This window comes from Gastrolobium bilobum, unplaced genomic scaffold (genome assembly GCF_033153095.1).
Source record: "Gastrolobium bilobum isolate Gb01-03AN ecotype WA unplaced genomic scaffold, APGP_CSIRO_Gbil_v1 utg9368, whole genome shotgun sequence".
Classification (NCBI taxonomy): Eukaryota; Viridiplantae; Streptophyta; class Magnoliopsida; order Fabales; family Fabaceae; genus Gastrolobium; species Gastrolobium bilobum.
The window spans coordinates 88237-160325 of NW_026898673.1; the positions used below are offsets into that span (position 1 = coordinate 88237).

General features: G+C 33.4%; 6 protein-coding genes and 1 long non-coding RNA gene across 11 annotated transcripts in view; 4 read left to right on the plus strand and 3 right to left on the minus strand.

The window, feature by feature from the left end:
- The window catches only part of LOC133318228 (acireductone dioxygenase 1), a 2735-nt gene extending 2148 nt beyond the window's left edge, over positions 1 to 587 (minus strand). The window contains exons 1-3 of the mRNA XM_061520221.1: positions 409 to 587; positions 237 to 324; positions 65 to 159 (exon numbers count right to left, since the gene is read on the minus strand). Coding sequence (XP_061376205.1) covers positions 65 to 159; positions 237 to 324; positions 409 to 420 — 195 coding nt within the window. The 5' untranslated portion in view covers positions 421 to 587. The remainder of the gene's footprint in view (positions 1 to 64; positions 160 to 236; positions 325 to 408) is intronic.
- A 765-nt stretch (positions 588 to 1352) lies between these two features.
- On the minus strand, positions 1353 to 7037 carry LOC133318227 (protein TIFY 4B-like). Of its 2 annotated transcripts, none has more exons than XM_061520220.1 (9): positions 6680 to 7037; positions 6294 to 6427; positions 6063 to 6202; positions 4629 to 4716; positions 4383 to 4539; positions 3770 to 3829; positions 2440 to 2497; positions 2112 to 2320; positions 1353 to 1727 (listed from the first exon to the last, which is right to left on the minus strand). In XM_061520220.1, exons 1-9 carry the CDS (start codon positions 6798 to 6800, stop codon positions 1711 to 1713), a joined length of 984 nt encoding a protein of 327 aa, XP_061376204.1. In that variant the 5' UTR covers positions 6801 to 7037; the 3' UTR covers positions 1353 to 1710. The 2 variants fall into 2 exon arrangements, with proteins under 2 accessions (XP_061376204.1, XP_061376203.1); XM_061520219.1 differs by having other exon boundaries at positions 2440 to 2503.
- A 117-nt stretch (positions 7038 to 7154) lies between these two features.
- On the plus strand, positions 7155 to 9820 carry LOC133318210 (uncharacterized). Its single transcript, XM_061520203.1, is given in 4 exon segments — positions 7155 to 7203; positions 9228 to 9584; positions 9587 to 9771; positions 9773 to 9820. Coding segments are annotated over 4 exon segments (639 nt in total).
- Positions 9821 to 20962: 11142 nt separating this feature from the next.
- On the plus strand, positions 20963 to 21976 carry LOC133318186 (uncharacterized). The gene is made up of 3 exons (XR_009752441.1): positions 20963 to 21054; positions 21300 to 21365; positions 21806 to 21976. It is a non-coding gene; the product is annotated as an uncharacterized LOC133318186 (long non-coding RNA).
- Positions 21977 to 24786: 2810 nt separating this feature from the next.
- LOC133318211 (EPIDERMAL PATTERNING FACTOR-like protein 5) lies at positions 24787 to 25291 on the plus strand. The gene is made up of 2 exons (XM_061520204.1): positions 24787 to 24925; positions 25035 to 25291. Exons 1-2 carry the CDS (start codon positions 24787 to 24789, stop codon positions 25289 to 25291), a joined length of 396 nt encoding a protein of 131 aa, XP_061376188.1.
- A 7478-nt stretch (positions 25292 to 32769) lies between these two features.
- Positions 32770 to 35365, plus strand: LOC133318213 (uncharacterized). The gene is made up of 2 exons (XM_061520205.1): positions 32770 to 35244; positions 35360 to 35365. Exons 1-2 carry the CDS (start codon positions 32770 to 32772, stop codon positions 35363 to 35365), a joined length of 2481 nt encoding a protein of 826 aa, XP_061376189.1.
- Positions 35366 to 40436: 5071 nt separating this feature from the next.
- On the minus strand, positions 40437 to 44045 carry LOC133318197 (VAN3-binding protein-like). Of its 4 annotated transcripts, none has more exons than XM_061520185.1 (7): positions 43742 to 44045; positions 43299 to 43424; positions 42139 to 42577; positions 41768 to 42001; positions 41536 to 41585; positions 41241 to 41298; positions 40437 to 41079 (listed from the first exon to the last, which is right to left on the minus strand). In XM_061520185.1, the coding sequence occupies exons 1-7, from the start codon at positions 44027 to 44029 to the stop codon at positions 40865 to 40867; spliced, it is 1410 nt and encodes a 469-aa protein (XP_061376169.1). In that variant the 5' UTR covers positions 44030 to 44045; the 3' UTR covers positions 40437 to 40864. The 4 variants fall into 4 exon arrangements, with proteins under 4 accessions (XP_061376169.1, XP_061376170.1, XP_061376171.1 ...); XM_061520186.1 differs by having other exon boundaries at positions 43293 to 43424; XM_061520187.1 differs by having other exon boundaries at positions 43299 to 43425; positions 43737 to 44045.
- Positions 44046 to 72089: the final 28044 nt, after the last annotated feature.

Genomic DNA, 72089 nt, shown 5'->3' on the forward strand with positions numbered 1-72089 from the left:
AATTCAAGCACCTTCTGATTACAGAAAACGAAATGAAATTAGTAAAAAATTAATACAACATTACCATGTAATTGTATCCCCTAGCTTCTCTAATCTTCCTCAACTCTTCATCGTTCTCATAATCATTTGGATTCAGCTTCCAGTATAAGAGCCCCAATTCTGCAAAACTCACCATTTTTCTGCAACGTCACAACGAAGTAAAACTATATATATATATATAGAGAGAGAGCAATGACCTGCTAATTGGTCGATGGAAACAAATTCATTAGGGTTGCCATGGTGAGGAAGCCTTGGATCTTCGTTGCTATCGTCCATGAACCATGCCTGTCACAGTTTTTTTCATTAATAAAAAAAAGTACTAGATTGAGATTAGTTGGTTTGTACATAGAGAGAGAGATAAGAACTCACCTCAATCGCCATGAATGACAACTTTCAAGTTTCCACCACTCCTGTAGAAGCCTAGCTTACTGTGATTTGTTCTCTATACGAAACCGGTGAATATATATATAAAAGACATAAAATAAAATTTAAGTAACTAAAAAACTACATAGTATTATTGTGGTGTATGCTCCGTATTTTCATCATCTCTTCCGTGATGTCACGCGTACATGTGGTGGGCGTTTCCAACGTGAAAAATTATCCACATTGTCGTTTTATTGGATTGATTATTTCCGGGTGCTTGCAGATATGGCTTGAGTTTCTTGTTAACTTGATCCAAATTTTTAATGGCAGAGAAAATTTTCAAATGGCAACATATCACATGACAAAAAAAAAAAAAAAAAAAAAAAAAAAAAATGGAGAAGATTATAATCTCTTACTACTAAATCTTAACCGTTAATTTTCGTCAATCTAACCATTATAATTTATTGAGTCATACTTATTAATTAATTATTAATTTTCAATAAATTATAACCGTTAGATTGACAAAAATCAACGATTTAAAATTTGTAGTAAAAAATAATTAAAAAAATAATAATAACTATAATCTCTCCCCATAAAAATAGACAATTATAACTTGCTACATTTTTACAGGTCTCAATTCAACTGATATAATAATATAATAACGTGAAAATTAAGTGATAAGATTGGATGAGTGGTTATCTTCTTCCCATATATTAATAGTCAGGGCAGAGGGTCATCCATCTGATGAACTTCATTCCTAAAATAAAAACCATTTTAAATTAGGAATTAAGACCTATATATTTATCTAGTATTTTTTCCCAGTCACAAGAAACATCAAAGGCTTGTTGCTGAACTCATTCATACTAAAATAGAATCAACATCGACAACCATAGAGTAAATAAAAACAAGAAAAGATTAAGAGACTAGTTAGGCTTGCATAAAAGCTATTAACATTTAACAAGAGGCAGCACAATGAATTTACATATCATATAATTCCAGGGAAAATGGCTGCTCCTGGCTCTACATTTTAACTCAGAAAACCTTAACTTCAGTAACAAGAAATTCCCGAAGGATGTAATTACATAGATGATATTACAAAATTGATCAGGTAAGAGGGACACTCGACTATCCTAAACAGAAGAAATTTGCCCGGCAGTGAAAGTTTACTAAAATTGACCAGTCTAAAAAGCAGCCCAATTCTTGCAATAGGCTCCTCGAGGCTATGGTCTCTTCTCTTCAGTTATACCGTGATCATATCTCTTCAATCATCCGAGTCCCAAATCTGCATAATCTACTACTCTCCAAGTTTTAGCATTCTTGAACATCTGCAAAGACACTGAGATAGCATAAATTCGTGATAGAGTATATTGTACAATAGTTTGGTAACCTAGGATTAAGGCTGAGTGGTTCATCAAATCTCGGTTTACCATCACCGCCATAAATATCATCCCTTGTAACTAGTCAAAAGAGGCTTATAAGCACTGCAGACAAAGATCCCCTCACTGCTTGTCAGATGGTTCGCAATTTAAGATGCTTCTCGCACCCCTAAATATCAATACAGCAAGCAGGACAATCTGATTTGTTTTATTTACCACAATTCTCTGGTTGATATACTTGAAAGGTTTATTATGACATTCATGATAGGAAAAAAGAAAAAAATACAGGTTATTGTTTGTTACTCAACAGTTGAAGAAAAGATTGTAACTGACCTTTGTCATTGAGATCAATGGGAAGGGAAACTTTTAACTGGTTGTCAGCTGAGCCACTTGAAACTAGAGGAAGTCTAGGCTGTGGTGGAGAGCTAGTGCTACTACGGCTTGAATTCCCATTCAAGGCATTGACCTTCACTGGAAGATTCAAATACATCTCTAAGTTAGATGAATTTATCCCAGTCAATTTCCTGCCCTTCAATCGTCCCCTAACACAAAAAGCTAGAATAAGAAATGATTCCGCAGGCTATCACTAAAACTAAAAGCTAGTAACACAAGGGTAAGAATTGATGACAATAAACAAATGACAGTTTAGCACTGCAGATACCTGTCTTTTTTCTTTTCACGATATCGCTGCAATGACACTTTTCTGCTTGCCTGACCCTCTACATCTTATGAAACACAAATAAACATTACCAATACTTAGGTCTCTGAATTTGAGGTACGGAAGCTTCTTACATTAAATTTAACAACAATTATTCTCTAGACCTCTTAGAGATACTTGCAATCTAAGTTGAATATACTGATACCAGTATAGTACTTCAAACCAACAATAACTTATCATATTTCACTGCCTCTAGAATTACAAACAGTAAGTTTGTTTAGCTAGGTTTTAAGTGAAGCTGGTACTCATTGCACAGACCATAGTTATCAAATGCGGATTGCGACATGTCGCGGCCAACCCCGAAAAACGCTATAGCATTATAGCGAGTTGCGGTTGCAGAAATAGCAGAATAGATATATGACAAAAATAAACATTTTTTAAAGGAAGAGATAGCAAAAGTGACAGAGACAGACGCGAATAGACTAAAAAACCCTTAAATCTTATCTGTTGCACATTTAAATTTAGGATAAAATTGACATTTTGCCTTATGACAGCAATATGGCCGCAAATGCGATCACAATGGCCGTTATTGCGTTCTGCTGTGGCGCGGCGCGATTTCTTGCGGCGAGGCACCGCAATGCCCATACGGCGCGGCTCGCGGCACTATTGCGGCGCAATTAACTACTATGGCACAGACACTTAAATGGTTGGCAATCTCTGATGAACTGACATGGGTATGAGTACCAGTACCCACATATATCTTGCACAGGTACGAGATCTTTTTTATTGAAAAAGTACCAGTACCCACACGTACATGATCAATTTATAAGTACACATATGACCCATCTAACAATCAATCTAGAAATATGCCACTGTTCTAATAGAAGCCATCCTTTTTTTTTTGGGTGGTGGGGTAGCAATTTTACCAGCCGGCACGGGGGTTAAAGAAACAAAATGCTCTTACACTGCAATGTGAACCTGACATCCAAAAACTAAGGTAACAAAATAGCAGTAAACTTAAAAACTCTTTGACAACAACAAAAGCTTTTTCTCACTAAGTAGGGTGGGCTAAACGGATCAACCGACACCATTGTGTTCTATCAAAAATGAAATTTAGATCAGTAGGGAAATTCATTTACCTGGGATGCCAAGGAAAAATCAAAAGAAAGGAAAAGAGGATGACATACTAAAAGAAATTCAAAAAAAGGAAGTAGCTAGGGTCCAAATTCAGCCCAGTGGATTACTAGCAATTTTACTTAATTATCAGCCAAATATGAGAACAAGGTAAAGCTCTAGCAAGCTGCAAAATTTACAAACACTTAATTATCTTTACCTGCATCGCGAGCTTTGCTCCCTTTCTCCCTGTACTGCAGAGGATATTCCACCATCTTATCTGTAAAATCAAATTTGGAACCACAATTATGAAGTTACCAATACCACAAAGGTGTAATACGTGCATATTAGCATCTTTAGTTCCAAAATAATTCAAGTTATCATAATTTTAAACAAGTCAGAGATGTTGAGCTTGTCCATCTTCTAGGCACAAGGACTCCATGGCTATAATTCTAAACTCAGATTTCAGAGTGAATTTGGACATCTAAACAATGTCCCCATGTCCAATAATTTTTGCACTTGCACAGAAAAGGAACAATCGATAGTATGAAAAACCCAATGAAATGGCCTACGAATTAGTATAATACAAAACAACTGTTAGCTTGAACCCCTTTTCATGATTTTTCCCCATTAAAACAAAGCAAGGAAACTTGGTGTTATATCCAGCTTCAAGTAATAAATTGAGTATGGATCTGCTTATCCACTGAAATAATGCATTCCTTGAAGAAATTCCAGAAAATGATGCAGTAGACTTGAAGAAAAGTTGTTCCCTTGCGCATCAGAGCACTAATACATCAAAGCAAAATTAAGCAATGTTTCAAATCATCTGTTACCTGCTTGAGCAACCTGAAGGATTGTTGTATCACTAGGGATGAGGACATTATCCGTTGGTAAGTGGCAAAAAGAAGTCCAAACAGCTCCATTTTTACTTAAAGGATCATCCTGAGGAAATTGGACTGGACTCGCTGCAAGCTGCATGATTGTTCGTGCCTGCAAATCCAAATATGGCCGCATTGGAAAGATAAATTTTATAGGATTTGTGGCCATGCATTTATGCAAGCGGAAGCATCATTACCTACCTTTTCAGGTGAGACTCCGTCATAGACATTCACCTTACCACAGTAGAAAATTGTCATTTGCCCACCTGACCCGCTAGTTGCACACCCTCTGTGACCACATTTATAAATAATTATGTCAAGAACTTGAATTGGGGGATACATAAAAGGAACATTGGCCTGCCGTCAGTCGTGTATACTTTATGCAAAATTTATTGAATCTAAGTTATTTGACATTTTCAGTTACTGAATCACTCTCTTCATATGGAAAGTAGCTATACAACGAAAGTTTTGTAAACTTTACCACTATCCGGGACTCCTATTTATAAAGAATGGCACAAGTACACTTTTTAATTAAAACATCAATAAATTAAGACGTTTTAGTAAATCTAGAACACCTAACTACTGCAATCACGCCAGCTTTCTCTTCAGCTAGGTATAATTACTACCTACTGCAACTGAGACCAAAATTTCCCTGAGATCCAGTATCAACAAGACATACGATTTCCTACCATATTTATGGTTGAAGTCACGTGATATTGGTCATCCACCATTCAACTAAATAGGTTCCCTTGTTTAGATGGTAGGAATAAGAAAACAAGCCTTGACATGGATGATGGAGACCAACACAAATTCATGGACAGAAATGTCGTTACTCTTTGAATCTAGAAATTGATGGTGTTTAACTCAAAAGAAGCAATTTCATTTTTATACCTAAAAAGTTTTCCATCATCCGTTTGATATTTGCCATATAATCAATCTCCATGAATCCTCCTTCCACATCAAACATGATATCTAAAGCAATGTCTATGTCAGTACTTTGATGGCACTAAAATCTAGTCCTAATGTTGTATAAGTTCCATCATGAATGGAAAATCGAAAACAACAATTAGTCATATGATAGTTAATAAAAGCGCAAACACAACACTACAAACATAGAATAACGATAATATTAAAGTCATAGAGATGTCTAGATTTGACAATAGCATATATCTGCTTCCTATTTGTCAATTGGGTGGTTCTGTAGAAATCCATTATGCTCGTGGAAGGTAACACACTCTAATCATTCATCCCTCTCCTTAAAGAAATAACCCACACAATACACCCCAGAAACATCCAAAAGTTCAAATGACTCCCACATCAGCTGACAAGGAAGATCCGTCCCTTCTAATATAGCTCAGAAACATACCTAACATGTACAATCTTTTTATAGAAGGCCACAGAAAGCACTCAGTTTCATGACTATAACTTCAATATATGCATGACCATACTATTTTTTCCCACAAATTATCAAAAGAAACACCAAAGATCCTACAAACTTGGACGAGATTCCACACCCCAAAAGCTTAAAAAAAAAGGTGCCCATCACATAAAAGGGTATGGAAAAGCACGATAAGAATTGTTTTTCACTTTTTAAGTTAGGAGGGAAAAATAAAGAGACAAAAAATGAGAACAAACCTGGGGCTAACAACGTTGGTATCATTCGTTTCCGTAGGTTTTTCCCCAGACGACCCAGATTTCTGAAGCTCCTCCGCGACATGAATACCGGGCTCTTCAGCAGCCAGGACTTTCGCCGCCGGAGCTTCATTCAAATTCCCCTACAATCATCCAGTAACCACTATTATTGGCATTTCCTCTCGTTTTCTCATCAACCGATATTTAAAAAAAGAAAGAAAAAAAGACACTGACCTGAGAGGCATGGTCGTGGTGGTGCGTGGCGGTGGCGGTTGCAGGGGAATCGTCGTCGGCAGGTTCGAGCAGAGCTTTGAGGGAAATGACCTGCTGGATCGCCTGCGATTTGTTCCAGGAAGGCCTGCGCATCCCTGTACGAACACGTGTCTTCTCCATTCAAATATTTTTTTATTATTACTATTATTTAAATAATCCGCATACCAATTAATATTATTTTAAATATAACAATAATATTTAATATGCATTTACAACATTGGGGGAGAAAATGGAGGTTTTCAGGTGCCGGAAATCATGGAGCAGAACGAGGACAAAAACGGAAATATAATTTATTTATTAAATTTAAGAAAAGAAAAGAGAGAGAGAGAGAGAGAGAGAGAGGTGACCTTTTTCTTTGAGGAATCTACGACAGTCTTCGCGGGTGAGTTGGGAAATGTCATCCTCGGTGAGCTGGTTGAGGGGTTTGTCGAGGATGGATCGGAAGGTGGCGGTGCCGCCGCCGTTCATGGCCTCCGATTCGGTGGGACCATGTAATTGGTGTGTGTTGTGTGAGGGAAGAAGAGTTGTGAAGATTAGAACACTTAGAAGGGTGCGTTGTGTTGTGTTGTGTTGTGTTTGGTGTGCTGTTGGCAGTGTGATAGGGGAAGGGGGGAGGGGAGGGGTTTTTTTAGGAGTTGGGGTGAACCCTAAGCTGCCACGTATGTATCTGAATCTGTCTTAATTATTAGCAACTATTAATCTCATTCATATTATCTCTTCTCTCTAACTAATGAGTTTATTTTTTCCCCTTCTTCTTCTTTTATACGTGGGAGTTCGCATCTGTTTCGTAATTATGTCTTTCATTTTCTTGGGTGAATAAAAATGGATCTGGAAATGGGTGATGTTGTCCACTTCAATTTGCAATGGCATGGCATGGCATGGGGGTGCGAGTGGTAGTGGCCCACTCAATTACCCTCTCACTCTCCTCCATTTATCTTCATAACATAACATCTTATTCTTTCCTCTCTCTCTCTCTTTTTTGTCTTCACACATGCCACAATTAAGTCAAACATCTTTTCATATATTTTACTTTATCATCTCTGATTATATTATCTTTTTGCGTTTCTAATCTTACATTTTTCATTATAACACTCGATATTTTGATTATCAAAAGTTTCTACTACCACCTTATTATTTATCTAATCAACAGTTTCTCTCTCTTCAAAAAATTTTTAACATTCTCTCTTTGATCCAATGATGATTTGATAGATAGTAAGGTGGTAGTGGACACTTTTGGTAATCAAAATATCTCCCCTCTATAACATTCATGTGACTTTATTATAAATCATAATCTCTGAAATATAACATTTTCTTCTCTGAATTGACTCTAATAAGACTGTCCTCATTTATATTTGATTTTTGGTAATTTTTTATTAATATGTACCTTTATAAATCATTATTAAAATCTTAAAACTTGTAATGTTCTTTATTTTTTAATTGAATTAGCATTTTTCCTTTTAGTCTTTTTCCAACTAAAAAGTAACACATTCTTTTCAGTAATACTAGTTATAGATATTTATATTAACATCAATGTTTTTACATCCAATACGCCAGTTCCGGTTAAAATCTTAAGAAAATGAATGCTAATAATAAAATTTAAATTACAATTCATTTGTTTGAACACTTATGTCTTGTTATAAATAATTGAAATTTCGTTTATAATATTTTAAGTTTCTTCTTTCTCATAAAATTGATTTATTTGGCATTTTGTTATAATGACATTTTTAAATATTTTTATTAATCTCTGTTTTTTATCCTATGAACTGCTATATGCATTATTTATATATTTCTTTCTTTCCATTTTATTTTTTAATCATTTTCTTATTGATTAATAAGCATTTTTTTATTTTACACTTTGTATTTACAAGAGCTATTTAACCAATATATTTCTAAAAACTTTTTAAATTAAAAATAATTTTTCTTAAAAACCAAACATCCGTAATCATAGCTCTAATGCTTTCTTATTCTACTCAAGCAAAACATAACTTTTAGACATGGATAAATGAATGGGACTGTCGGGTCAATCCATTTATCTCGTTTAATTTGATAATTTGATTATAATTTTGGATAAACCAACCTGTCCTATATAAGGGGGTCAAAGTGTGTCGGGTCTCATTTTTCTCTTAAAATTTTGAGTCATTATCTATCTCTGCATAACCGGTTAAGTGGTTAACTAATACTGTTGAATAAACTGTCTGCTGTTGTCAGATAATATCACAAAAAATTAATACCAAGCATTCAGTCTATCTAGGGCTTTTTGATCATTATAGTCTTTTTTTAATAATTAATTACTAAATTGACCCTGTTTAGAAATTATTTCATAAATTTAACCTCTCCAGAAAACATAACATCAATCTGCCTCTGTTTGACCGTTGACCATAAAGTCTACCCGGGTACCTCCCTCCCTATCCAGGTATTTTTTGAAAATTTTATCCTACTCGGGTAGAAAAGAGGATATCCGGGTATATTTAAAAATTCTGAAAAAATGGTTGAATTATTTACCCGAGTAGGGAGGAAGCTACCCGGGTAAATTTTTTACTGCCAAATTCAACGACATACACTTAGTCGTGCAATGGCATAGCACCTGACCCTCTTCCTCTCAATATTTCCCAGTCTATCTCTATTATTCACCACCACCAAGCTCAACAAAGCTGCAACAACAGATCCAAGCTGCAACACTTTATTCTGTCACCCTTTTCAATATACAGAAAATCATATCATCTGAAATAAAACCAGAAAATTTTGGCAGAGAAGAAACAACCCGTCAAAAGAAGAGAAAACTCGAAAAAAAGAAAAAAAAGCATGCAGAAGCAAGGCATAGTGTACCCCAATAATTACAAGGGAATAACCATTAAAAGTGAAACTTTACAAGGGAATAGCTTATTCTTTTACAAGGGAATAACCAGACTTGGGGCTTTGCCACTGCAGAAGAATTTGAGCCAATCCCTCGCCTTTACCTCTATATTTTAGCTTTGTATGAAGATGATCTTCGCTACCCCATTCGGGCACCTCCTGGGGGCTATGGGATTAACCCTGATTGGTTAATACACAAAATGACATATGAAGATACCAAAGGGAAGGCTCCACCATATATACTGTATCTTGATCATGATCATGCTGATATAGTTCTTGCCATTAGGGGTCTAAATTTGGGAAAGGAGAGTGACTATGCAGTTCTGTTGGACAATAGATTGGGGAAGAAAAAGTTTGATGGGGGCTATGTTCACAATGGGTTGTTGAAGGCTGCTGAATGGGTTTGGAAGTTGAATGTAAAGTTTTGAGGGAGTTGGTAGAGAAGCATCTAGATTATACTTTGACTTTTGTTGGACATTCACTTGGATCTGGTGTTGCAGCTTTGTTGAGCTTGGTGGTGGTAAGGAATAGAGATAGACTGGGAAATATTGAGAGGAAGAGGGTCAGGTGCTATGCCATTGCCCCGGGCTAGGTGCATGTCGTTGAATTTGGCAATCAGAAATTTACCCGGGTAGCTCCCTCCATACCCGGGTAAATAATTCAACCATTTCTCATAATTTTGAAATATACTCGGGTATCTCTTTTTCTACCCGGGTAGGATAAAATTTTCAAAAATTACCCGGGTAGGCTTTATGGTCAATGGTCAAACAGGGGCAGATTGGTGTTATGTTTTCTGGAGAGAGGTTAAATTTTTGAAATAGATTATAAAGAGGGTCAATTTGATAATTAATTATTAAAAAAAAGTTATACTGGTCAAAAAGCTGTCTATCTAGTGAAAAAAATTCTCCTTAATTTTTTATGAAGATTATGAACAAATTTGGTAATTAATTAACTTCACAGGACTTTCACTTAGTACAAATATCGTTTCCTCAAAAATAGTTGCATCTTTTACCCTATAATTTTTTTTAATATATTTATTTGATGGATTTAATGTTTTTTTTTTCAAGGTCTCTCTAGCCGACAGAGAAAGACTAATCTTTTCGAGGCTGGAGATCATGTTAAGTGGGTAAATCTCTCTCAATAAAGCTTTTTCCATACACACGGCCAGGTATCGAATCCCTGTCAGTATGCTTAAAGAACTCAACTATCTACCAACTGTGCTGGGCTTTGTTGGTGATTTAATGTTTTTTCAGTCACAGGATATAAGTTATTTTCTGTTATTCTAAAACTACGTTGTTTTAAGATTAGAAAAAATATATTTTTATAATTTTAATTTATTGTAAAACTATATTAGTCTTTATGATATACTTTTTTTTCTTTCAATCCCAAGACGTTATATTAGGGTAACACATTAATCCATTTATCACTATGCCATTGCTATTTATTATTCATTTTGTAATAATTATTTTATTTATTGTATATAAATATGAGGATATTGTTTCTCATATTATATAAGAAAAATTATCTTATACAATACACAAAAAGTGAATGAGATCCATTTAGAAAAAGAAAGAGATATAAAACATATTTGCATAATTTGAATTTATTTTGGAGTTATATTAAGTTTTAGGATTATTATTTTTTCTCTCAACTCCAAGAGGAGGAACAGTGACCATTTTGCCACGCCTAGCCAAAATATTTACCAGACTGCCACGCCAACAGTAAATTTTCTCAGAATGCCACGTGGCATAATTCGCTACACTGTGCAGCGAAATATGCTTGCAAATAATTCGCTACACAGTGTAGCGAATTATGCCATGTCAGGCTGCACAGTCAACAACAGTAACACGTGTCAAGCAGGTAGTCATCCAAGCATAATTCGCTACACAGTGTAGCGAATTACTGTCTGCTTGACACTTGTCATTTTTGCTGACTGTGCACCCTGACATGGCATAATTCGCTACACTGTGCAGCGAATTATTTGCAAGCATATTTAGCTGCACATTGTAGCGAATTATGCCACGTGGCATTCTAGAAAAATTTACTGTTGGTGTGGCAGTCTGGTAACTATTTTGGCCAGGTGTGTGTTGGGACTCACGGCAAGTGCACCGATCGTACAAGTAATATAATGATTGAATAAGAGATCGTTCCCACGAGGATTATACTCAAGCACTAATTCATTATTGCAACTTAAGTTGGACAATCGAAATTGTATTGGTAACAGGATTTGAATTTGAAATTTAAAATATTAAAATTAATTAATCGCAAGAATTTAAAGATTTGAGTAAAAGAACGTAGCTAGGGCTTCGATTCCCTTAAATCTCTCTATTACGTTTGAATTCCTTCCTTACGTTAATCGTCATTAATATCAATCTAATCAAATCCTTCTTATGTAATTAGGGCTCAATCCCTTGTTACCCTAAACTTTTACAATCTCGCAAGAACCCTAGTTTCCCGATTATTCCCCAAAAAAGTAAGCATTAAATTCAAGAATCATAAAGATCACGCAAACCCTATGTCTATCCCTAAAATCATAACGTTTACGATGAAATTATCAGATATGGATCACGCACCAACATTCATATTGTCATACATTTACCTAAGATCAATATATAAGATTCAAGCTTATATAAAGCATTAAAAACAGATAATTCCATTCATGAAAAAATGAAAAATTAACATAACGAATTGTTCAAAGCATAATAAATTGACTGAATTCCATCTAACACTAACTACTTAAAGAATTAGTCGGACATAGTAAGATCAAGAACGAAAGAAAATATAAAAGCTTCCCAAAACTCCATAGTTGATTGGTGAATCTTCAATATCTCTAGTGCAAGCTTCATTTTGATCCGCCTCCGCCGCTCACGAACATGAACCGATGAATCCTCCGCGTTCCCTATGCTTCCAAGTACCAAGAGCTCTCTAAGAATGTGAAAAACTTATTAATTCTGACCCTAATTGCATTTTTAATGGCCAAGAATCTGTGCCCTAAGTGGTTATTTCATATGAGCCTAAGTTGGGTTTCTGGGGCGCTTAAGCCTGGTCATTCACGCTTAAGCACCCTAAAACAGTGCATGAGATTTTTACGTTGCGCGCTTAAGCGCGCTCTTCGAGTCAGAATTTTCTTCTTGCAACGCGCTTAAGCCCAAATTTGGGGGCTTAAGCGCCCTCAGGTAGTGGGTAATTGCTTTTTTGGGATAATTAGGAGGCTTAAGCTTCGAAATGGAGGCTTAAGCCTCCTCTTCAACAACTTGATAATCTTGATTTTCTTTAGATAGATCTTCAAATCTTCTAGTTTGGATCTCTATCTATCATATCTTCAAATGTGACTACTTTCATCTTCAAATCCCTTCAAAATAGCAAATAAATATTATTTAATTCATAAATCAATTAGTTCATGTATTTTATATCAAAACCCTAGTTTTTACTCATTTAACTTGATAATTCTTATTATTTTAGTCTATGAAAACAAGATAAACTAAAGGTTTATCAGCGTGGCAAAATGGTCACTGTCCCCCAAGAGGATGTCATTATGGGTCAAACATTAATCCATTTACCACGGTTCCATTGCTATTTATTATTCATTTTGTAACAATTATTTTATTTATTGCATATCAAAATATAATATTAATTTAACGGATTGAACAAATACACTGGTTGAATTGATAATTTATTGACTCAGTGTCTAATTAGGTTCAGGTTAATATTGAAGAATAATATAAATCATTAAAAAGACCTTCACGCAACACCTTAAGTTTTGAACTGAAGTGGTTCTTTACATGATATCAGAGCTTCACTGATCATAAGGTCACGAGTTCGATCCTCACCACCTCATTTGTGGAATTAAATAAGCATAAGATAAAATCAAAAAAAAAAAAATTAAGCCTACGCAATATCCACGTTTCAAGCCCAAATGACTATTACGTGAGAGAATGTGTTAGAGAATAATATAAATCATTAAAAAAATTATCACCCAACACCTGAACCTGAAGCCCAAATGACTCTTTACAGTCAATCACATGTTCAAATTTACTAAGATTAAAATTATTTTTTTAACGAATTTATAAAAGGTAAGTCAACTTATTCTGCCTTATTTTTTTTAGACGAGTCGTGTAGATTAGTGTCATTAGACCCGACTTCAATCGGTCAGTTGACTCGGAACTTGACGAGTCGGCCATCGGACCGATTTGAGTCAGGTATTGAACTGGCCACGTATGGTCAAATCCCGGTGAAAATTGATGATGCGGTTGGATCATGAAAATCGACAGGTCATGCATTTAAAAAAAAAAATCAAAGTTGTCTCGTCTTGTCTAAAAAAAATGTGAAACTCCTTTAAAAAACTTTTCTAGTTTTGTTTGCTAGTAGTATACTCTCCTATAGTGACTTCAAAATTTAGCTTTAAGGACTGAAGCAATTTGCGGAACTGTAGATTAAGAGAATGTGATATATTAATTCTTTACAAATCCATTTTTATGGGAAGAGTTGTTGGTAAATGTCTTATAATTCTTAAATATGATTAGTTGAGGATACTTGATATAGGAATTGTATATGGTTACCTGATACTTGAATATATTTTTTCTTTGTTTATTTCTTTTACGATATATTATATGTGGTTATCGTACAACTTTTGTTTATCCCTCCAAAAATTATGTTAGAGAATAATATAAACCATTAACGCCTTAAGATTTTGGGTTGAAATAACGTTTATCATGATATTAGAGCTTCAGTAACCACAATGTCTCGATCCTCACCGCCCACCACTTTCAGGTGAAATTAAGAAAAACACAAGGCAAACAAAAAATTAGGCTTGTGCAATATTCACGCTTCAAATCCAAAGGGCTCTTGCGCGAGGGGGTGTGTTAGATAATAATATAAACCATTAAAAAAAATTATTATCTAAGGTCTTAAGATTTTAGGTTGAAATGAGGCTTATCAAATTATATATGCTTGTAGCCAGTATAACAATTTCTTACATGTATTTGATATTTTATGAATTTTTATATATAAAATATAGATTTTTATATTCTAACTCAGGTCATGCGATTCAACCCACCAATTAAATTAATAATTCAATACCTCGACCTGTCAATTGTCAATTACAGGGTCACAACATTGGTGGAGATTGACCCGTTGCTAGCTAACTTTCATATGCTTTCTTTGTGTCAAATTTTTTTATTTTTTTTTCAATCTTCAACATGGTTTGGTGTACGACGAATTTAAAAGCATTGGATGACGAATTTAAAAGCATTGGATCTCAGGAGGAAGAGCTTTCAGAGGGACTGGGTTCACTGAGTTGTGTTTAATGTGATGTCGTAATCTTCATTCATAACCTTTATATATAGTCATGATGAGACTTTATTTTTCAGGTAAACAAATTCACATAGATTCTGCTGTGCAAGATGATAATGCCTGTAGTAAATTTATGAAAGTGTTTGAATAACTAATAACTATTATCTACATCAAGCCAAACAAATCATCAACTCCGTATCAATTAATCAAGCAAAGTTCCAATGGAGGAATAGGATGCCACCTGTGACCTGTCACCTGCCAGTGACAAACAGCTCAGCTGTGTGGGTTTTCATGCCTTCTGGTTTCGGTACAAACCTTCAAAGCTTCATCCATCTAATCACTCCATGTCTCGCTGCACAAGGAAACTTGTTCTATTTTTGGCCTCATATCGCATTATTTTTTCACTCCATGGGAAAGTGTTTTGCTTTTATCAGTTTACATTGTTCACCTGGTCCATTCTAAATAATAATAGTAATAATAATAATAATTTTTTAGGGGCTAACTTAAGGTTACATTATTTTATTTGTTAGAAGGCCAAAAAGGATGAGGGTAACACAGTATACCACTTTAAGTTATTTTTCATAATAAGAAGTAATGGTATGATTCACTTTCTAGGTTGGTGTACTTCACCGAGGTTGAAATCAGTGACCCAGAAGCTCAAAGGGCCCATTAGGACCATTCACACAGGGCCTGTGTTTACAGGCCTAGCCCTGTCAGGAACCCAATGATTTTTCTTCCCAAGCTCTCTAAAAGATGAGAACACTGAAGCTTTTGGGTCATTCGATAGAGCAACATATCAGTACAATTGTTAATGTTATTATAGTATTTTGAAGTACTAAATTGAATCCAACTTTAGCAGAAACAATCTAAAAACTAAAACTTCTACTTACACTTGTGTTGTAATAGGTACACTTACACCACATATTTTATCTAACTAAAACTACCCCACAGAGTCTAAACATTAGACTATATTTGATTACAGTTTTCTCAGTGATCATGAATTAGAAATGGCACAACCTACCTCGTTGGTTTTCCCTGTACAAGCAAAGCAAAAACTAGAAGAGGAGGCAGCCATAACCACTGCTGGTCCCTGAATCACACAACATGACTTGCCCATATGCTTTAAATTCAATTCTGGGTTCTGACACTATGGTAGGTTTAGGATAGGCCTGCAGCACCTGCAGAAAGATCATATACCTTTTGGTACATTAAATACAACTTGCTTAACTCTTTTACCTTTATTACTTTTTTTTTCAATATGATTTTTCATCCAGAGTAATTAATGTTGTTATAAATGACTGAGGTGTTTGTTCTCTGTGGTTGTGGGTACCCAATTGAATTTATGAGGGCGTTTTGTGACCAGTACTTCTCAGTGTTAACCCACGTTATTCAGACTGAGATTGGGATAGGGATAGAGTGAAAACAAATAAGAGAAGCAATAATGGTAGCTTTTGGCTTTGAGTGCATTCAAATAAAAAGGCTCAGATGTTGGTCCTGTACGAGACAGCACCCTGTCTATACTCCCACGGGTGATGTTGCCATCAACTCCAACACCCCTTATTAACCTCGCGTTTTGGATCTCTATGCTGAATTACTAAAATTTCATCAATGAGATGTTGATTCATTTCCTATAACTTTTTTCTTGTGACGTATTATCAGTTTGATTTTATACATCCCGTGCAAAAGCGTATACTTATTATCTATTTTTCTTATTATTTTTTACTATCAAATTTTAACCGTTGATTTCAGTCAATTTAACGGTTGTAATTTATGGAGTCATACTTATTAATTAATTAATTATTAATTTATAATAAATTATAATCGTTAAATTGACAGAAATCAATGATTAAGATCTAATAGCAAGAGATAATAAAGAAATAGGTAGTAAGTATAACAAAATTACAAATCATTTGTTTCGTTTCTCATGTGCTCAAACTGTCAACCAAGATTTATTTTTTGGCTTTAATATTTTTAATAAGTTATTTTAAAATAATATTATTTTGGATTGAAAGATTAAAAATTATAATAATAAAAAATATTATAACCTTGTAATAAATTATAACTATAAAATCATATTATTTTCACTCAAAATAATATCGTTTTGAACTTAATACAGATAACTTATCTGTATTCACCACAGAAAAAATGAACCATTATTTTATAATGCTTAAGTCTTTTTATTATCCTGATCAATTTGGAAATATGATACTCTTTATGCAAAAGTATAAATACTCCAGATTTATGCATATTATACGTAATAAAAAAGCATAATTACTATTTAAAAAGGAGTTTATTTTTTTTAACTTGTCTAATTGCGAACCAAAGTACCAAGCAGACATCCAGGTCAAAAGAAACAATTTTTTTTTAAACAAAAAAACAATAGTCGCCTATTTCTGACTAGTGGCCGGTGGGGTTAGCCCAGTGAAAGATAGAATTTCCAATTGGGCTAATCAGAATATTATGTTGGGCCATGTCCGACCCGGCAATAAATATATTTGTACAATCTCGGTTTGGTTAATGTAATTTGTGACAAAAGGACTGTGGATAGTATCAATCTGTCGACAAAAATGTTTTAGCTTTTAACATTTAAATTTGATATTCGCTTGTAGTTTTTTAATTTTATAAATAAGCTATATGTAAATATCATTATATAATTTTCACTGACAATTGTGACATATTTTAATCTTGAAATGAGATAATTTTCATTTCTTATACTTTCATTTTAAAAAATAAACTGATGAGATAAAATTATTAATTTTAACACCTATCATTATTATTATAATATCGTTATTATTTTGACATCTAAGGGATGATTGGTAGTTCTGGTTTTCATAAAGACTAGAGAGATTCCAGAAGAATTGTTGCGAGACAAGGAGGATTGCTTCGCATCAGCACGGTTTTCTGTTACGAAATATCAAACTAAATTCAAAGCTGGAAGTATTAAGTATGGGAGGTCCAACGAATTACCGAGCTATTTCGAGGCGTTCAAGCATGAATAATAACATCTTTCCCAAATTTATGCTGTACACTTTCCATTATATCAAGTAGAATAAGAAGTTTTTATAATGTATTCCATGATGAAGTTCAAGTAAATTAAAAATGTAGTTATGCTTTTATACACTATTGTAAAACCTAGTCCGACACGGCTGGGTTGACCCGGAACTCGGCAATTCAGTCATCGGACCGATTCAGTTGAAGTATTAGACCGGTTATGCATCGACCCGGACAAAATCGGTGACCCGATCGGGTCATGCATTTTTTTTTAAATCAAAATTGTTTTATCTTGTTAAACAAAATATAGAACTCATTTTTAAAATTTTTTTTAATTTTATTTACTTGTATACTTTTTTACAATGACCTCAATTTTCAGCTTCCAATACTAAAGCAATTTAGGAAACAATAAATTAAGAAAATGTGACATATGTCATTTTAATATAGTTGAATTTGAAAAATATGAGTTCAATGTCATTGAGAGCATTGTTGTTAAAATATCGATTTAACACTACGATTTTATGTTTTTACGATTTTACGATTTTTTTTCATCAAAACGATTTTACTAATATTCCAAACGCTTTTACGTTTTTATGATTTTTTTACATTATGATTTTACGTTTTACAAATTTTTAATCCCTTTTCGATTTTACTTAATATTTCGATTTTAACAACAATGATTGAGAGATATGTTTATGGGGATCCTGAATTGTAATTTAAATTGACATAGTAATAACGTGCATTTTTATTTGTTTATGTTTCATATTTTTGAGCTTATTTAGTGAACCTTGTTTAATTCATTTTAGATATGGAGAATATAATTGGATTTATATGTTCATATTTATATATATGTTTATATATCTATATATATCCAGGTCAACCGATCCGACCAGTGACCCAGTACCCCATCCAAGTCGATGCTCTGTTCGAGTTTAATAACACTGATTTATATGTATAGTATATACATATAGGAGTAAATTAACAAATTAGTCCTTAAAACATGTCGCACTCGCAATTTAATCATTAATGTAGTATAATGACTTAGTTATTAAATTATAAATTTAATTTTGATTTATTATTATTTAAAAAAGTTAGACTTTCACAATAATTAAATCAAAAGTAACGTTTTGTTAACCTTATTGATCAGAACAAGTTTTTACAATTGGGCCGATCATATGATCTTTCTCTACACAAATGGCCTGGAATCGCCTTGGGTCAGAGCATCTTACAGTTGAGCAGCTTTAATCCATAGGTGTTTGATGTGCGTCTAGCATGTGATGCTTTCTAACGTAAAAGAAGCAAGGAATTAATCATAAATGTGTGAAAATAAGTCATAAATGCAAGAAATATAGATTATTCCTTCTCAATCGTACTCTCACTGAAGTTATGTGTTTTAATAGAGGGAAACGCCACAAAAGGGAGCAAAAGAGAGAAGTCAAAATTTCCCAGTTGGCGCACGATGCTCCAGAGGAAGCGCACGGTGCACAGTACTGGCGCACGGTGCGCGGGACCTGGCGTACGGTGCGCCATTTTATGCGATTCACTCCTGCATCCTGGCGCACAGTGCAGTGTAGGCGGCGCGCCAACTCGACGCACGTTGCGCGGGATGCGGCGCACGATGCTTAATACTGCAGTCCCTCTTCTGTTTTCCCAAGCACAGTGCGCGAGGCCTGGCGCAAAGTGCGTGGGCGATATATTTTTGACTCCAATCTGATGCGAATTACTCAGAAGGAGGCCCAATTGGAGAGCAAGTGAAATTAGGTTTTCCCAAAACCTAATAAAAGGATCAGAAACAAAGGGAGGAGACACTTTTTGACAACAAGGAAGAGAAAAACAACAAAGAGAGGGAAAATTCTTGGGAGCTTCTTGGAGTTTCAAGGATTCGATCGATCAAGACGGAAGATCTTCATATTCCTTTTCTCTTTTAGGTTCTTTATTTTATTTTATTTTATGATTATTTTGTCAGACATGAATATGTCTGGCTAGTTTTGTAATTGTGGCAAGGGTCACAACCCTTGATGTGAACCCATTGTGATTTGGTTAAATTTATATTCATTAATGTTAATTGAGTTTATTTTACCTTGTTCTTCATCTTATAATTCTTCTAGAACTTATCACTCTTTTAGGATTGCGAGGGTTAGGGTTTTCAATAGGAATATTAGAATTCTAATTCCTGACAAGAGGTAAGATAACTGTTCATGTATGCACTAGGGATAGGCTACATGAACCGCAAACGTGAAAGATTCGTTTTTTCGAAGGCTCAACTTAAAAAAGGATTTCTAAGGGATTAAGATTCTAATATGGTTGATAAGGTTAAGATCATTAAGGAATTAAGGCTTAACCAAGTAAATAAAATATAGTGAATCATTTGATCAATTGCATAATTAAATGTAAACGTTAATTCAAGTTACAAGGTGAGGATCATAAATGTGTTGGCGTCTCTTTATCGCAATATTTTCTCAAATACTTTCTCAACCTTTAATCTTTTGTTCTTTAATTCTAAAAGAACCTTGCATCATTTACATTTTCTTGAATTGTTTTCATTATTTCACAAACCACAATTTTTCTTAAATTATTTTGATCAATCCAACAAGAGAGGAATAGTTATAATAACTTTGGTGCCTCAATCCTCGTAGAGACGATACTCTACTCATCATTTTATTACTTGGTACGATCGATACACTTGCCGATTTTACACAATAGTCTTTAATGGAACGAGATGGGGGGTGTATCTGTATAATAACCCTCACATGTAGTGTTGGATTTAATTATGAAGTAATGATTTTAATCATGAAATTGAAGAATAATTATAAGGAAAGTAGAAGAAAAAGAAATAAAGTTACCTTTGGTGAAAAAGAGTTAAAATGACAGTTAAGGAGTAAAAATGCGGGTAAATAAAGTTACCCTAAAGTGAAAAGTAAAATTATAAATATTACCATAAAAATATTTTGGACTAGTGGTTGAAGTTAGAATGAGAGTTAAGTTAGCGAGATAGATAAACTTATACCCACTTGGTTAGTGAGCTCACTTAAGTTCCTAAAACTTCTTATTATTCTTCATCTTCCGCGCACCATCATCGACAGAGAGGAGAAAAGGAGAAAATGGGTTTTTGATGGAAAATTTTCATTCTTTGATAACTTGAGCTAGGATTGATGAAATCAATCCATTCCAAAGCCTAAAGTGTGTCAAATTTCATCCTCTACAAAACCCATAGCTTAGTTTTAGTTGGGAGTCATTCTATTGAGAGATATCTCGTTTTCCCTATTTCGAAAATTTGAATAAATTTGGAGTTTTGGGGAGTTTTTGAGTGCATTGAAGCTTAGGCTTGATTCCTCTTGCATTCTAAGGTAATTCATGGTAAGTTTCCATCCTTTTTCACTCATTTCCATGAATTTTTATGAATCTTAGGTCACTAATGAATAATAATCCAAAAATAGGAATTTGAAGGAGATGTTGATATGTTATCTTGTTGCTTTCTTGATGTTTGTGGTATAGGATTGAGCAAGGAGACCCAATAGTTGAGGAGGACCCATTGGTGGCACTATTACAGTGAGAAACCTAAATTTTCTCTAAATTTTCAAAGAGGGTAAGTGATCAATTTCGAAAATTAAATAGTATGAGTAGTAGGAGGGTGATTTGTAGGTGAGTCCCTTTGTTAAATATGTTTGGGATTGGTTCCCGTAAAAGGGAAAATTATGAAATCGCCATTTAGGACACTTTGATAAATTGGACTAAAAGTCAAGTGTAGGCTTCTTGTATGTGTAGTCTTGAAAATTTAACGTGGTAGACTGGTATATAGGAATACTGATTGTCTTCACATATTGGAACTAGGTAGTGACTTTGTGAAAAATCGTGAATCTGTGGACACGAGAATTATTGGAGGACTTTGCTTGCGAGGTAAGCTTTCGGTCCTTGGGGTTAATCCCCCGTTTGTTCCACCAGACTCCGAGGGAGGATGGTACTTTTATATGGTATGTGGATATGACTTGCTATATGTTGCATGTATATGTATGTATGTTTGTGTGCCACACAAGACGATGTTTCCTTGTGTGAAGCATAAGATGGTGTTTCCTTATGCATAGTATGAGACGGTATTTCCTCATACGGTATGTTGCAAGACGGTATTTCCTTGCGTAATGCATACTTGTTATATTCTCTGGCCAGTAAGATTATATTATTGCACACTGCATTGTCATACATATTCTGATGCATGCATGAATTTTTATACTGTGTTTATACCAGAAGTGAGCTTAGGGGTGGAGGAGCCCTCCAAGGGTCCCTAGCTTACTGAGGTAATTATATTATCTCACCCCGCGTTATGGGAATTACCATTTCAGGTACAGGAGCTGATGGTACTGAGGTATCGTGTGGCAAGAGGCCAGATGAGAGATACTACTTGACATGAATGTCAGGGTCTTACGGAGATTTAGATTTGTACCTGACATACTTTATTTTAGGAGATGTCTATGCCATGTCGATAGTCTGTATATGTTGTTAGTTATGCATGCTTAGGTCTATGTTACTTATTTAATTGCATCCCTTTTGTTTATTTGATGTAATTATATAAGTAACATCATGGACATTATTTTGAGACAGTATGATTATGAGATAGCCTAGGCCATGGATGGCTGGGCAATATGTTTTATCTATGCTGTGATATGCCTGAGTTATATTAAACTGTCAATCAGGTTGAAATTATCATAGTGGGAATTATCCCCAGAGGTCCAAAATACAGAGGAAATGATGTTCGTTTTATTTTGGCCATGGAAGTAAAAAGGTTTTCAATACATAAGGAAAAAGAGAAAAAAATTTATTCAATTAGCTTCCGCATTAATTAAGTTGAGCATGCTGCGCTTACTATCATATGAATGTTAATTAACCGGCTGCAAACGGGCGTTACAATCTGCAAGACACTTCGACGCTCAAGTCAGTTATGGTTCAAGCATGTTTCATTATGTAGAAGAAGATGTGTATCTTTGTGTTAATAGGTATGTATTTATAGTGAAGAGATGAGCTGCTTGGGAGATGTCTTGGTGATCAGGTTTGCTTTGTCTTGGAGCCAAAGTAATATGGCTGTCATGTTTAAAGGTTGAGGAGCTTGCTGAGATAGCCTTTAATATTGTGCAGCTTGGAGAGATGGGCTTTGCAACCTTCTTTGCTATGAGCTTTCTTAATAGTAAAAACTTTTAGTTTGGGCGTTGTATTTTGATAATATATATCCAGATCACTTATGACAATATATAATTAAATAATAATGTTAATTAGATCAAAATTAAACTCTGCAAAGATTCAAACTTACTTTGTGTTTATGTTTATAAAATATTTGATATAATTTAACATTTTTTTAAGTATTTCAGAGATTAACTGTACACATAATTTTAAATCAGGGATTAAATCATTGGTAAAGTACATTTTGAAGAACTAGCTAAAACATTATTTTACTTCATTTTTAAGCATGCAAATATTTTTTTTAAACATTTGTTTTACTTATACTTCCCCTTCGATCTTTATTATCTTTATCTCTTCTTTCACTTTTAAAAAGTTATTATTTTTTTCGTTGAAACATTTTTGTAATTTTTTTTTGTTCTTTTTACCCCTTTAAAGGATTCAATGAAACCCTCGTAGAAAAATAGTGAAAAATAGAACGATATTTAAAATTTCTCTAGTGTCACAATTATTAAAATAAAAATAAATTAAAAATATTAATAAAGTATTCATGCAATGTACTTTTGGTTTCCGTTACTTGATTTAGATCGGTCCAACATTACTTTTCCCACAGCTTGAGATATCAGTCAGTTCTCTCAAATGGTGGCTTCTCAAGCACATGATTCAACTCATAATGGATTCTTTCAATTTAATCAGTAATCACAAATTTGAGTTATATAATTGTGTTAAAAATTTAGTAAGAAAATTTTTGCCACTCATATAATGGCCTCCGTTTTGTTATTTTCCTTTACTTAAGAGACATCTAACATTTTAATCTCATAAATGAACGGCTTAATTAGATGGGAACAAAACAAAAGCCCTTCACTCGATCCAGTTTATTTTCCTATTTTCATTTTGTTATTATTTTATACTTGGTTGCTCCTAAAAGAACATGGAAAGACCCTTTTTTTCTACCTTAGGCGCCGTATCCATATATCCAACACATAAAATTAATATTTTCTAGAAAGAAAAATGCACATCCAAGTATCTAAGAAATTAACATAAACATGTTAAAATTATTGAGAGGGGATAATATGTGTTTGAAAAATTACTTTCGTAATATTCATAGTACTATAAAATACATATCAAAAATTGAATCACGCAATAACACAAAGTTAAAGCGTACCGTACTAAAATATATGAATGCATCAAGAGAATTTTTTTTTTTTTTTGGAGTTACCCAACCCTAATTACCTCTTTGAGGCGAGTTGGCTCCCTCCGGTATCCCCACAAGCTTTGACTCTTTGAGCCGGCTATGAGATTAATCCGGAGTGCGGGGGTCAGTGATGGCTAAAGGTTCAGCCCCCTCCCCAAGAATGCATTCAGCGGGAATCGAACACATGTCCAACCCCACTAACTCAGTGCCAAAGAACTAACTGAGCTGTACCCATTGGGTCATCAAGAGAAAATTTAAACTAGTATCAGACACTGTGACTTTAAGACAATATTGCCTCGTGTCCAAAATTCGTGAATAAATAAAATAAATTACCTCTATTATTATGCGGCACTTTTCCATTGAATAGCTCATCCAACTCAATTTATGTTTGACCAATTACATTAAAGTAGAAAAATACAAATGCAAATGTAATGAAAAAAAACTCATTTAATTCTAATTCTCTATTTATTTATAAAAATGTAAGGTCATGATTAAAAGTTATATATTCGACGATGAGACAATATATTCGTTCAACACAAAAACACATGTCATTTAGACGATTTAAAAAACACACATTTTTTCATGTCAAATTTCTATTCATAAACATAATTAATTCCAACAAAAACATGTAACAAATGAGAACGTTATTTGAAACTAGTACTCATACAATTCACAATCATTCTGGCCCCTGTGGTAGGGTCCATGCTCCCCCACCCTATGGGCCTTTTCCCTAATACTCGAACAAGATCTCTCTTTCTCTCTCTCGCTCTCGCTCTCTCTCCTATTTTGGGTTCTTCTCTTTTGACTTGGACTTTCTCTCACACGCAAGAATCTGCACTTACAGCAACAATAATAGTAGCATACCCTCTCCCTCTCTCTCACTCTCGCCTCTTACTCTTCAAAGTTCAAACTCTTTTGTCCTGTCCTGTTGCTAACGTGCGCATTCCCACCTCGGCGATGAGCGTACTGCGCCACAACCGCCGCCGCAAACATCACCTTCGCCATCACTACCATTGGTTACCAACCTTGATCACCACCTTCACTTTGCTCTTGTTCTCTTCCGCTTCAGCCATAACTACTCTCGCACCACAACCCAGTAAGTGCACGCACGAAAATATATAAATAACTAAACCAACCTTTGTGAACTCACCCTAACAACACATGACTCAATTCTCATTATGCTTTTTTTTATATTTTTTTTTCAGGTGGTGGAGCAGTGAAGCACCCTCACAGGGAAGAGAAAGAAAATGGGTTACCGGCGGAGCCGTTGGACAGAGGTGTGGCTGATCAGAAGAGGTTCGGCGGACCAGGGTCGTCGCCGCCATCGTGCAGATCCAAGTGCGGTTGGTGCAGTCCTTGTCAACCGGTTCACGTTCCGGTCAAACCGGGTTTGATCATACGCCTTGAATACTACCCTGAAGCGTGGCGTTGCAAGTGTGGGAACAAGCTTTTTATGCCTTGAAAATATGTAAAAATCCTAGTACAAAAAAAAAAAAAAAAAAAAAAACGCAAACGTTGCCTGAACCGAACAGGAAAACATTGCAGGCAGGCATCTTAAATTTTTCCCCTTTTGGGGTTTTTTTTGTTTTTTGTCTCTCAGTGGTTAGTGCCTATATCATGCATTGATTAATGTTGCTGAGGTTGGGTAGCTGAACCTGAAGGTGCTTCTCATGAGTACTATGTTTATAGTATTGATTTTTGGGTTAACCTTTTGAGGGAAGGGAACGTTGGGAATGTAAGATGTCAAGATGTGACTATCGAGATCAGAATTTATATCTTAAACCCTTCTCTTCTCTGCTTTTAATGCACACTACTACTACTCTCTTAGGTGCCCCTTCTCTATTCTATATGATGATTTCTCTTTCCTTTTTTTTTTTTGGTTTATGTTTGTGCCAGCTTGCATTGTCCCTCTTTATATTATTATTATAAGTTGTAATTATGATGAGGTTCTCTTCAGAAAACAGAGAATCGCCATCTTCTTCTTCTTCTATGTTTCCATGTGTAATGTTGAAATGAAAGCTTTAATAGAGGTCTCTCGCATGGAGGAAATAGTGAAGAAGCATCTTTGAATGGGGAATATGGTGAAACTGTGTTGGGCTTGGTTTAATTTTTTAATCTGTTCGTTGCACTTGTACTAGTGGGTTGAAGTTTATGCTACCTCACTGTTACACGCGCGCTATTTAGGTATCTCACTTGTATTCTTAATTTTTCTTTGTTTGGATTTTTGTACTGTTGGGTTTTACTATTATGACGCGGATATATGATCTGTCTCACCGCTCTCACTGTTTCCTTCTTCGCTAAGACCTTTCTCTATACAGTAGATTAGGTATTTGCTTCTTTTTTCTTCTGCTCAACTCTGTGAATGTTTATATAGGACATTGATTACCCCTCCCCTTTCGTTCTCCATTAAATGTGCAAATTCCAATTAGAGATGTTTTCTTTTCATCCTCTGCTGAAAGCAACGTTTAGTGATTATTATTATGTGGTAAGAAGTTAAGGTAAATAAATTATCAAAAGAAACACGGATAGAGCTTTTGTTTTTTGTTTCGTAATTGCCTAGTTTTTGTTTTTTCGCTGGTATAACTTGTCACTTTTCCTATGTTCTCCTTAACTAGTTTAAATTCTATTCATTTCCATACCACGGGTATCTTAAAATTTAACCTAAAGAAATTTCTCATTTTCTCTCTTATTTTCAAAGTGTAGTCCAATTTATATTTCCAACAAGAATGAATATTTAAAACGTAACCCTATTCTTAATTCTTCTATAATCTATATACAGAATTAGTTGGTGTTTTCTTTTCTTTATTTACTCATTGCTTATTAGAATTAATAATTGGAACCTTATACTTATTGTAATAACTCATTTGTCCCCTAAATCTCAGTCCCATGATTAATAATGAGATTTGATTTCAAGATTTTCAATTATGGTAAGAGATTTAATTTTATCAATAGAATTATTTCTTTTTTTAGCCTTGCTTTCTTTTTCTCTTTAGGGTCCATATGCATGACCTCATAGAATTAGAAAGTAGAAACATGATCAAACAGTGAACCTTGGCCCCCATATATTGAAAATTGTGTACACATGAAAACGCCATGCATCTTCTTCCATGGTATGAAACGAAGCTTTGCATAATCAGGGTGACATGTAGATTAATCATGTACATTAATCATCACTCTCTCTTTCTCCTCTTGTTTCCTTTTCAGAGTAAATTGAACTTCATGTCTCTTTTGAATGAAACAAATTAAAGCCTTGATTAAGATGTGTATGGTTTTCATTTTCCTTAAGAAGGAGGAAAAGAAAATAATGGGCCATGAACCAATAAGGATAAATATTATTGGAGTTGGTGACATGTGAGTGACGACTCATATCACTGGTGAAGTGCTCCAATTCCAAAATTGCAGTACACACACGAGGGGGTGAAAGCTCCTTTCTCTGCAATTGGGGTTGAACAGATATATACAGTTGCTTTGGCTAGCTACCCTGGTGTCAGTGTTGCTTGTATCAAATGGGGTAAAAGTAAAAAACTGGCAAAAGAAAGCCCCCATTCACAAACACCCGCAACAAGTCACCACTAAGGCACCCTAACAGGTCCCATACCCACAAAGTTAGCTGCTCTATGAAACCCCTTTCAGTATTTAGTGTTTACCACTCCCAAATTAGTAATGTCCTACTAGTATAATCATTCACAGGTACACAAGTACATAGATTTATTTTTCTTTATCTCTTTACATAAAGGCAATTATATTTATGATGTTACTGAAAAAAGAGTTGTTGTCCAACAGATACATATTTATCAGGATATAATTTTGGATCCTGATATTTTTTTTTAAAATACCTTTTTTGTGTTGACTGTTACAAAATTTTATTTTATGTAATAATTGCAAAAAAAAAATGAACCTTTACATAAATCATATTAATTAACATATATAATATAAAGTAGAGTTATATTTATAAAAAAATTTATTTATAAATTCTTACAAATTATACAATAATATACTACAGATAATATATATTACTTGAATATATGTTATCCGTAATATATAATAGTTACTACAGATAATATATATTACAAATTTTAGTTACCGAAAATAAGTTATCTTCCGTAAATTTAATATGATGTCGTTTTGAGACGGAAATCATGGTATTTTTGTAATTTTAATTTATTTCAAGGTTATTATAATTTTTATAACTATAATTTTTTAATTTTTTAATTTTTCAATCTCAATACAATATCATTTTAAAAGTAAATGCAAGTAACTTATCTGTATTAATTACATAAATATTTTTCTAAATTTATAAATATATCTTATCCCTGTAACATATATGGTATATAACACTTTATTTAAAAAGAAAAAAATAGCTGGAACAAATACACAGAAATGTACAGCACCAGAACCCTGCTTTTTCACGAGGCCTGCCAGTGTTGTTGTTTTTTTCTTCTCTCACACTTATAATATGTCATAGTCCACAGAAAAACATGTATATAATAGTTTTCTTTTCAGGGTTTTGACAAGACAGATTCCTAATGGGATGAGGAATGGGTGAACCGGTGGCACTCTAAGATGACATTTTCAAAATCCAAATGTCTAGTCAGGAAGCCCATTTCATCACACATGACAGCACCCCACCTTCAACAAAGTTTGGTTAAGTTTCTGAAAAAGAGGGAGGGTGATGTACATATATAATTATAATTAATGTTAAGAACTGTTGTATGATTTGACAGTGTTGTTGGGGTTGCCGGTGAAGTCCGAAAGTAAGCTAAGCCTTCATCACTTTGCCTCAGGACACTCAGATCTTTATTCCCATCCATCAAAAACTTTCTTTCAAATCTTGCTTCTTATTCCATCATCACCATCAGCTTCTGAGTTTTGACTAAGAAATTGTGGTGAGATTGAGCATACTTATTTGATATGAAATTTCCATCTCAATGCATTTTTGGTTTAAAAGAGATAGTACTAGTGTTTTTTTCTTTTCTTTTTTTTCATTGAGTAAATAATATTTTTGATCTTCAGCAAATTTTACGATGACCGTTTTAGTCCCTAGCAAATAAAAAGGTTATTCGTGGTCGCTAAGAAATTCAAAGTGAATCCGTTTTAGTCTTTTAAGGGACTAATATGGATTTTTCTTAAATTTGTGAGGAATCACGATTTCAATTAAATGGATCCATTTTAAATTTCTTAGGAACCACAACTAGCTTTTTTATTTACTAGTGACTAAAGCGGATATCATAAAATTTATTGAGGACCAAAAAGAGTATTTATTCTTTTCCATTTTTAGAAGTATTGGACCCCAAGAAAGATAAAATTGTTAGACATCAATGTCAGGAAACATAACATTGCAAAGGAAGCAAGTCTGAAAAAAAAAGCAAAAGGATAATAAAAAACATTATAAAGGAATCATGGCTCTAAATTATTGAATCGAAAATAGAAGCATATTTTACCCTAAAATGATGTTTTAGCGGTGCCTGGTAAGAGTATTCATCAATCGATCCAAACTAATTCAAGTGACCAAATCGAAAAATCGAATAAATCGAAAATCGAAAAATAAAAAAAAGTCACAAATTTTAATTGGATTGGATCGGTTTTTGGAGGGTTGATGAAAACCGATCCAATCCAAATCGATCTAATATATTAATTCCCCTCTCTACCTACTTGGGTCTTTCCATAATCATAGCCTAAAAATTTCTAAACCCGAGACCCATTAACCCATCAACTAAATCTAAAAAAAAAAATTAGTCATATTTCATCAACAAAATTTTATCTTTGTAGAGCTTCATATCTCATTGCCAAAAAAAAACTATATTTTAGATTACTAATGCTTTTGTATTTCAAAAATAAATAAATTACAAAGCCAATATATACAAAAGATGTTATTTGCGCAATAATCATGAAACAAATTTTAGGATTTTCAAAAAATTGAAAACCGATCCAATCCAAACAGAAAAAAATTAGATTGGATCGGATCGGATTTGAAAAAAAAATTCAAACCGAATGGATGATTATATTATCAAACCGAAGGGATTGAATCGAATGATTTTTTCTTCCAAAATCGATCTAATCCAGATCGCGAACACCCTTAGTACCTGGACCCATAAAATGAAATTATTTGTTTCATCAACTCAACTTCGTATCATGTAGATGGAGGCTTCTAGAGTTTTAACTTAACTCCCACAAAGGCGTTATGAAAGTCTCCATGTATATAATCCAGGCTACATAGATGGGTGTAAAGTGTAAACTAAAAAGGCACAATATTTCCTAATTAATTATGTCGAGGTCGCGTAGAGCATACAAGTTACAACAATAAAAAAACGTGTTATACGATCCCATACATGTAACCACAGCTTAAATGTTTAGGTATATATGATCTGCCATTATATAGGGTTTAAACTTTAAAAAACATTTATCTGTTTTCATTGTATATGATGTGTATTCAAATTCAGTCAGAAATATAAAGCTATAAAGTATGATTAATTGGTCTTTCTTTCAAATGTACTTTTTTTCAGTCACTCAACAATAATCTTTGTTCAAGTTGGTCCCTAAAATTATCTCTTGTTGGAGTCTTTCGCCCTCTCTCTTCCATAGGATTCTTAAGTAGAGATTACTCTTTAATCCATTATGTTGGGATATTTAAATGTAACGAAGTCACGCAATGGTTTGATAATGAAATAAATGATGTGTATATAAATAAAAAGATTCATAAATTAATATTTTAATGTTTGGGGTTGAGACATAGTTGAACTCAATCTATTAATAATAATCTCTCGTCATGGGCTTTCTTTCTCATTTATCTAATGCATCAAAAAATTTGGATTAAGATATGATATCCAACTTAGTTAATATGGTTAGCTAACTTAATTCACTGATAATGATCTTGTAGGCGACTCCCTTGTCCGCCTTAACAAGACTAATTATCATTATTATTATTGAACCTTTGACCAATTCCTATTAAATTCTATTAAAAATCACATTTGTGGAGCCTGACTCTCTAGTGTAATCATCATAGTCGGCCAACCCTTCAACATCTCTATTACCCTCCTGAGTCTTTATACAACACGAGTTTCCCAGTTCCCCTCGATCAAGAAAACCAACAATGAATTTAACCATAAAGCTGCAAGTGTGGTTCGGACCCCTCAAATAATTGATTATTTGGTCCCTAAGTATTACACACCAATTTGAATATATGAATAAAATCCTGCCAGATTCGATTCAAATTTTAAGTTGATTAACATATTCTAGTATATTATCATTTTGCTGTTAAATCTATTTCAAAGATTGATCTCTCAACTTAGGGGGCGCATGACAACCTTTCCGGAATCAATTTTTTTTTTTTAATTTATGTTCCCGGAAACAGAAATGAATAGAAAACTTGTTTGGTAAAACTGGTTTATTTTTTTGTTCCTGGGATGAACCAAATTAATTTTTGTGCTGGGGAACAGAAAAAGAATCAGAAAATATTTTTACTTTTTTATTCTCGAGCACAAAATGAGAAACACTTATCTCTCTTAATCACTCTCCATCTCTACCATCATCACCAGGCGCGGACCCACGTTGGGTCAAATGACCGCACGTGCAGACACAGGAAATTTGTAAATTTTTTTTTTTATTTTTTTTTTTATACTTTCTCTCACAGCTAAGCCTCTCACCGTACCTCTGTCACTCATTTTTCTTTCTGCAAAAGAGGGCAAGCCTCTCTCACCCTACACTCTCACTCATTTTTCTTTCTGCAAAAGAGGGCAAGCGGATTTGAGCGCAGATTTGGCTTCCATTCAGCATCTTTCCTTCCATTCAGCGCAGCTTGAGCGCAGATTTGAGGGCAAGCACATCAAAACTCTAATTTTTTTGAGGCAAGCAGATTTGGCTTTTGAGGCAAGCTCCACCTCATTAATTTTTTTGTTGTTTTTTTTGTTGCTGTGTAGTTCTTAGTTCTTTTGTTGTGTAGTTCTTGGTTCTTTTGTCATTGCCATTTTATAACTTTATGGCTCTGTGAGCTTTCATTTCATTTGAGTCCTAATTGTTGGAAATCAATTTTTTCCTATTGTTAGTCTAGAAAAATGAAGAAGCTATAAGAGCTATCTACCATCTACCAGAAAAACACGGAAATTGGCAACAGATTGGTAGAAAGTTGTAGAAGTTGGTTAAATAATATAAATTAGTCAAAGAAACAAAAAAAGAAGAGAAGACAATTTTGAAAAGCAAGAAGAAAAAGAAGGCTGTGGAAAATTGAAGAAAGTGGTAGAAGTTTAAATATTATAATATATATTAGGAAAAGTCGGTTAGATAAAATCTATAAATATAGCTTGGTTCAATCTAAATATACATCATTGTTCACATCTAAATAGTTTGGTTCAATCATATTATAATGAGCTAATTACTCAATTTATTCTTAGAACAAAATGTGAATAAAGTTCCCCACTAGTTGTGAATTTGAGAAAAGCATTTCCTTTAAGCATAAAAGTTTTCCACAAACATTTGCCTCAACAAAAATATAAATGAAAGCCTCATAGTCCCCAGCCTTTTGGTTATTTAATTAATAAGAAACGGCTTTTTAACACCAAGTTTGAAATCTTGGGATTCTCTCTATTATACGTATCAAAGTTTGTAAGAGCAACCTAATATTCAAATAATTAGATAATAAAGTATTGGGTAAGGAAAAGGACTTTTATCAAATATATATTTATCTGTCATCTGTCATTATCAAATGTTTATATGTTATATCTCTTTGATATTTGAAGTTTAAACTATATTTTGATTATTGCAGTTGTTCCCATTTCATATTCCAGACCTGTCATTTGGAAGTCCGTTGATCATATCAGGCAGATATAGTGAATTTTGAATCCATATTGCAATTTTGAATCCATATAATATTTATTTGGGGATAAAAAAGTACTAACTTATTCTCTCTATTATTTTTCTGTAACCTTCACAGGTCTTGGAAAAATTATGTCAGGGATACAATCTTATTTCAAACGTCAAAAGAGCACAAATACAGAACCTGAATCCTATGAACCTCATAGACAAAATGTTTCAATTGTTGAAAATTCTCCTCAATCTCAAAGACAAAGTGTACCACCACAAGCATCTCAATTTCAAAGTTTTCAATCACCACCTGAAGCAAAAATTAATATAGAAAATCTTGAAGCGGATCCAGGAAAAAGACCTTCACTTTATTCAATGACATCAAATCCTATAGAGAGAGAGGATATTCGGAGAGCTTATTTGCTCAAGGGTCCAACTCAACCAATTCTTAAACAATTCCCTCAAACGGAAATGTTTGGAAAAATGCGTAGATTCAATTCTAAGTGGTATGAAGAATTTGGTTCTTGGTTGGAGTATAGTGTATCACGAGATGCATGTTTTTGCTTATATTGTTATCTATTTGATATGGAGGTTAGAGGTAGTGGTTCAGCGAAGGAGGCATTTGTCGGTGTGGGGTTCAAAAATTGGCAGAAGAAGGATAGAATCAAAGTTCATGTTGGAGATCATAGGAGTGTTCACAATAGATCTTATCAAGCTGGTCAAGATTTGATGAAGCAAAACCAACATATTGATATTGCCTTTTCAAATATTTCTGAACAACAAAGAATTGATTACCGTATTCGCCTGAAAGCTTCTTTAGATTGTGCTAGATACTTACTACGAAATGGTCAGCCTTTTCGGGGACATGATGAATCTGAAAGTTCAAATAAACAAGGTTTATTTCTTGAAACTCTAAAGTTTTATACTAAGCCAAATAAGGAGATGAGTCACGTGGTCTTGCAAAATGCCCCCGATAATCACAAAATGACTTCACCAAAAATTCAGAAAGATCTTGCTCAAGCTTGTGCTGATTTGACTGTTAAAGCAATAATTACTGATCTCGGCAATGATTACTTTTCCTTGCTAGTTGATGAAGCTCGTGATGTTGCAATTAAAGAACAAATGGCAGTTGTACTTCGGTATGTAAACAGAAAGGGGTCCATTGTTGAATGTTTTATTGGCATAATTCATGTTTCAGATACTACTGCAAAATCACTAAAAGCAGCGATTGATTTGCTATTTTCTAAACTTGGTTTAAGTTTGTCTAAATGTCGTGGTCAAGGCTATGATGGTGCTAGTAATATGAGGGGTGAATTCAAAGGGCTAAAGAGTTTGATTTTGGCAGAGAACAAATCTGCATTATACATTCATTGTTTTGCTCATCAGTTACAATTGGCACTTGTGAAGGTTGCAAAACATCACAAAAAGATTCAAGAATTTTTTGACATGCTTCAAAAGATGGCTACCGTTGTGGGGGGTTCATGCAAGCGGAAGGAAATTCTTCAAATGAATCAATATGAGCATATAGTTGAAAGAATTGCTCGCGGTGAAATACCAACTGGAAAAAGTTTAAATCAAGAGACAACCATAAAGCGACCTGGAGACACTCGTTGGGGTTCCCATTTTGGTACAGTTACAAGTGTTATCTCATTATTTTCTCCAATAATTTCCTTGATGAAAATTATTGAAGACGAGCCTAGGAATGATGCTGCAAGAACTGATGCAGGTTGCATTTTGTATGCCATGGAGGATTATGAGTTTGCATTCTTGTTGCATCTTATGCAACTTATCTTGGGGATTTCTTATGAGTTGTCACAAGCATTACAAAGAAAAGATCAAGACCTTTTAAATGCAATTGGTTTAGTGAAGGTTGTCAAGTCTCGTTTACAAGAGGTGAGAGATAATGGTTTTGATGAATTGCTTCAAGAAACGAACATTTTTGCAAATAAATATGATATTGACATTCCAAATATGGAGGATGTTTATTATCCTAAAGGAAGATCAAGACGGAGATTGGAATCATTCACATTCTTGCACTACTTTAAGGTGGAGTTATTTAATACAGTGATAGATACTCAGGTTCAAGAGTTGGGTGATCGATTTGATAATGTCAATACGAAGTTGCTTGAGTGTTTGAGTTGTCTTGACCCTCGTGATTCATTTGCTAGTTTTAACAAAGAAAAGTTGATTGAGTTTGCTAGATTTTATCCTTTGGAGTTTAATGAGCTTGCAGATATTCCTTTTCTTTCTTCAAGTCTTGGTAATTTTATTGTTGATGTAAGAGCTGATTCTGATTTTGTCAATTTGGAAAGAATTTCTGACCTTGCTTTGAAGATGGTTGAGAAGAGAAAGGATATTGTTTATCCATTGGTTTATTTGTTGATAAAGTTGGCACTCGTTCTACCGGTAGCAACTGCTAGTGTTGAACGAGTTTTTTCTGCAATGACTTTTGTTAAGGATAAGTTGCGCAATCGGATAAGTGATGATTGGTTTAACGCATGCATGCTAACTTATGTTGAACGTGATATGTTTGATAATATTGATGATGAAGATATAATGCAATATTTTCAAAGAATGAAAAATCGAAGAATGCTTTTGTCGTCTTCTACTGCCAACGTGGTATTAGCTTCTATTATTTTTGTTGTTATCTGGTATTTTTTATTGTGTTGTTCTATTCATTTTTGCTTTAATTCATGTTTCATATACTACTTTTTTTATTGCGATTTGCTTTCAGCTTTGATGCTATATTCTGGCTTAAAAAGAGAGGATTGATTGCAGATGTGACATTCTCAAATAAGTTAATCTCTAGAGATGAGAGTTTTCCCTTCTGTACAGGTAATGTTGACTTTTTTATTCACCACTATAAATAGAATGATGATGTATGGATGTACTGGAGTTTATTCTCATATTTGTTTTGGAGGATTGGTAACATTTAAGGGGAATGATTGGTCAAACTATTGCCTGTAGCTTGTTATAGAAGCAACTAGATTATGAGCGAGTTCATAACCTTGTACATAAAGCATTGATTTAAACTTTCTTTACAAAAAAAATTTTCGGGGGCGCTGCCCCCGAACCCCCGCCACTAATTGTGCGGACATAAACATAATATCCTGGGTCCGCCACTGATCATCACCATCACCACCATCATCCCAACACAACCACCGCCACCATCGTCGTCGCCGCCATCGTACCCCTAGTGTTGTCGTAACCACCACGATGCCACCTCCACCCATCACTACCATCATGCCACCACCACCACTACTACTACTATCACCATCACCACCACCATAATCGCAACCACTGTCGCCATCACCACCACCACAACGGCACCGCTACCATCACCACCACTATCATTGTCGCAGCCACCACCGGCACCGCCGCCAGTACCAACCACCACCACCATTGTCACAGCCGCCGGTACCAACCATCACCACCATCGTCACCGCCACCGCTGCAGCCACTGCCACCACCACCTCCATAATGTCATCACAACCACCGCTACCATTGTCAACGCCACCAACCACCATCCCCACCACCATTGTCGTCACCTCCACCACCACCATCCCCATCACTATCGCCGGCGACGCCACCATTATCACTGCCATCGCCGCAGCCACTGCCTTCACAACCACCATCACCACGTCACTACCGCCCCCACCATCACCACGTCACTACCGCCCCCACCATCGTACCGCCACCACCATGCCACCACCGCCGCCACCACCACAACCACACCATATGAAAAGGAAAGTGATGATCCGAATTTTTTTATATTTAATAGAAATTATTTTTTATTATATTATTTGCCATGTTATTAAACGCAATTCTCATTCTCAAAATAAAAATAGAATATGTCATCAAACACATTTTTTTCTCTGAAACTGTTCCAAGGAACAGAAATAGAAAAGAATTGTTTCTTTTCAGAAACAGTGCTAGAGAATAAAATCGTTGTCATGCACACCCTTAAAGTATAATTTTTTTTTGGTAATCTACTTAAAGTATAATTTATAATAAGGAATAGCATACATAGATAAAATAAAGTGATTGATTATCATGTAATGTTGATATTACGTTTAAAAAAAATACTTATTTTATTTTAAATTTTAAATAGATAAAAAATTAAATTTGACCAAAATAAATAAATATTTAATCAATGCAAAAGATTTTTTTTTTGTTGCAAAAATACATGCCCTTGTCTTGATGCCAAGAAAAATGTTTAAAAATTCAAAAAAGTCAAAAGAAAAATGTTAATTAACCTCACATCTCTTCCTTTGATTTATCCCAAACATTCACACATACCCTAAAAAAGTATCAATTTTTTCCATTCTTACACTCATAAAAAATAGGGAAAATTTCCTATTCCGGATAAAAGACACCCAGCCCGTTCTAATCCAGTGTCTCTCATGAACAATAACTCCACAAAAAAATCCTGCCCCTGTGAGTTGTTTATATATCATGAAACTTCATTACATTAAATATAATATCAATTTAATATTTTTTAATTTAATTTGAAGCGTATAATGATTTTAATTTATTAAAATTTAAAATACGTATTTTTTTATTTACACACTTTGAAAATACTTTAGTTTAAAATATTTTTCTATTTTTTTACAACAACTCTGTGTTATGCACACCATAATAGCAACAGAAATGTCCAAAGAACATATCACATGCCTCATTATTGTGGGCCATCTCACATAAGAACGAGTTAACGCTACTTCTGCATCTTGAAGCCTTGGCCCATTTTGCCTTTTTTTTATTTTGGTAAGCTACCCGTTTTGCCTTAGGGGGCGTTTGGTTGAGGAAATGTTTTTGGAATAGTAGGGAAATGAGATAGATAGAGAAATGATTGGAAAGATAGATAAAGTGAGATAGCTAGAAAAATGTAAAAAAAAGTTGTTTGGTGGGGAAAAACTTTACTGGGAAAATTATGTAACTTTATGAAATCAACAGTGCATTAAAAGCCAGATAACCGGTTTTCCGAAAAATCCCACCTTCAAATTGGGTTTCTAAACAGTGCGGATATCTATGTTTCTCATAAATCCAGACAAATTGGATAGATGGGTTTTTGGTGAAAAACTTTGAAACAAACATGGTGTTTCTAAAAGCCATACTTGAGAAAGATAGATATCCCCTAAAAAGCTTTCAACCAAACACCACCTTAAACAAAACTTTATCCAACAGCCCGCTCTAAATAACAATAGAGAAATACATATGTCATGTGATAGGAAAATGTTTAGGTCATGTTATAGATACAATTAATGTGGATCTTATCACTTGCTTTTCTTTTCATTTCTTTTTTAAAAGTGATGGGGTCCACATTAATTGTGTTTATAACATAACCTAAACATTTTCCTACAAGAGGACATAACTATTTCCAATAACAATATTAAAGATGTTGTATTTATAAAAAAATTCTTAAAGATAATATCAAGGGAGAGTTATTAATTCTTAAAGATGGGGGCCCAGTATTTGTGTTGTTGTTAAATTAAGATAATATCAAGGGAGAGTTATTAATTTAATTTTAATTCAATAATAACGAAAATGATTGTAAAGAAAATTATAAATACCACCTATCTTATCATATAAATTCATTTTAACACCTTTAAATTTTAATTCAATAAAACTATTAGTTCCTTAATTTTTAAATTAGAAAAATATTTAATAATAATCGCCTAATAAAATTATTTAACTAATTAATAGTTAATTAAATATATTTCATTAATTATTTTTCTCTACCTTAATATGTTAGCATGTCGATTATTTTGACTTTTTATTATGACCTTTTTGGAAAAAAAAAAGAGAGAAGAAAGAACTATGAGGATAAATAAAACATTTGACGGTAGTGTAAGAGAGTTATAAATGAAAAAAATATTTCTGTTTTTATTGTAAAAATATTTTTATGTCACACTCAAACAAAAGTAAGTGGGTCTCATTATAAAGAAAACAAAAGATTAGTGAAACTCACTCTATTAGTGAATGTGGCATATAAAAAAAGCTAAAATATAAGTTACTCCCTTAAACTTTGACTATGTTTCAAATTATCTCCTTGTACTTTTAATTGTTTCAATTAACCTACTGTACTTTATAGTTTCAAATCAACAATTCTGTTAAAAATTTTAGAAACAATGTTTAAAATTTGAGCAAACCTGAACTAAGTATTTAAAGGCAAGAGTGGCATCACTGCCCCCACGACATCTTCTATATGTGGTCTGGGATGCACTCTTACTCAACTTTCCTGACATAATTTGGTAATGACAGGAAAAACCGACAAAGTTCGTTAGCTCAGTAACTTATTTCTTCCTCATCTCATGAATATCCTAAAAGTTTTTTGAGAGAGGTTATACTTACTACAAGCATCATGATGTGTTTGTTGGATTCATGTAGTTATTTTAATTTACATAGTATGAATTTGTTTGTTGGATATGATGAAATATATGTTATTTAATTTGAGCATTTTGCTTTTAAAAATGACTTTAATGCATATTGTATGAGTTTTGTTGTGATTCATGATTCTGTTTGGACGTTAAAATTATGATTTTTGGTTTAGCAACAGAATTAAGTATTTTGTAAAGTTGATTCATGGTTCTACTTGGAAGTTAGAAATTAACAGGCTAACGGGCTACACCAGACCATTTGATTTTTTATAAACGAGTCAAGTCAGGCTAACAGTTAGACTCGTACTAAGCTTAGGCCAGGCCAAATTGAAATTTCTGGTGTAAGCTTGAACTTTTCGTGAGAAAGTTTGGCCCAGCCTACCCCACTTTCATCCTACTAGTGGATATTTCACCGCCCAAGCATATATCACTCATCACATCTTATAAGAAATAGTTGTGTAAATCTTATTTACATAAATTTGATGTATTAAATGGATTATTTATACAAATATTTATATCATGTAGGTAACAATTTAATTATTATTAATTAATTTAATCTAATAAACTTGTTTAAACAGACGTGTGTTTTTCCTTCACACCACCCACCTTCTTCCCCTGATCAACCGTATCAGCTATTCCCCTCATTCTCTACTATTTCTTCAGCTACAGACCCACCCTTTTCACCTTTGTTCCATTTCTTCATCTACATCTACATGGAGTATCTTTGATTTGAATTGCTGATTTGGGTAAACATTGAGTGTGTTTATATCATGTTGGGCTAAAATGACAATTTTATGACATCATTCCTGCTCCACTCCGTTTTAATGTTTAAAAATTACCAACTGTGTTTTAATCTTAATAACCTTTCTTTATTCTTTCTTCTTGATATGCAAATGAGAGAAAATCTCTTTTCTCCCCTTTTATTCCACCCTACGTTGAAAAGTTATCATATTATAATGCTCTCCTAAATCGTTTATAATCTTGAAGGGACCTGCACATAGCAAAGAACGAGAATCTTAACTGAAATTTTTTTGATAACCCTCCGTGAGTTTTTCTTTCAAGTTTTATGATTATGGCTTGCATTTAAATTTGGTTGGTAATTAGCCTTAGCACTCAGTACTTTGTAAATTGCCTTCTAGTAGACCACTATTTCTTTGTAACATTACTCTAATTGCTCTCATCAATTTCATATTTAATGAGAACGAAAAATTATACTCATAGATAAATCTTCTTACTACCTTTGAAAAATTATAAAAGTTCCGTGAAGCACTTGAGAATAAAATACACAAGTGGAAGTCCACGACAATTATGGCTATCGATGTGCAAAAAAAATAGTTGAAAACAATTTCCAGAAATCCAATCCGGGGGCCGAAACAGTAAGCCCAGAATTTTGTATTGTAATATAATCACATGAAAATCTAGACTTTTAACGAGACCTTTTTCATAATGTCCAAACCCAAATCCACAGTCATCGCAGATAGAATAAGGGTATGTCTTCGTCTTCAATATTATACTCTCCCTAGCTACACCATGATTCCTTCCTTTTCTTTTTGACTGACAAGTCCAAGATACTCATTTTCTTTCCATAACAGTGAAAGAACAAAAGGACTGAGGTTCACGTTGGGTTCACTTAACTTGAGCTCAAATGCTTCACTTTCCCATTCAAAAAAAAAAAAAAAAATTAACATCCAAATCCCCATATGCACGTTCCCCAAGATTAAAGTGACCCCATTTGGCATAACTTTGCCTTTAGTTTACCCCTTTTACAGTAATCAAAACCCCACCATGTATCAAATAATAGCAACCATTGGATCCTATTCCCTATTGCCAAAATTTCTACTCCCTCACAATCAAACAGAAGTTCATATTCTGTTTCTGTTGTTCTTTTCTGCAGCAATTAAGAGAAGCCTTGAGACACCCTGAGTCCATACATCATATTCTCTTTGATTTCTACACTCGAATTCAACAACACCACGCATTACTGTTTTCAACCCAAAGTAGCGGCGATTCTCACCGCCTTCCAGCAAGTGACGGCCTGGCCAGGCAGGCATATCTTTGATCACTTCAAGAACCACATCTGTAAATTCAAAAGAATGAATGGAATTAAAGAAGAACCCTTTTGATCTTTTCCAACTTTAGTGGCTATGACTTTCACAAATCCCCATATGGAACAAGACCCACCTCCAAATCTGTTGTCAAATAATTAGTTAGAGCAAGACAAAAGTAATGAAAACTCACTCTTTTTCTTTTTCTTGATGGTCCCAGCAACATGCCTGCTCTTCATTTTCAGCATAACCTTCACAAAAAGAAGGTCCAAAGACTTAAAGTTTGCAGTTTTCTAAAAAACCAAAATTAGTTGATCCCTTCACTTCATCATACTAAAGGTCCCCACCTCATAACTTTTTTTTTTTTTTTCCATGTCAGGTTTACACTCATCATTAACAATCTAATTGATGCCCAAATAATTAAGTAATTGGTCATCCCCTAGAATCAAAAGTACATTATTCTGGAATGGAGGGAAAAAGAGACTTACCTGATTCATCCTGTTTATATACACAGATACAATTTTCCAATGAAGATCACCTGCACCACCATATACCTAAATATTAGAAGGAAAAAATATGGAATTTCTTTTTCTCCAGCAACAAAACATAAAACTATGTCAAATTATGTAAAAGCAAGCATATTAGCAGAGAACATGAATAAAAAGCATTCAGAATCACAAATATCTTATAACATAGGAAGGTAAATTTCAGGAAATATACCTTTGCGTGTGCGCTTGAGGAGCTCACAACCTCTGGCTAGTAATTCTCTACTGCAGATACCCAAGAAATTTTCTTCTGGGGCAAGTTCACCGCTGAAGCTGCTATTAGAATTTCCATTGCTACCATTACCACCAGCACCACCAGCTCCCAAATTTTTCTCCACAGGAATTACTGCTGCAATATTCCAAACTTCCTTCAGGGCCCTCGCTTTCAATGTTGCAGCCCCACGCAAAGCTGAAATTCAAATTCAGGCCACAAAAAACAAACAGGGTCAAATTATCACGAAACAAAAAAATTACCATGAAAACTCCTATATTCAGAAAAAAAGAATGTTCCTTCAATTGTCATCACATGTCATTATCATAACATACCTGTTGCAGCCGCAGCGGTTAAAGTCATTATATCACCGGCGGATCTTACATTCACGGCGGAGCTAACCACCGAGGCAAGGTGTTCACGCTCAGCCCCCATAGCCTCAGCTACCTCCACGCACTGAGCCGCCACCAACGTGGCTGCCGACGCTACCGCCATGTCAGTCTTTGCCTTCTGCTCGTCTTTACCAGACCCCGACGAGGCGGCGGTGGCTGCAGCAATAGCCGCGACGGCGGCGGCGACCCCGGCAACAGAGACTGCCGCATGAAGCTGAGCATTTTGGGCCCTGGTTTCCTCTTTCTTCTTCTCCTTCCTGTCCTTAAGCCACCTCCCTACCGTCTTTCCGCCGCCGCCCCCGGCGACGGCGCCACCAGACGGGGAAGGCCTGATATGACTGTTTAAGTTGCCGGTGTTGTTATTGTTGTTGGCGCGGCTATACTGCAGATTGGAATACATAGAAAAAGCCATTGGCTTAAAATGGAAGACAAGATACAAAAGACATAAATATTCGTTTTCGCTCAAAACAACCTAGTCCTCGTTGTAACAAAAATTTATTTAACCCTTTGTTAAGACAAAGGTTTGTAACAAGAGCACAACAACAACAACCTTAGTGCCATTGCCATCCCTAGGCTAGGCCCAGCACCGGGAAGGGAAGGACCATCAGCCATTAATGCAGCAGGCCATGAGGGACGAATTTTGAAGGGGTACCCTACTACTAAATTAGGACAAGCTAGGACAGTTTTTTAGGGTGGTACTCAATGTGGGTGTTGTAACCAATTTGACAGGGGGGTGGGAGGGGGACCGGGTAAGTTAACCCATGGAAACGATGATTGTCCTAAAATAGAGGGTCAATATCAAATACCAAAATTTGCAGGTTTCATTTCACACGCTTTCTGTTAATCATACGGACATAATTTTTAATTTTTAGTGAATTATTTTCCCATTATTTAATGGGTATGTGGAAAATTTAGTACTTTAGTTATTAGTTTGTTTTTGAAATGTAATTTGCATTGGATGGAGCAAACTGCAAAGCCAAGGGTATTATGTTGCGTGGGTGTGATTAAATTAAAGGGTGCTTTGGTTATAGAGAAAGGGTTGTTAAGTACTTTTAACAGCGAGAGCAGTAATGTCAAAAAGTTAAAAAGAAACATACATGTACCTTGATATCATCAATTTCAGAGGGTGAAACAGGAGGACTATCGGTTAAGGAGCCACAACTCTGGGTTCCATTAAGAGGGCCACTACTGTGAGAGAGCCTCCCTGAGGTCCGTGGAGATACCTCATGCTGAGAAAGTGAAAGTTCAACAATTGCGTGAGTATTGCTTTACATGAGTACGATGAAAAATTTGATTCAAAAGAAAAATAAGCACAAGAGGTAGAACAAGCCAAGGTAAACAACAAACAGAATAAAGAACAAGACAAAACAAAGCTAGAAACCAAATCAACTTGTGTGACAGACAAAAAAACAGCACATAGTCCATTTCAGGCGTTTCTAATTGCAAGAACTGGATTTAATACTGACACGGAAAACCGAGAAAAATGAAGATGAAAAGTTAAACATCAAAGAGTTTTTTAAGCATGCTCCGTTCTAAATGAGCTTACGGATTGTGACATGATTCGTTCCATGACCATCTGAGATGTCTCGGAGGAAGCAAAAGAAAATGGGTTCCCAGAAACAGTGGCGGCTTCTTCCACTTCACCGGCTACGTCCTCCGGTATAGCAACGCCGCCATTGGATATAGCAGGAGAGAGAGCCTTGGAAACTTCAAGAGCAGAGACGCTCCATGAACGGGAGAGGAACTCCATGGGCTCGCGCGGCGTCTCCGGCGGCCGGAACATAGCGGCATGAAGCGGGTCGGGTCGCCAGTGTTCGGTTTGCCCCTTGTCCATTCAGGTTGAGAGGGAGAGAAAGAGTCAAGAAGGTAAAGATTTGAGAGTGAGAAATTTCATTTTTTTTTTTTTTAGAATACAGAGAGCGAGAGAGAGAGAGAATTGAAGTATGGTGAAAGTGTGGGGTGCGCGCTTTATAGAGAGAGAGAGAGAGCTGTGAGTGGAAAAGATAAGCATACAATACAAGAGAGACAAAGCAGCCGATTCTATTGTATGTCAGTTTTCAGTCGCAATAAAAGGTCAAATTTTTCATAAAATAAGAAACCAACAAAAATAATAATAAGAAAAGGAACTGGATTAGATGACATGATTCTGATGATTATAGTAATAACAATCGAGTTAATCTAAATTTAATAATTGCCTAATACTAATATTAATTAGTCATACTTCAATATACAATATGTTCTATTTTCTTTAACTAAAGTTCTTTTATTCTTTGTTTCTTGACTTAGCGGTCACGTGTTATTACAGTTGTGAAATTTGTTTATTCTGAGTAAGGTTGTTTCATCTTGTGATTTGATGATCATGAACTTTCATAATAAATCAGAATTTTTTCTTACTTATAAAAACAAGATGAAACAAGTTTGGTATATTTTTTGGTTTTGGTATATTGCAATTTGAATGTCAGTGAGTGATGGATGTACGTGGCCATGGAATAAATGGTACGGCTGTATTGAATTCAATTTGGTAGAGGCAACGACACCCAATAAAAGCCAAACTTCACTCACACTTGTTACCCTCTCTGCTTGGTTGGTTCTGTTTATTCTTGATTGGGGGAATTAAAGACATACTCGATTGTATTTAAAATAAAAAAGGACCTCCTCGATTGCTCATGTTCCTCCACCTAGAGAAACAACCAATTGCTTCTGTGCTGAAATTTCAAATGGCTACACTCCTTTGATTAGAATCGAACCCCCTATATAACTTTTACTATAAAAGTAAAAATAACTTCAGAGTAATAGCAAAGACAGATTGTTAAAGAAATGTTTCAATGCAGTATCTCCGAATGCTCGATATTTCGATCCACTTCCATGTATTATGTATAACGTGTGACATTGCTTTGGTGATCATTCTAAGTACACATTGCTCATGAGGTTGATTAATGCTTTTCCTCTTAAATTCAGCTTTGTAATAAATCGACCTCTGTTCAGGTAGAGTGAACATAAATAGGTTAAGAAATGTAATCCTCGAGTAGAAAAGCATAACTAAAAATACGGATAGAAATTACGATTATTTTTTTCATATTTACTCTATCTATTCATCTCCAACACTATTAGATCATAATTTTAAGAGGAAAGAAAAAAATGTAAAGTTTAATTGAGATTTTGATCTAACATGATTGGATATGAGTATGTAGTGTAGATATGAAAAAAAAAAAAAAAATATCATATTCCCTTTGCAAAGATATAAGAATAAGTGAAGTGAGTTATATAAACATTTTAAATTCAAATCAATGCTAATTTTTCAATAATAATTTTGAACAATAAAGAAAATAGCAAAGAAATAACACAAATAATTACACATAAAAAACTCTAAAAGGAGGGGGAACAACAACATCAAACTTATCCAATTGAGAGACAAATCCTAATGAGTCAATCTTAATTCAAAGTACAAAAATAGAACTTATTCTACCTTTATACAATAATTCAGGCACCTCAATTTATCCAAGTAAATTTGCACCCCAATTGTCAAACTCCTTACAATTGCAAACACACTTTCAGCTTAACTCTAGGCAATAAATATAATATCTCAACTATTACCAAGTAATTGATCCCCTATTGCCTACTTTGATAATAACTAAAATAAAATCACAAAAGATCTTAAATGAAAGTTACCTTACGCGCTTCTAATCAATAGACAAATAAGTACATATCAAACTGAGAGGTAAACTTAATGAATCTGTTCATGGTTTGATTGCCAAATTATTTTAAATGTGTCTTAACACGTTCAACGCGTCTTTTTCCTTTGAAAAAAGATTCAAAGTATGTTTTTATAGATTTTTCTCAAAATCAAATGCCAAAAAAAAATTAAAATTTTTTTGCACTAAATTTGTTTTTCAAAATTTTCATTAATTTTTTTAAGAAAACTTTATAAAATTACTTTTTTCCAAAAATAGAATCAAAATTTTCAAACGAATTTTTTAAAACATAAATTTCCAAAATTAAATAAAATAGATTCAAGTCTTCTAAAAGGAATTTAAAAAATCAAAATTCAAATCTTAGAATTGTTAGATTAAAAAAAATCATTTTCTTTTCTTAGTTTCTAAAACTTTAGGATTCAGTCATCTAACCATTGCATTAAATTTAAGATTTTATCTTATAATTTCAATTTTCACGTTTCACAGTAATTTTGTTAGAATTACTTTTTCATAATTAATCACAAATCAGATCCTGCAATAAACTATTAGATAATTTAACATTTCATAATCATTAAAACAAGACAAGGTACGGGACCCAACAAGCCTAGGACATGTTTGGTGCATAGTATAGGATAGTATAAGATAAGGCCTGATTGAATTTTAATACTATTTAGCGTTTGGCACGATATGTATTGTATACAATAATATATTGTATAAGATAATATCATCTAGTATTTGGTGATGCACTGTATAATACTATTAGGATAAAAATAAATATTTTTAATAAAATATCCTTTAATAAAGAATTTATATAATTCTTTAAAAAATGTCATATGATATTGATTTTTTATAAAAATTTATTGATTAGTGTGTCCAAAACATAAATTAATTTTTTTTAAATAAAAATATTCAATATTTTAAAAATTAATATATTGAAAATTTAATTTAATTTTAATATATTAATATTAAAATAATATATTAATTTTTTAGAATTACACTGGTCAACGATGTTAATACACCAACCTCTTATCAGGCCTTATCCCTCCCCCTTAAGCCGGATTAAGTTATACATCGTTTTGATATATTAAGGGATCCTACTGTATAAGCTTATACTATACGATGGTCACACCAAACAACTGAAAATGTCATAACTGTTGAGATATATAGTCCCATATTGGTTGTATGAGCAACTAATGTGGAGTTTATAAGGTCTTGGGCACTCCCACCCTTTGAGCTAACTTTTGGAGTGGTGTATCCCAAGGTTCTTTAAATGGTATCAGAGCTTAAGTGACTACAAGGTCACAAGGGTGTTAACGGGCCGAGCCGAGCCGAGCTTAGCTTTGGTCTTAAAAGGCTAAGCCTGTGATTAAATGTGTCGGCCTTACCAAGCCTGTTATCATTTACGAATATAATTATCGGCCTGTGGCCTGCTTTATTTACAAAAAATAAAAGCCTAATTTGACCTGTTAGATTGTTAGAAAAAAATAAGACAATAAAGATTTATCCAAACAAAATATACAATCAACAACACTAATAATTCCATAAATATTCATAAATTCATTGTATATCGAAACAACATAATATAGAACAAAATCATTCAAAAAGTCTGTTTAACTAATAAAATAGAGGTGAAATGGATTGAGAAGAGAGAGATGGCTATTACAAATAGTATAAAAATATAAATTAAAATTAATATACTAAGCCAGCCTGAGAGGCTCCAAGGCCGAGCTTTTGAATTAGAGTCTGAGGCCTTTTTACTAAACGAGCTTTTATACAAGTCCAAGCCTAGTTCCAACAACCAATATTAGGCATGTAAGCCTGAGCCTTCACGAGCCGAGCCAAAGGCCCCTGGCTCGTTTATCACCCCTAATCCTCACTGCCTCCCACTTTAAAGTGGAATTAAAATAAAAAGCACAAAACCAAAAATTGGGCCTGTGCATAATCCACGCTTCAAGCCCAGTGGGTTCTCGTGTAAAGGAGTGTGTTGAGATATATAGTCTCACATTGTTTGTATGAGCAACTAATGTGGAAATTCACGTTTCAAGCCCAGTGGGCTATTGTGTGAGGGGGCGTGTTGAGATATATAGTCCCACATTGGTTGTATAAGCAACTAATGTGGAGTTTATAAGACCTTGGAAACTCTCACCTTTTGAGCTAGCTTTTGGGGTTGTGTATCTCAAGGTTCTTTAAAATAACGTATAGTATAAACTTATACTATCAAATCTTATACGTCACGAGACATTTATATGTTAGTCTAAATAGGGGGGATTGTTACTATATTTTTCTGTGGTGGAGTTCAGAAAGGACAATGGTGATCACCCCTGAAGTTCATCTAAACATTTGTCTTAAACCCGTTATTTAGACTTAAGTGAGAAAGATAGTATAATAGTAACATAAGATCGTCCCCCACGAACTCAAAATTCGAGTTTTCTGCCTTATTATTTCTCTGGGAAGGAAATTTAAAAAAAAAAATTCAAATCTAAATTAATATTAATCCACTACGGTGTTACCGTATTTAAATTAGTGTGAATTTTATTTGATTCACTCCTCTCACAAATTTTTTTCGACTCCGCGATCTCACGAACGAACAGATATTTTGTCATGACATTCAATTAGACACGATTAGACGTTATAATTGGATCACATATTTCTTCGTTTAAAGTTTTAATTATAATACTGCTACTCGTCTAATATGATGGACAAGGACACCTTTCAATAACCACGAGACTATTGGCCATAACGCACTTAATCGGATTATGACAACACCAAATCAATAAATTGTAAAAATTTTAATAGCAATGAACAATAATAACAAGGAATTGTTACTATCAAAATTATTGCTGGAAAGAATGCTATGTCCTATGTGACAACTTGGTATTCATTTCTGCGAGCTATTTGGAGTTGAGCTCATATGCGGGAGATAGATACAAGTCACACAACCCGGAGCACAGCGCATCATGGTGGACTCATAGGCAATTCTAGTGGATCTTTTATCCCAAACAATATTATTGTTTTGCATAGGAATCTAAGCTACAATCTTCCACCCCATTGTGTTTACTCGGAACATGATCTCAATTAAACAAGTAGAAATGAATTATTAATATTCTAATTTATTTAGATAACTAAAAAAATGTTTGAAGTTGATCAAATTTAATAGGTATGATAAAAAGAAGAGATATGTTTTTCTCATATTACGTGAGATAACATACTCCTTCTACTTATACATCAAAAGTTATGTCAATATTTATTTATTTATTTTTAAGAATGGATTCACATATTTTATGTCTATAGCATAAAATAACAAGTCTCTTGTAACATTGTGACTTGTATTTTTTTTTTAAAAAAAATATAGAAAAATAATGGTGGTACTCGGACCCATAACGTAGATTTGAACCTATGGGTGCGACGAGGGATCTGTATCCATCCTATTGATCTATTAGCAGGTTTTTATTTGTTTTTCTGGGATTTCTTGCTTATATAAATAACAATGCATCGTTTGGTACAGGATCTTTAAATTTTTTTCGGAAATTTGATTTTCCTAGAATTTTCTTTTGTGTGTAATTTTTTTTTAAAAAACTATCCAGGAATACCATCCAGAAGGTGTTATTTTAAGATTTCTATGGTAAGAAAAAATTTAATACAACTAAACAAAGCATCAACAAAATTAACCCAATATTTTCAGAAATATGTTAGTCTACCAAATAACTTTTTGGTAACATTATCAAAAAATTCATTTTCTCATTATTTTCCTAGAAATCGTGACTTCCGAATAAAAAAAAATTCTTCTGTATCAAATCTCCCCTGAATGAAATGAGCCATAAAGTTTTGTGAGGAAACCTTCAAAAGGGGTAAAGATATCAATGAAAATTAAATATCAATGATTGCGAGTCCCACCTTCCCTGTATATAAATATAATGGCCATGGAGCCTCCATCCATCAAATTTGTCACACGTCCTACTTTACTGACGCAGTGTTTGATAAAGGAGAAAAAAAAAATTACCAGAGAAATATAATTACTAAGAATATGGTGAGAAAGTGAGTTTGATAAAAAAATTAAAAAAAAATATTTGGTTAGCCAAAATATTACCAAAAAAATTCGAATAAATTTCTAAATGTATATTTGGTTGAGGGTAAAATATTGATGAGAAAATGAATTGAAATGACAAAAATAACCCTTATAATTTTTTGTCAAATTTGGTGCCAGCAGTCAAATTTTCCATTTTAAACTTTTGTGAAACTGGTATTTGAGACAATTATCATTTCGCATAAAGTATTGAAGTTTAGGAATTTTCCCTTTTCATTATTTGCATTTTTATACGCTTTCAAAATAAAACCTGTGCGTATAGAATTTATATAGAACCAGAAAATATCAATATCGACTATTATTAGAGAGTGAAAGAGAGGAACAATAAGAAATGGAGTTACAACTTAACTGTAAACGAGAGAGGTTCACAAGACAGACATCTGTACAAAATGGAGGGTCATTTTTGTCAAGAAATTGGAGCTCAACTTTTCACTTCCACATTTATCACAAAATACCATAGGCAACGTGGTATTTTGAAATAGTGATTTTCATCACATTTTTCACATAATAACCCTTCCTAGGCATCAATAGCGGACCTAAATTTTTTTTTAATGTCTCCACACTAAAAATAAAAGAATAAAAGAAAAAAATTTAAAGAAATTTTTTAATATATTAAAATACAAAAGAATATAAACAAAAAAAAAGTTTAATATAAAAAAAGTAATCAAGAGTCAAGTAAACTGTTACAATAGAACATTTTGGGTCCTCAACAAAAATTACAGGTCTAATTTAATCTTTTAGGAAAAAAAAAGTCTACTCGTGATCCCTCAGAATTCAAAAATAGACTCAGATAATCAAAACCATGGTCTCTGAAATTCAAAAAGACTCACATTAATTTCACAAAAGGACTAGCACGGGTCTATTTTGGAATTTAAAGGGATCATGAGTCGACTTTTTTTTAAGAGATTAAATTGGGTCCTGTAATTTTTATTGATGACCCAAAATATATATTTTTTATTTTATTTTATTTTTCCAAAATATTTGTGTGTGCACTTGCACACACTTGCGCTCACATAGGTCCACCACCACTAGGCATCTTATTTTATTAGGGAAATTTTTGACAAACTTATACCAAACATGGTAATACTTGATACCCACTCACACTTTTCCATCAATCTCAAAATAAACCTCTTACCAAACATCCCCTAAGATTAATTCTTCCATAGAATATATTTTCAGATTAAAATTTGTCATCAAATATAAAATAGTCACTTTCTGTGCAATTATTTATCTTTTTTTATCAGTTATCTCTTATAATTTTTTTCATTCAAACTTATTATTAACATCATTAGAAACATAAATACTGTGCCTACTTTTTCTTTTTAGCAAAAAAAATAGATTGATGGCAAAAAACTGAATAAAAAATAAAAACAAATATGTTTAAAACTTTGAACACTTATAAAAAAAACTAAAAGTAACAAATAAATAAATAAAAGGAAACAAAGATTAAATATGTCTAAATCAAAAAGAAGAAAATAGACAAAAGGATAAAAAAATAAGATCAAATATTTTAAAGGCTTACAACATTATTTGAAAAGATAAAAGTATAAAATAAAAGAGTCTAAATATAAAAGAAAAAAATTAGATTGAACACAAAAAAAGAAAAACGATATATATACTAATATAAGAACATACATCATCAAGATTTAGTTTCTTCACAATTTAAATGAAGGTACTAGATAATTTTGAAATACTTTATAGATAAGTATATAAATTATTTTGAAATATATGCTGAAATTATTTTGAAATAAAACAACAATTTATCTTTAAAGTAATTCAATAAATTTTATTAAAATTGTTTAGTAATTTATTTTAATTTTTTAAAAAAATAAATTTTGATGATGTTATTATATTCGTGTGTGTATATATATATATATATATTATTTTTTATTTTTTTACTTTTAATCTTTCTGTTACCAATTTTTAATATATTTGATCTTTCTTTTTTTTTTGGTCAATTTTTTTATTTTTCCTTTTTTTCTCCTATTATATTTTTTTTACTTTTAAAATTTTCTATAAATATTGTAAGTTTAAATATATTTGGCGTTATTTTTTCTTCTATTTATTTTTTGTGTTATCAATCAAAAAAAAATTTGGTAAACAGTGATCAATAAATTTACTTATTATAAGAAGGGTAAAATATACATTGTGAACATTTAATCTTGTGCTCACTTTTCAAAGCTCCACTTTCATTGGGATGTTTTTATGTATTTATTCGCGGATTTATTTTTTAGTTTGTCTTTTTCTAGGAGAAATTTAGTGCATATTTTGGAAGCCATGTTTTTAGCTTCTCTTTATATGCAGAAATTTACTCAAACATATTTTTATAAAAGCTCCAATTATAAAAAGAACGTTTTGTTGGAAAGAATACAAAAATGTAAGATGATTTTTTTTATGATATATACTTTTTAGGGTTCCTATATTTATTTTTTAGTTATACTCATATTCTAAATTTGTATGTATCAACTTTTTTCTTTATCCAACAATTTATGCTGATGACAAATTATTTTATCTTTTCTCTTTCAAAATCCTCTGAATATTTTTATACAATCACCAAAAATCTTTTGGCTGTACTTTTTAAGTTATATATATTTTTAATTTAAAAATAGCCTTAAAAAAAGGTGCCAAACAAACTCTTAGCATTATCTTTTATAAAAGCTCTTATTAAAAAAATTATATAATGAATAAAAAAATAAAAAGTTAAAGGCTACTACGAGAATATTTTTTAGTATATATGTCAACCTTTTGAAGTTTTCAATTTTATTTTTCAATTTTATCTCTATTCTAAATTTGAATTTACAAATCATTTCATTTATCCTAATAACAAATCATTTATCTCCCCCTTTAAAATCCTAATAATTACTTTATTTTTTAAGAGAGAGGTTATATTTATTACCATTTTTTTTACACTTCTTACTACAAATCTTGTTATAGTTTGATCAAAATCAAATCAATGGCTCTCACTTGTACACCAAACTCTTATTTTTTTTATTCTACGATCAGGGACCATGTCTTCATCTATAGGATTCCAAGTACCATGCCTGTGGTTGACATTATATTAAAATTTGACACATGATTTTGGAACTCAATATCGATAGAACCATCGTGTCTGTGATTGACACTATATACGAGTTTGAGACATAATGATACTATGAATGTTGGATCACATTGAAATGCTATTTTCTTACTACACTTCACACTCGTGACTAATCGACAGAGTCAAATAATATTTGTAACCAAGAAAGGTCTCATCAATCAAAAGTTCGAGTCGAAAATCAATTTTACGATATAGATGCTTATCACGTTCCCGTTTATGCCTTGTATTTCAAAACACTCCATTTCTTTTTTCTTTTTACTGTTTTTGTAAAGTGAACTTAATGAATTGACTCAAAACTCCCTTTCCTCAAGAGTATCTGTCAATACATTTTTTTTTATCCGAAATTGAACTAGTATGGGTTCAAGAAAGGGATGCCCAGCATATTGGGTAGCCGTCGGTACATCTAGTAAAATATTTTATTTGTGTATCTTGGTGTTTCTAGCCATCCATTTTTTTTTTAATTCACGCCTTATTTATGTTAATACGTGTATGCTACTTTATACAAACAATAGCGAAAACTCACCCTTATTACTAAAATGGGTTATTTACAAGAGAGAATTACCTCGACCAAACAAGGGTTCATAACATTTATTCAAGCAATTTATGTACATGTAAATGATTTGAAGGAAGCTATTCAAGAAACGATGGAAATCTTTTTGCGCCAAGAACAAGTGCAAAAAAATTGATTGATAATTCTAACCGGATTATAATATGGGTTCATTTTTTTTACAGTTACTGCATATAAGTTATCTGCAGTAAGTCCAATACGACGTCGTTTTGAGACGGAAATCATAGTGTTTTTTTGTAATTTTAATTTATTTCAGGATTATAATAGTCTTTATATTTATAATTTTTTCAGATTTCAATTCCAAAACGACGTCATTTTGAAAATAAATGCAGATAATTTATTCATATTAACTGCAGAAACATTTTTCAGGATTTGATTGGAAACCAAAAAAAAAAGAATTCAGGATTTGTTCGTGGGTTCTTCCCTCTAAGGCAGAACGCTCCTTTATCGATTTATTATTTGAACATTCTAATGTTCGGGGGCTTGTTACTTCAACTAGTTTCCATGTTCTTTGAATGGATTTCGTAGGTGTTGGGATAGTTGTCCAAAAGTAATACGGACTGTGAAAATCAAGCACCCCTTGTTTCAAATAGGAGAGGACGTGTTATTCACATTTCACAATCGTCGGATAGATTTGAATATTATATATCTTAGGGATATTTAAAGTTATAAATACTCGTAGTTGTCCTTAGATTTATTTTAGGAACCAGTATGACTAGTTATATCAATTTTTTACCGGCAATTTTAACTATAACTTACCTTTATTTATCGGTCTCAGTAGGATACAGCTTATCTGAAAAGCACAGTTGTATACATATTATAATAAGATTATAATTTATAATGCTATATAATAATAATAATTTTTTGTATAATAATTAAGATATTAAATGAATATTTATTTTAACGAACAAAATTTTTACTTGTTATACTTTTTTTTTAAGAGAATGAATCTTTTTATGAAATGATCATAAAAAAAATGTCTGGAACTTTTGCGGGAATGATTGGGAAGAATGGAACTTTACCTTTAATTGGTTGTTTTAAAATTCATACATATTAAAAATATCATATTTATCGTATCATTAATGAAATTTTTTCATTTTTGGTAATAAATATGATATATTAAAATATGGAAAAATGGTTTGTCATGTTACATGACAACAAATCATTTTTTCTACACACACAGTCTAAGCTGGGTCTCACTTTTGATTTTTTTCTCACTTTACTATTTAATGGACCCCACATATATCATGAGTGTGTAGGAAAATAATCTCTTGTCATGTAACATTACAAAAACAAAACCCTTAAAATATTGTATCAAATGAAAATTATTTGATTTTCAATATTATTTAACAAAATTAATTTATGTTAATTTGTATTATTATAATTAATTTGTCACAATAAATTTAATTTTTTAAATTTACAATAATTTTGAAAAATCTCTGAATAAATGAGAATTATTTATGGTCTTGATCATTATTTGGCTTAATAAATTTGATATTAATTTTTAATTTAATGTCCAAAAAATAATACAATTTAATTATTTTTTGTATATAAATATTTTATATATAAATTACGAAAAAAAATTAAATTTTTTAATTGTATAAATAATGAAAAAATATCACATAAATAAAAATTATTTTTATTTTATTACCATAAGATTTAATTAATTTAATATAAAATTTTGATGCATTAAAAGAATAATAATTCCAATTTATAATCTACATGAAGTGATAAAATTGGAAAATAATATTGAAAATTAGGATAGACTAAGAGTCATTTTGATTTTTATTCTTAAAAATAGATTTTGAGTTTTTGAAAATAAAAAGTAAAAAAAAGAAAAAAGAAAAACATTTCTGCTACAACATAAAATAATGTTATCTTCAACAATCTTAAAATAACGTCATTTTGGGGTTTAGAAAAAAAAATACTGGATATTTTTGTAAGGGAATAAAAAATCTTACGCCAAATTTTAATCATTGTTTTTTTTGCATTAGTCATAATGCGAGAGAAACATTAAATCCCAAAAAAAAAAATTGCTTGAAAAGGATTGTTTGTAAAATACTTCCTAAAGCAATAATTATTTTTTAGTTTCAAAATCTAAAAATGTAGAACAACCTAGGGATGTACTCAAAAGTTTTATTTTTGGTTTTTTATTTAGGGAGTGACAAATTTATAAAAATAAGGATTCATTAATGATACTTTTATAAATAAATCTTATTTTTTTAATTTTAAATTACTTTACATTGTCAATCTTGTAATTATAAAATTTCATTAGCGTCGTTTATAACTAATTACAACTTTTTTATAAATTTTAATCAAACTATATTCAGATAAGTTTTATTGGTATTTTACTCTTTTAAAACTTATATTCGAAACTTTTTTTTTTAAAATAAAAATAAAAAACATCTTCAAACATATCCCAAATTATTCGTTTATATTATGATAAAACATCTTCAAAAATCTTTAAATGATATATTTTTATGTTACATTCACATAAAGTTGAGTTTCACCAAAATTTATATTTTGTCTATTTACAATATTGGGATCCACTTGCTTTTGTATGAATGTAATAAAAAATATTTATACATCAAAAGGTAAAATATTTTTCCTTAGTTTTGGTTTTTTAAGAATTTTTTTACCCATCTATATGGGACTAATCCCTGCGAAAATTTGTGTGACTTCTCTATGTTTTTTTTTTTTTTTTTTTTTCTGGATCAAATAAAAATTGAATACATAATCTAATATAATTTATAGAAAAGTATTTTTTTCATGTTTCATGAAAATTCAATTATCATGTTATGATCCTTTAATTTGCGTGCAAATTTTTTCTTTTTAATAAATATAAGACTCATCACTAATTAAGTCACAACATAAAAATTCAATTATCATACAGCAAATCATTCAATCTTTTCATCACAGTAGCAAACCTAATGACTTTTGTCCAAGTTATTATTATTATTACTAGGGGTTTATATTTGTCATTTAACATGACACAATAAATTTTCTTACAAACACAACATTTTGTGAAGCCCATATTTTTTGAAGAAAAAAAAGAAAAAGAAAATTATGGCACGCAAAACAAATTTCTATAACATTATACAATCAATTTTTCTACCACATAACTCTTATAAATTCCTTATTATTATTTTGAATACATTGTCCAAGTTATTTCACCTACGATTCCAAGCCAAGAATATTTCGGCCTAAACAATTCGTTGCTTGGGTACAACTCAGTTACCGACGGTGGCGTTTCTTCGGATTTATTTTTCCTTATTTTATATTATGTATTCTAATGAAAATGGATAAAAACCAATGAAGAAGTGCCGCGTAAGACAACTGCGATGGCAGTAGTCAGTACATACTACATACTGGAGTGGAGGCAGTGTTCTGTTCTCAGTCGACCTGCTTTTCTTGCTCTTCTCAAGGCCAACAATTACAACAGTACGTCTGACACTTTCCACCCTTACCAAATTTTCAGCCTTTGTCTTTACTGTAGTGTGCCCTTTTTTGTTTAATTTCAATAAACGACATTTAAAATATGTATAATTATATGTCTACTAAAAAAATATATGTATAATTATATAATTAATTAATTAATAATATATTTAACAAAAAAAAATTAAATATTATAATTTAAATAATAATTTATGAGAACATAGTACTTTGAAATCAATAACAATTAATCACATAAAAAATTATGCAAAATTGGTTATTCTTTTTTTTGGGCACGTCGGAGCTTGGATCGCGCTCAATTTTGAGCGCGGTTCAATCGGTGATGACAAATACAAAATTTTCAACATAAAATTTTGGAATGCTGTAACTTTAATTTTGGTGTCTGAATCAATTTTTTTTTATTTCATATAACTTTTTGAGATATGAGCAATAATATTTCATTGAAGGAGATTTGATCAAAAAAATTTCCAAAAACTTTTTAAATTTGTAAAATTTTCCAAAAAAAGGACAACATACGGATGAGTCAATTGGATTTGGATGTAAGTTTAAATAATTTGTAAATATTTAGTTTAAATAAAGATGTTTAAAAAATGCAGAGGAATATAAACATGTATTCATAATACTTTATAAAAAAATATTGTATAAATATTAGGTTTAATCTAAATTCTTAATTTAAAACTTATTATCGATAGTTTCTTATTTTAGTAGAATATTCAAATTAAAAAAAATGATTAAAATGATAAAATATGACAATACCTGATACGAAAATTTTGTGTAAATAAGACAACTTTTTTCATAACTCTAAGATTAATAATTAAATATGTATATGAGTTAATATCTTTTATATTAAAATAAGGGAGGATTTTAGTATGCATGAGATCATAAGTTTGAACCTCAATGCCATAATTAATTTAAAAATAAATAAATAATAAGATCATAATTATGTTGTCCTTTATTGCCTGTGCGTGTGGAGGGAGAGTAAACTATTAATGATTATAAACATTCCTAGCATTGTTTTTTTGGAAAATTTTGGATGATAGAATGCTCTTGTGATATCATTGTTGCAAATTTAAAAAAAAGTTTGGAATTTTTTTTGACCAAATCCCCTCCAATGATGTATAGTTGCGTAAATATCAAAATGTTATGTGGAATAAAAAAAATACCTGATTCCGACACTCGAGTTAAAAGTCGTGGTCTTTCAAAATTCTATGGCAAAATTGTTAAAAAATTTATGCTACGTGTCATCAGTAGGTGAGTAGTGTCCAAAATTGGGCGTGATCAGGCCCCTAACGCGCCCAAAAATAGATGCGATCGGTCCTGCCCAATTTTGAACATGACTCTATAAATTGGTTCCAAAATGTTACATTTTCGTAAATTCTTATTCAAATAATAATATTTTAATTTTTTTTACCCTAATATATTTTGCTGATATTGTTACAACGATATCAGTAAAAAAAAATTTAAATAATGTTTATATCAAATTGTTTCGTTTATTATTTTACCAATATATAGTTTCTATAAACAAAATTAGCAGAAAGATATATTACAAAATTATGAGGAGGTTATTTTAAAGAAAAGTTAGGCTTATAAAAAGTCATTTTAAAAATTTATTCAAATAATCCTTAGATAGTAATAAATCTAGTTAGAAAATTCGAACCTATTTATATACAAAACAGACTCACTAACATAAATAGTGCTAATTAATACCTAGTAGATTTCATATAAATTATTATAGGTTCCCAACTTCAGAGGAAATTTTTTGCAAAAAGCAAAAATAACTATATCTTATATGTAAAACATAGTTATAATATTAAATTATTAATTTTCTCTCTGTCACGTCAGTCGATAACCTTCTAAGAAGAGAAAAAAAAAATCTTTAAAAATTAAACATATGTCTTACCGGTAAGAAATAGTTATTTTTCCAAAAACATTCTATTGTAATATAGATTTTGATTGAATTTTCTGTCACTTTTTATACGCTACCAGGCAAAAATAAGATACCATATCATTACAGTAATTAAAAAATTTCTTAAATTTTATTGGAAATATTTGTGTTAATTAATGTTTAACTTGATTCTTATTCGCGTATCTTGTCCGTTAACTGCTTATTATATCTGAACAGTGGCAGTACCTGTCTTTGGTCTGAATGAAATGAATGTCTCACTGTCTCCCTTCGGATTTTTCATTTTATTAACCATCGCATGATTCTTCCAAGTTCTAACCTCAACTACTAGCAAGCGAGTGGTTCTGAAAATTGCGCGTGGTGGCGTGCTTGGCTACGTCATCATCTTCCTCACTTGATCTCACATTCTTTCTCTCTCTCTCGTCTCTGTTACATGCCTAAAAGCTTTCAAATGCAGCACTGCGTTGCGGTCAGCTTTTTTCTCTTGTCCCTCAATTTTCTTCATATCTTATTTCTTTCAGTAAATTGAAATTGAAGCTTGCACTCTGTATAGTTTAGCCCATCTTAAATTTGAAATTCAATGTGAAAATGAAACAACTTGCAAGGAATATTTTTACGCTCGAGTATGTGGGGCTGTATATAGCTAGTGGGAATGGTGAAATATCTGGAGAATGTTTGTACTTTGCTTCTTTTAATACCAACATTTTCGGGACTTACACCATATAAAAATAACTCGTGCCAGCTTTGGCCATAGTCAACTTTTTCAGGGTTGAGAAATTCACCATGTCATATGTTATTCTACTTATCATTTTTTTTTTGCTTATTTTTGTCTATCATTCTCAAAATATCATTAGATCAGAATCTGAAAAAGAAAAAAAAAATATTAATTAAGATTCTGATCTGATGATCTTTTAAATGGTAGGCAAAAGTAAACAAAAAAAATGGTAAGTAAAATAACTTATCCCTTCACCCTTATATGATGTTGAATCTCATGAAAAATTGATAGAATTAATGCAATTGCTAGGGTGTAAATGGACTAGGTCGACCTACAGCGATTTATGGCCTAGCCTATATTAAATCAGACTTGACCTATTACAAATAATAAAATAGAACAGCCTAGGTTTTTAAAAAAAATCTATTTAGAAAATAGCCATAGGCTTTTTTGTAAATGTCGGGCCTATAAGCCTACAAGCCGGCATATATCATATTATTTATTTTAAAAAATAAATAAAATTATTATTTTAATAATTTTGAATAATAAAATAATATTATTTTAATTATTCTTTTAATTGTTGAATGTTTAATAGGCTTAAGCAGGCCAACAGGCCTAGGCTTTTAGTTTTAAATATAAGTCAGGTCAGACTTGTAAGTTTGGACCTACACAGGCTAACAGGCCAGGCCAGATACAACGTTTTTTTTACATAGGTCTAGCCTATTTAAGTTAAAGCCTAGCCTAGCTCAGCTTATTTACACTCCTAACATTAGCTATAAACGAAAAAATAAAATAAAAATAAAGAAGCTTTCGAAAAATGTCTAGGATTTGTTAGTTTGTGTTCTGATATTTTTTTCTTAAAATTATTTTGTAAAATAGTTATGAAAATATGTGTTTTTTGTATAAAAAAAATTGGAAATTAAAAGTTAAAATATAAAACAAAAACAACTTAGACATATTCTCTAATTTTTTTTAAAAAAAAAACAGTTATAATTTTTAATTTTCTGAAAACAAAAATAAACCTTATTAAACAGATTTTTTTATTTTTTTTCTGAAAACAAAAATTTTATTTTTAAAAACAGTGGCCTAAAATGTCATTACATCTCTTAATATATCTTTCATGATATTGTTCTGCCGGGATGAAAATTCTTATCGCATAATTGTAGAGACCAAGAATATCAAGCTAATTATGAAAGAGCATGTGATTGTGATCCCTTTGACTGTGCAAGGGGTAGGAGCCCACCAATATATAGGTAGAGTTTTGGAGGGAAACCATGCATTTATGGAGTGTATGTGTTTTATTGGTACGTGTCATAATATGTAGTTGTACTGGGTCATGAAGTTTTGTGGTTGAAAATGAGTCGTAGACTAATGTTAGGACCCGAAAAATGAAGAGGACTACAAGTCGGAGGTTGAGCATTAGAATTCTATAAAATGTTGCCAAGAATTGCCCAAAATGTTTTGAAGTTAGTAATATTTCCTAAGGCAAATTGGTAAAAGAAGGTTACAGGGCGTACAACTCTAAAACCATCATTCTTTTATGCTCTGTTTTCGTTGTCCCCACTTTTAACTCAATTTTACTTAAATTCTATTCAATTATGATTCACTAGGATGTTAAAATCAATATTTTATTTACCAAAAAAAAAAAAACTTTTCTTTTAGTTAGTTTTTGCTCCTTTCACCATCGAAATTGCAGTATTTATCAATCCAAATAAAATCATGACACAAAAACTAGCTATCCAAAGTGTCGCATATATATATATATATATTATATATATATAGACACACACATTAATCATGTAAGATTAAGATTACCCTGCAAGCAATCCAATTCATGATGATATGGTCATTATTCTAGCTAAATCAAAATTCAAATAAATAATTGGAATAATTAAGAACTATAAATTAGAATATCGTACCAAAATAAAAAGAATCTAAGAAATACATTTGGAAAAAAAAAACCCATAAACTCTGTCATTATTCATTAAGCATCCACTATCATAAGCCAATTTCGTTCTTAAACTTTGATTCACTTCCTCCCCGAAAAGAAAACCTTCATTTTGTTCAATTTGCAATCCTAGTGTTAGATATAGTACCTCTCTTCAAAGTTTTATAAAATATTATTAAAGAACCCGGTGTTGATGCTGTGCATTTAAATAATTTGTTTTTACTTAGTCTATCACCAGTATTATTTTATACACGTCAACATTCATGCTATTTTTTGTGCATGCGCGAGCATAGTAATATTTGAGTTTATTTTATATTATACTTATCTTACCTAAATTTTAACTAAATCGCTGCACATTTTTTACAATTTATATGCCTCATATTTAACTCACCATTTACAGTGTGCATAAATTAATTCGCCAAAAGGCTTTTTGTTGGGTATGGCTCATACTTCACATGATGATGTTGACCCTAATTGTCGGGGTCATCAGAAAGGCAGCGCCCCCAGGCCCGTAGAGGCTAGGTAATGTTTAGGCCTCTGTTTCTATTATAATTTTCTTAGCAGTTTGGGCTTGAGCCCATGAATAGCTGCTGTTAGGATTTTTCGTAATCCTATTTATATTTGCCTTGTAAACCGAGAGACTTGTAACGAGTGGCGGTGAGGTGAATATAGTACAGACAAGCTGGACGTAGCCTATATTGGGTGAACCAGGGTAAATCATCGTGTCAATCTCTCTACTCTTATCTCTTTTTCTGTTTTCTCGATTCTGTGTGATTGTCGATTTCCAACAATTGGTATCAGAGCTTTGGTTCTGCGACCAGGGTTCCTGTGACAGATTGGGGTTTTGCGATTTAGGGTTTTTTCTTGGCATAGATAAAACTGCGAAATTGATCTGGAAAGGATGTCGACTGGCCAATCACGGGTCGAGGTTGAAAAGTTCGGAGGAAAAGGGTTCGAGTTATGGAAGCTGAAGACGGAGGCTCTGCTCGTTGACAGGGACGTGTGGTACGTGATCGAAGATGATAAGCCGTCCGTACCAACAAAACCTGTCGGTGAAGAAACGTCAGGTGATGGCGAGTCGAAGGAGTTGAAGGCGTGGACCAGAGACGATCGAAAGGCGCGAAGCCTGATCTGGTTATGCCTGGCTCATAACGTTCTGGTGAACGTAACTTCTGAGAAGACCGCGAAGGATCTCTGGACGAAGCTGGGAAGTCTCTATCAGAGCAAGTCACTCGTGAACAAGCTGTTCCTGCGAAGGAGGCTGTATAATCTGCGGATGAGCGAAGGTGATTCTTTCTCTGCTCATTTAAATGAATTTAATACTATTTGTGCACAACTTTTGTCTATAGACATTAACCTGGACAAGGAAGACAAAGCTTGCACCTTGTTGTGTTCACTGCCCAACTCTTGGGAGCACATCATTGTGTCAATTGGTACTAGTGTTAATAAACTATCGTTTGAGACGGTTGTTGCTGCCTTATTGTCTGAGGAGATAAGAAGGGTAGGTTCTGAAGGTACCAACAATGAGGCTCTGGTTGCTAGAGGGAGGAGTGATGACAAGTCAAAGTCTGGTCACAGAGGAAGATCGAGGGGACGATCAAAGTCCCGTGATAAATCTGATAAATCTGAAATGAGGTGCTGGAGGTGCAAAAAGGTTGGACATCTGAGAAGGAATTGCAGAAGTAAAAGTGTAGGTCCTGAGAAGCGGGATGATTCACAACCGTCTGCTTCGGGTACAAAGAAGGATGATGATAATAGTACAGGGGACCTGTACATGGCGTTTGACAGTCATAATGACTGTAATGATTGGATTATTGACACTGGAGCATCGTTTCATATGACACCTCATAGGGAGTGGTTCTGCACCTATGAATCGTATTCTGGCGGTACAGTTAGAATGGGAGATGACACGACTCATGCAATTGTGGGGCGTGGGAAGGTAAAGCTGAAGATGAGTGACGGGACAGTCAAGAATCTGCCGGGTGTGATGCATATTCCGGGGCTTACCAGAAATCTGATCTTCGTTGGTAGTATGGCAGATGCTGGTATTAATTTTAGCAGTGACAAGTATTCTTGCAAGCTGACTCGAGGAGCTTTGGTTATTGCAAGAGGAGAGCGTCATGGTAAATTGTGGAAACTGCTGGGTAGCACAGTATTCAGTGGTGAAAGCTATGTTTCAGAACAGGCGGAGGAGGACACTGCTATGTTATGGCATAGGAGGCTGGGGCATATTGGAGGAAAAGGTCTGGAGACTCTAACATCAAAGAAGTTGGTGGATGGAATTCCGAGATGCTCTATGGGGTTTGGATTTTGCGAGCATTGCCTGCAAGGGAAGCAAAATCGGGTATCTTTTGATTCCATAGGAGGAAGAGCTGAGGGGGTTCTGGACTTGATACACAGCGACGTGTTTGGCCCCACACCTGTAGCATCACATGGAAAATCAAGGTATTATGTTTCTTTTACTGATGATTTTTCAAGATATGTGTGGTTATATTTCTTGCGCAGCAAGGATGAAGTGTTCGATAAATTCTGCGAGTTCAAGGCTTTGGTGGAAAATCAATTTGATCAAAAAATCAAGGTGCTGAGAACTGACAATGGAGGGGAGTTCTGTTCAACAAAATTTGACCAGTTTTGTGCGAGCAATGGGATTGTAAGACAGAAGACTACGCCCTACTCACCTCAACAGAATGGGGTGGCAGAGAGGTTGAATCGATCTCTCGTGGAGAAAGCACGGAGTATGCTGAGCGGTGCAGGCTTGGCAACTGAGTTTTGGGCAGAGGCAGTGGCTACTGCTTGTTATCTGAAGAACAGATCTCCTACATCAGCTTTGAAGGAGAAGACTCCGTATGAAGCACTGTTTAAAAAAATGCCAGACGTATCTCATATCAGAGTGTTTGGCTGTGAAGCTTATATGCACGTACCCAAGGAGAAAAGAAACAAGCTTGACAGTAAATCTGAAAAGTGTATCTTTATTGGGTACAAGGATGGCGTCAAAGGTTATAAGTTATGGAATCCGGATACTAGAAGTGTAACTTACAGCAGAGACGTTGTATTCAGAGAATCTAAGTTGAATCAGATTTTTCCTGAAGCTCCTGAAAAGTCACAGACAGTGGAGTTGGATGTGGGTTTGAAAGAGGATACAATAAACTCACAGGTTGAATTGGAAAATTTGAATTCTGAAGCTGCTGAATATAATGAGGTAGAGGATGAATTTTCTGAAACTGAGGCTGAGGTTGAAGAACCAGTGCTGAGGAGATCCACGAGGGAAAGAAGACCATCTGAGAGGTATACACCTGAAAATTATATCTTGTGTGCTAGTGATGATGTTTGTGCATTTAGTATTACAGGTGATGATCCGAGCACTGTATAACATGCGAGGAGCTCGGAGGATGCCAAACAGTGGGAGGAAGCTATGAAAGAAGAGATGAAGTCTCTGATGAAAAACCAAACTTGGAGTTTGGTGAATCTACCTGCAGACCGAAAAGCAATTGGTTGCAAGTGGGTGTTCAAGAAGAAGGTTGGTGCCAATGGGGAGATTGAACGCTACAAGGCTCGATTGGTTGCAAAGGGATATTCACAGACAGAAGGGGTTGATTATGGTGAGGTATTTTCACCTGTTGCAAAGTTAAATTCCATAAGACTGGTTTTGTCTGTAGCAGCTGCATATGACCTAGAGGTGGAGCAGCTGGATGTGAAGACAGTTTTTCTTCATGGTGATTTGGAGGAGGTTATTTTCATGAAGCAACCAGAGGGGTTCATTGCAAGAGGAAAAGAGGAGCTAGTCTGCAAGCTGAATAAATCTCTGTATGGCCTGAAGCAGTCCCCAAGGATGTGGTACATGAAGTTCGACACTTATGTGCTGAAGCTTGGCTTTGACCGTTGTGATGCTGATCACTGTGTTTATGTGAAAAGGTTAGAAGGTGACTTTGTTATTCTAACTTTGTATGTTGACGACATGTCACTCGTTGGAAACAGTTTGAAAATGATCAGCACTGTTAAAGGACTGCTAGCAAAGCAGTTTGAAATGAAAGATCTAGGCGCTGCAAATGTGATCTTGGGTATGCAGATTAAGAGGGAGCGTGACAAACGAAGATTATGGTTAAGTCAGCAGAAGTACATAGAAGATGTTCTGAAGAAATTCAAGATGACTGACTGCAAGCCTGTGTTGACTCCCATGTCTACTGGTTCTAAGTTATCGGCTGACCAGTGTCCCAAGACCGAAGAAGAAAAAGAAGAGATGGCGTCAGTTCCTTATGCTAGTGCAGTAGGGAGTCTGATGTATGCCATGATTTGTACTCGACCTGATATTGCTCAAGCAGTGGGAGTATTGAGCAGGTATATGTCCAAGCCAGAAAATGAGCATTGGACGGCTGTGAAGCGTGTGTTCCGCTATCTTCGTGGTACGTCTGACCTTGGGTTATGCTATGAAAGCGTGAAGGGCTCAAGGGGACAGACATTGTTAGAGCTGAGATGCTTTGTGGATGCTGATTGGGGAGGTGACATTGATAGTAGAAGATCTACAAGTGGATATGTTGTTTCTTCATTTGGCGGAGCTATCAGTTGGATGAGTAAGAGGCAGAGCACTGTTGCTTTATCTTCTACAGAGGCTGAGTACATGGCCTTGACACATGCTGTTAGGAAGCTATTTGGTTACGGAGGTTGTGCAAAGAGCTTGGCTTTGCACAAGGAGAGATGATCGTTGGGTGTGACAGTCAGAGCGCCATTTTCTTGGCTAAGAACCCAGGTTTCCATGCGAGGACCAAGCATATCGGCATACAGTACCACTTCATCAGAGAGAAGATTGAAGACAAGGTTGTATTGCTGGAGAAGGTTGACACAAAGGTCAACAATGCTGATTTTCTGACCAAGGCAGTGACTTCGGAGAAGTTTGAATGGTGTACAGATGCATTGGGATTGAAGAAACATGTGAAGCATTCACCAAGTGGGAGAATGTTGGGTATGGCTCATACTTCACATGATGATGTTGGCCCTAATTGTCGGGGTCAGCAGAAAGGCAGCGCCCCCAGGCCCGTAGAGGCTAGGTAATGTTTAGGCCTCTGTTTCTATTGTAATTTTCTTAGCAGTTTGAGCTTGGGCCCATGAATAGCTGCTATTAGGGTTTTTTGTAATCCTATTTATATTTGCCTTGTAAACCGAGAGACTTGTAACAAGTGGCGGTGAGGTGAATATAGTACAGACAAGCTGGACGTAGCCTATATTTGGTGAACCAGGATAAATCATCGTGTCAATCTCTCTACTCTTATCTCTTTTTCTGTTTTCTCGATTCTATGTGATTGTGGATTTCCAACACTTTTCTCTTTTCTTTATAGACATGATGTTGCTGAAAGATATACTTTCAATTTGATAGATTGAGATATTTTTGGTTCTCGTTGGTCTCTATCCTTTATTGAAACTATTACAAGAATCATCACAATATCAATATGAATTCCAAGAATCAAATGACAATAGAGACGGGCAACGTACTGAACATCATGGAATTCATTTAAGCCAAATGTTATTAATGCCAATGGACCCTTGCCACCATCCACTTAAAGTTTCTTACTTTTTCTGTTGTGTTTAGGAACTCATTTTCGGTGTATTAGGAGTACTTTGCCAAAAAAAAGGAAAAATAAATGATATGGGTGAAAATAATTATAAAAGCGAAGGTAATATAAAAGTATTATTTTTTCCTATATTCAATAAAGAATGTACCGAATATTTGGTAATACGTGAATACCGAAAATATTTTTTTTTTTTTTTTTTTAAATATTTCAATCGGTTCATTGTTTCGCAACTAATCTGATTCGGAGCGAGTCCAGGATTAAGGCTTTAAATCCTTCCCGAAGGTGGTACTAGAGAGATTCAAACACATGCTCTCACCCCCACCTGCTTAGTTCTTATGCACCAACTGAACTACCACCGTTTGGTAATATTTTCTCTCTTTAGATTATCATACTAAATATCTGTGTCTTAATTAGCATATAGCAAAAAGCAGAACAATACTAATATATTATGGTTAAAGTTTTGGTCAGCTTTGTTTCCACCCAGGAATTCTGTAAGCATACACTGACACACAAAAGTACAGGGCTTGAGTTTCTTCCTGGTCTTTGAACTTGAATACGGTATTACCATGATTGAGGCCAAGGCAGAAATTTTCACTAAAATTGAGTGCCAGAAAATTATCAACAGCTACTACAAGCAGAAAGACACACAGTCACTAAGTAGAGGAGCACTGTGACAGAGACGAGATTAATCATAAAAGTGGTGGATGCATAGGTTGGTCCCATGACCTCGATTTCTTCGCTAATGCTGAGGGTTCGTTTGGCTTTTTATTTTTTTATTTTTTTTACAAAAAGGAAAAAAAAAATATATAAGTGAGCAAGCAAGGGGAAGGATTAAGGGAAGAATAATATAGCGTATTGTTATTGGACAATGGACACTTGATGCGAGAAAGAAAGGGAGCTGTTTAAAGATGGTGATTGGTGAAGATTCGCATTTTTGTTCATTTTTCCAGTAAGATTTTAGTGGAATGTTTGAATAAGACCACCAACATCACCAATGTGTGTGTACACACTGCGGGGAGCTTCATTTGATTTGAAGATGACATATCAATCGCAAAGTTTTTGACCCTTAAAGTGGGATTCTAGGCATTTCCTGAATTTTCATCAAACCTGATCCGATTTGACAACCTTTAAATTAAACTGTAACAGAATGTATGTGTTTGTGAAAGAAAGAGAGAGAGGGTTGATTTGAAGGGAATGAAAATAGAACTGTCTATCTTCATTTTAATTTGGATGTGTTTATATAAATTAAGAAGCCACTCTGTTGTTCTTATATTATAATCCATTTTAAAATTATTTTTTATTGTTTTAATTCATATGTTTAACATTGCGATTGAGAAATTCGTCTTCTCACAACCCCATGCGTAGTTTTTTAATCGATGGGGGAAGAGAATAAATCATTAATACACCCCTTATTATTTTGGATATTTAGCTGAATAGTGGATAGATAGTTGATAACATCCTTACACGTTACACCCACGAGTGCAATCAATTGCAAACAAAAGATTCTATATATGCAATACCAAAGTCTTGACGTGATGTGAGATATAATAATTGTACCATGTAAGCTAACGTAGGATTAGTCTTTAATCAACTATATTATGGATATCACTGTTTCATCCATAATGCGGTGGGCGCATACCACCCGTGTAAAACCAAGAAGGCACAATCTTATTGCTGGATTAGGCTATCCCTCATGTCAAAATATAATACTTTTGAAGTAAAACGTCAAAAATGTTAGAAATCGACAATCACACAAATCGAAAACTAAAAAGAAAAAGAGAGAATAGACGCAGCGAATTACTCTGGTTAACCCAATGTAGGTTACGTCCAGCTTGTTTGTACTATATTCATCTCACCGCGCCACTCGTTACAAGTCACTCGATTTACAAGAAAGACACATCTGATTCATCCAATATAGGCTATGTCCAGCTTAAACCCAGTTGCCTTTCTGCTGATCCCGATAACTAGAACTCTCATCAGCATGCGAACTATGAGCCATACTCAACAAAAAAACATCAAAATAGAATATAATTTTTTAATTAAAAATATAATTGTTAAAGCTCTTTTAATTAAACTACGTAATGTATCTTAGATGAATTATTTAGATTATAAGGTAATAATGATTTATAAACGCTCGTGCGTGCAATTTCTATTATAAATTTGTATAAGTAAAAATTAGAGGTCTGTTCAGTCAGAATACTATGTCACGTCGTCATTGATCTAACTGGGGGGAAATTTTTTTCTGTACGTTGGATATATCCAATTGGTACATTTTATTTTCAAAAAAAGAAAATTTTCTTTTCATTTAATTCATATCATTTTAAATATTTCCCATCAAATCACAAAATTTTACTTTTTTTAGTCAGATGTACCATATATCTAATGCAAAAAAAAAAAAAAAAAACTAATAACTCCAGTTTAGGTAGATGAATTGATAAACCCATACAAAGGAGGAGAAAATTTATGGCTTTAATGTTTCTACAATGAATGTAGATAAATTATTTACATTCACTTCTAAAATGATATTATTTTGGGTTGAAATATTAAAAAATTATAATAAAAGAGACTATTATAATTCTTTAATTAATTATAATTATAAAAATACTCTGATTTTTGTCCCAAAATGATGTCGTTTTAGGCTTAATATAGATAATTTATCTACATTGACTGCAGAAAAAATGAACTCGAAATTTATATACTATTATATGAAGGCTTTAATGTTTCTACAGTAAATATAGATAAATTATTTACATTTACTCCCAAAGTGAAGTCATTTTTGTAGGAGCAATTTGTTCATGCTGAAGCATTTAGACCATTGCGATTTGGATGTATATGATCATCATTGTTTATAATTACCTCTTGGTGCACAGATCTCGTGTAGAATCTTCTTATGTATAATTCTTCTTCACGAACTGCTGACCTCAGTGCCGCAGCACAAACAACCTCCTTGAAGCTGGACTGTGGCAGATCTTCCAGACTATGTCTCGAGGAGAAATGGGAAGTGTGTGAGCACTCTCTCACTTTCAGATGGATGATCTTACTTCAGCCTCTGCAATCACCAAGTGAAGACTAGAGAGGCTGATGGTTCTAAGAAACCCTAACCCTTAGCAGAATGAGTTTTAGGTTTCTTGAGCTCTTCTTACACACTAGGCCTTATTGGGCTTTAGTGAAAAAGCAAAACCCAACAATCTTCCGCTTGCTCTTAAGTACAAACTTGAGCCCAAAGCCCAAGTCCATGTATCCCACTAGTCGTCATCAACTGAAATTGACACATCCCTTATCTTGAGCTAGCCTGGGGATCTACCTTCTGTTATTAATCAAGGCTCTTGATAATCAACAAATGATTATCCAATACAGTGCTACTCCATTAAAAGCCTGAACTTGAACTCCAAGATTAATAACACTTATAACACAAATATGTATCGCCCCTTTGTAGAATGTCTATAATTGATTGACAAGTTTTTTGTAACTTAATCAATTATTTATTCCCTTGACTATAATAGTTTCTCTAATGGATTACATGCACTGGCCAGTGTCTTCAATATCCAAGTACCGAAACATATCAAGGGGACATATCCTACAAATTCCATGTTGTTTGTCTCATAGATATTGATAATCAAATAATCTCACTCCCAAAATACCGAGTTATTGGCCGTCAATAGATCGAATCTCACACGTTGGTAAATCAAATGATGAAAACTATTTGATTACCTATTTATAATAAACTTAGGATTAAGAGCAATCACATAACTATAGTTAACTGGAGATTTGATACCTTATGACAAAAAAACAACCTTAATCAAATCTCTCATTGATCCTTTCAATGTGAATGTTAATTCACACCAATATTTTACAATGATTCAGACAAAACCATTTCTAAAATATCGCGGCCTAAATAGAGTGCCCAACTTTATTTAACAGCTGTGAATCCATTCATCAATTGTGATAACCTATGATCATGTCCTCCATGAACGTATACATATGATCATATACACCACAATTGATCTGAACCTTAATGTTTGTAAATAGTGCGCAAAATAATAAATAATACCTTATTTGTAAAATTCAGAAAATGATTACATTGTTTCATTGTCTTACTCCAAGAGAACAATGAACCCAATATCTCCCACTCACTTAATGCAAGTCTGGGATCCTCTTAAGACCCAAAGAAGTAACATGCCTCTCGAACACAAGTTTAGGAAAACTCTTAGTAATTGAGTCTGCAAGATCTACCTCTAATGCTATCTGAGTTTAGTGAAAAACTCATAGCTCTGATACCAATTGTAGGAGCAATTTGTTCATGCGGAAGCGTTTAGACCATTGCGATTTGGATGTATAGGATCATCATTGTTTACAATTACCTCTTGGTGCGCATATCTCGTGCAGAATCTTCTTATGTATGATTCCTCTTCACGAACTGCTGACCTTAGCGCCGCAACATAAACAACCTCCTTGAAGCTGAACTGTGGCAGATCTTCCAGACTATGTCTCAAGGGAAAATAAGAAGCGTGTGAGCACTCTTTCACTTTCAGAGAGATGGTCTTACTTTCAAAGAGATGATCTTACTTCAGCCTCTGCAATAACCAAGTGAAGACTAGAGCGGTTGATGACTATAAGTGTAGAATATATATGGGTTCCAAGAAACCCTAACCCTTAGCAGAATGGGCTTTAGGTTTCTTGAGCTCTTCTTACACACTAGGCCCTATTAGGCTTCAGTAAAAAAGCAAAACCCAACTATTTTTTGTTGAAAGATTAAAAATTATAATGAAACAAAATAATATAATCATGAAATAAAACTATAGAGTAAATATCATTTTCGTCCTCAGCAAATTTTATGATGCCCGCTTTAGTCTCTAGCAAATAAAAAGGCAAT

Excerpts from the sequence above, each read along its gene's own strand:
- LOC133318227 (XM_061520219.1), bottom strand. The coding sequence starts at position 6,800 with ATGAACGGCGGCGGCACCGCCACCTTCCGATCCATCCTCGACAAACCC. Across the intron at positions 4,717-6,062 it reads ACCAACGTTGTTAGCCCCAG|AGGGTGTGCAACTAGCGGGT; the intron begins GTTTGTTCTCAT and ends ATGTGGTCACAG. Across the intron at positions 2,504-3,769 it reads GAGCAAAGCTCGCGATGCAG|ATGTAGAGGGTCAGGCAAGC; the intron begins GTAAAGATAATT and ends GTGTTTCATAAG.
- LOC133318213 (XM_061520205.1), top strand. The coding sequence starts at position 32,770 with ATGTCAGGGATACAATCTTATTTCAAACGTCAAAAGAGCACAAATACA.
- LOC133318211 (XM_061520204.1), top strand. The coding sequence starts at position 24,787 with ATGAGCGTACTGCGCCACAACCGCCGCCGCAAACATCACCTTCGCCAT. Across the intron at positions 24,926-25,034 it reads TACTCTCGCACCACAACCCA|GTGGTGGAGCAGTGAAGCAC; the intron begins GTAAGTGCACGC and ends TTTTTTTTTCAG.
- LOC133318197 (XM_061520188.1), bottom strand. The coding sequence starts at position 44,029 with ATGGACAAGGGGCAAACCGAACACTGGCGACCCGACCCGCTTCATGCC. Across the intron at positions 42,578-43,292 it reads TTGATGATATCAAGGTACAT|TATAGCCGCGCCAACAACAA; the intron begins GTATGTTTCTTT and ends TCCAATCTGCAG. Across the intron at positions 41,586-41,767 it reads CCTCAAGCGCACACGCAAAG|GTGATCTTCATTGGAAAATT; the intron begins GTATATTTCCTG and ends ATGGTGGTGCAG.